Raw genomic sequence first — 72,089 nt, 5'->3', positions numbered from 1 at the left:
TTCGCCATACATAACAAATGATTTCCACCAGCAAAACTCCTTCCAGTGAATTACACCTGAGTGCTCATTAGTGCAATAACATCCCCAAAGGAAAATCAGACAAACTTTTAGCACCGTGAGCTGGAGCACCTGAGGGGAGTAAGATGAATGAGGCCTCTTCACTTTGTTCTTATTAAACAATAGACATAGAGCCCAGTTAGAAGGAAGAATACATAAACTTTTCTCCCCACAGGCTAAGAAATAAAAAGAATAATGATTATAAAACTAGGGGAAAAATAGAAACCAAAATCAAAACCAAAGAAATAATAATAAAATTCACTGGTTAAAAGTGTTTTTTAAATAAATTGATAGAAATTTGAAAGTCACAGATTTAATAAATGGCTTAAAGAACTTCTGTGCTGATTATAATTTTTACATTCTGAATATATAAGACTGTTTGGAAAAAATAGTGGTTCTTTCTATCTTTTTATTTGATCTTAGGAATCTACAGAACTTGAACACATTAGAGAGAAAAATGTATCACTTTGTTTTTCTCAGATATATGAAAATTATCTAGATTCAAAATATGCCCTACAATGACTGCAGAATGCAGTTTTATTCCGTTTAATAATTTAATATCAGATTAACTGAAGAACAGACTTACTATTTACAGAATTTTATAAACGCTGTAGAAATGATGATAGAAGATGAAAAACAAAACGGACAAGAATAGTAATCACTCTCACTCAAACAATACATATTTACATAATTAGCCACACAAAATAAAGAACTATTTACATACATATTAAGAGAATTTATTATGGGCTTCTACTTTCACATAATTATGCATTTCCAAATATATACATGAAAGTGGAAAGAATAGAGGTCAAAAAACATGTTTATTTATTAGAAAATAATTTCAATTCACAATGAAGTAAAAAATAACAAATTTTTAAATTATATTTTGGATTGTAAACATAAATACAAATGTTATTCTAACATTTCACATATGGTCGTGAATCTGATTCTTTTCCTTCATATTTGAACACAGAGCAGATAACTCAGCTCAGTTAGGGTCTTAATTTTAGGGTTTATATTTTCACTAGCTGTAACAGGCTTAGTAATTTCCATCTTTGTCTTAATTATGATATGTTTATGAACACTGAAAAATAAACCTTGATAAAAAGAAGTACAAAGAATGAGGAAAAATTTTTATCTATTTATATAAGAAATATAGAAGTAGAACACTTCTAAGACTTTTTTAAATTCAGTAGCTCAGCAACGTAATGACTTCCTATGGACCCACATGTGATTTTCTTGGCACTTGCCTCAGAGCCAACATATCCTTTCATAAAAGAATGTCCCATGTCATAAGAAAGGAATGACCATACCTTATGTCCTTTTGCCATAAGTCCTTCAGAAGAATTTTCATCACTTCTCATGGATTTATGTGTCACATGACTATGCATAAACTACTAAATGACATGAGTACAAGAACACCATAACTGGCTTCTGTCAAACAAGATTCATACTTTTGAAAGACACAGCTTTAGCTCTGATAAAAGTAAGACAGACTATTATTATAGAAATAATGTTTAGATCTATGATTGTTGGCATTATCAAGTCCATTTTTCAAAGGAATTTTTGTGAGGTAATAAAAGCAAAATATACTAAAAAGTCAATTAATTGCATAAGTAAACATGGACCATGAAGGTAATCTTGTGAAATTGAAACCGGCTGGCAGAAAGCATCATCTCATGTTACCTTCAAATTTTGTATGGTTAATGTATGCAAGTTTGACTTTTCCTTATACCAGTGAATTTAAAAAGAGTGGATTACATAAAATAAAATTGTGAAAGAAAAATCTAGCATTCTAGTAATTAACTTACGCTACAGTTTTCTGTTACAGTATGAAAATAAGTTTTGAAAATTAAAAAACAATTTGAGGTAAATTTGAATCCATGGTGTTATTATATTATCTCAGACAAATTTCTATGGATAAATATAATACTGAAGTTCCAGAAGTTTCCTGGGACTATGCATTATGCAGCTGCTCCTACAGCCTTCCAGTTGGCTCTTTACCCACAGCTGCTCATTCACCGAAAGCATTCTGATCTACAAACATGGCCTCTGATCTTATGATCCTTACATACTTTTAGGAGAGAGACAAGTATGCAATCTCAATAGAACAAATTATGAGTATTACCATAGGAAATGTAGAATGTGCTGTGGGAGCTCATGGTGGAAGCTTCTCACCTGATCTGCAGGGAGTCAGTGAAGGCTTCACAGAGGAAACATGATTTATAATTAAGTCTGAAAACTGATTGCTAGGTGAATGAGGACGATAGGAGCATTCCCAACAGATAGGATAGTAGTGTTCAAGCAATGTATAAGCAATGTTCTGGAGGCAGAAAAGAATATTGCTATTTCTAATAGAAATTTAATGGGGCTAGAGATTAAGGTTCTGAGGGCAAATTGTGAAAATATGCCTGGCAATACAACTGTACGAGATACCCAAGGGGCTTGTAGAGCTCCTAAAATTATTTCGACTTTATTCTAAAGACAGTGGGGCATAATTTATTAAGGGAATGTCATAAGCAAATCTGGGTGGTAGATATATTCTTCTGTCTCAATAAGTGCAGGGTGAGGGTATGCATTGCTGGAGGTAAATTTGGGAGGCTGTTTTAATAATCCAGGTAAGGCATAATAGTATTATAAATAAGGTTAGAGGTACGGGATTATAGAAGTAAATATATTAGATACAATTTTAGGTACAAGCATCCAAAGACTTTAGAGGCTAACTAGATAAAAGGTATGAAGAAAAATGAAGAGTTAAGGCTGACTCTGAGTCTCCTGGTTTGGGTTACTAGTTGGATATTGGTATTAATCAATAAGATACAGAACTCATGGGAAATTTACTGAGCATAACTCACTCTCTTTTTCAGCGTGTTGAGTTTATGGTCCTTAGGTGATTTCAAAATGTAGATTTCCTTAACTTGTTAGATGTAAAGTTTCAGAGCCCAGGAGAGAGGTTAGGGCTAAAGACTCATTTGTGAGCCATAAGGCACACATATATTTGAAATTAAAGAATTAGATATTGGCCAGGGAGGATGTGTGGTATAACTAATAAGAGAAAAGAAGAGAAGAGAAATGGTTACATGGTAGAATTCTAAGAATACCAAGTATTTACCCAGAAAAATGAAATGAAACAAAACAAAAAGATCTTTATCATATTAGCCTCTTATGTTGCTATAAAATAATTTACCACAAGCCTGAAATTACCACAAAACAACAGAAATTTATTCTCTTACAGTTCTGAAGACCAAAAGTTTTGAATCAGTATCACTTGGCCTCAGTCAATTTGTTGGCCCTATGCCTTTTAGAAGCTCTGGAGGAGATTCCACTCTTTGTCTCTTCCAGGTTCTTGTGACTATGGTTGCACCACTCCTATCTCCTTGGTCACACTGGCTTTCTTTTCTGTGTGGTCAAATAACCCTCTGCTTCCTTTTTATAAAGGGTAGATGTAATTGTATTTAAGGCCTACTCAGGTAATCCGCGGTAATGTTCCTATCTTAAAATCCTCAGCTTAATCACATCTTCAAATCTTTGTTGTCCTGTCAGGTAACATTCACAGATCCAGGGTTTAGGATGAGAATTAATTTGGGGTGGCATTATTCAGCCTACCATACCTACTAAGAATAAAAGATACGTCTTCAGTACATGAGAAACTCATAAGAAGGATTGAGACAAGAATGAAATCAATTCATAGTGTCAAATACCATTCAAATTAGACAAAATAAGTTAATTATGTAGAAATTCAAATGTGGAAGGATACTATTTGACATGAGATTTTTGGAAATGATCTTTGAAAGACACATGAGGAGAATATTTTCTTATAAGAAACTATTCAGAAGACTTTGAGAAGATGACATGGTAGGAAATACCAAGACTTGTTTCCTCATCTAGACAACAATCACACAGACAGAATCAGTCTGAAGTAATCATGTTGGATCTCTGGTCTTTTGAAGGCTTACAATTTCCAGGGGAAGACTTGGATGGTAATTTATGATTGATTTACATCAACTTTAGCTCTTAGTAGTATAGCTACTATCCATCCCTCACCTACAGCGACATGGCAGTCAGCTGTGCATGTGTTCCTGGATCAGTTTCACACAGATTATTGGAGCCAGAGTGAGCATAAAGGACCTTGTTCTCCAAATAACAGGAATATGTGCTCTGATCACTGATTGCTGCTTCTGATAACACAGGTGAAGACAAAGATGGGCAAACATTTTTGTTGCACCTTCTTACATTGTGTCAATACTCTCCCTCTCTGGCTAAAGTGACTTCCACGTGACTCAACAGGCTAGCATCCTTACCTCTCCCCCTCATTTTTCTCTTTTTCCCCTCTGGAGCCAGACATTGAGGACTTGAGTATTCAAAACAACTACATATATGGAGAAAACTAGGAAGTGATTACGAATGGCAAGTGAAAGATTCAGAAAAGACCTGAGAAGACCTTAAATTTATATCTGATGTTGATCCTTGGCACAGAGAAAGCCTACAATAATTAAATAAATATAAACAAATAAAAACAACAGTAAACAATGGGAAGTGAGATAATCTGATTTCCAGAGTTATAATATTATTACATTTAAATGTCCAATTTTAAGCAATAACAACAAAATCCTAAGGCATACAAAGATACAGGGAAGCATGTCCCATTCAAAGAAAAAAAAAAGAAACCAACAGAAATAGTCCCTGAAAAAGATTTGAGAGCAAATCTACTAAATAAAGACTGTAAAACAACTGTCTTAAAGATGCTCCAGGAACTAACAGAAGATGACAAGAAAGGTTAAAAAAAAAGTATGAGCAAAATAAAAATACTGAAAAAGAGATAGAAAACCTTAAAAGAAACAAAAAGAAATTCTGGAGCTCTAAAGCATAACTGAAATGAAAAATTTCATAGAGGAATTCAAATAGAGCTTTAAGCAGGCAGAAAAAGAGTCAGCAAACTTGAAGATAGAGCAATAAAAGTTCTCAAATCTCAAAAACATAAAGAAGGGAGATTGAGGAAAAGTGAACAAAGTGTATAGAGCCCTGACAACCAGCAAGAGGACTAACATATGTATTGTGGGAATCCCAGAGGAAAAGAGAGAAAGGGGCGAAGAGAAAAGCTGAAGAAATAATAGCTGAAAACTTCCAAATTTGATGAAATACATAAATATAAATATTCAAGCTGAATGAACTCCAAGTAAATTGAATTAAAAGAGGTCCACACTGGATACATTATAATTAAACTTTCAAAAGACAAAAAGTATCTTAAAAGCAAGAGAGAAGTGAATCATCATATACAATCATTTTTCAGTAAGATTGTAAGTAGATTTCTCATCAGAGACTTTGGAGGCCAGAGGACTATGGGAAAATACATGCAAAGAAAAAACTGTCAACCAAGAATCCTATGTGTAACAAAATGGTCCTTTAAAAGTGAGAGGAAATTAAGATATTCCCATATAAACAAAATGTGAGAGATATTGTTACCACTTGATCTGCCCTTCAAGAAGTGCTAAACAGAGTCCTGCAACATGAAATGAAAGGACACTAGATGGTGTCTAAAACCTCTGTAGGTAAAGATCTCAATAAAGGTAAATACACAGGAAATTATGAAAGTTAGTATTATTGTAACAATGATTTGTAACTGCAAATTTTGTTTTCTACATGGTTTAAAAGATAAATACATTTAAAGATAAAAAGCAATTATTAGTCTAAAAGCTAGTAATACTAACTTTAGTTTGTACTCCAAATCTTACTTTTTATATAATTTAAGAGACAAATTCATGATGATTACTTCATATTTTAGGGCACAAAATGTATAAAGATATAATTTTATAACATCAATAACCAAAAGATTGAGGACAGAGCTGTAATGGAGCAGAGTTTTCCTGTTATTGATGTTAAGCTGGTATAAATTCAAATTAGAATGTTGTAACTTTAAGATGTTAAATGTACTCCCTAAGTTAACTATAAAAATACAGTTGTAGAAAATATACAAAAGGAAATGAAAAGGGAATTGAAATGTTCACTACAAAAAACTAAACTAAATGCAAAATAAAACAGTAATTTTGGAAATGAGGAACAAAAAAAGTAAAGGTAATTAGTTTAAATTTAAACAGGTTTAATTCCCATATCAAAAATCAGAGATTAACAGAATGGCTTAAAACACATGACAATTATATGCTGCTATAGGAATCTCAGTTTTGATCTAAAGACACAACAGTTTGAAAGTAAATGAATATAAAAGATATCCCATGAAAAAGTAACAAAAAGGGATCAGGGTGGATATACTAATATTTGACACAGTAGACCTTAAATAAAAAAAGTTTATGAGGAAATAAAGAATAACACTGCACATTAATAATAATTTCTATACACTAAAAAGATATAACAATTATAAACATACACATACCTACTGAGAGACTATCAAAGCATATGAAGAAAAACTGAGAGAACTGAAGGGAGAAATAGAGAGTTTTACAATAATAATTAGTGAAATTGATATCCCACTCACAATAATGGATAGAAAAACCAGACAGAAGTTAAATAAGGAACTAGAGGACTTAACACAATAAACCAACTAGATCTAACAGACCCATCCACAACACTCTATTCAACAACAGCACACATTCTTCTCAACTGCACATGGGACATTTTCCAGGATAGACCATGTGGTAGGCCACAAATTAAGTCTTAATAGATTTGAAAAGACAGATATCATAAAAAGTATCTTCTGCAAACACAACAGGATGATGTTAGAATTCAATAGTGGAAGAAAAACTCTAAAGTTTAAAAATTATGGAAATTAAAAAACAAATTATTGAACAATGGATCAAAGTAGAAATCACAAAGGAAGTTAAAATGTATTTACAGACAAATGAAAATCAATACACAACATATCAAAACTTTGGGATGCGGTGAAAGCAGGGTTAAGGGAGAACATGATGCTTATTAACACATTAAAAAACAAGAAAGATCTCTAATCAATGACCTAACTTTATGACTTACAGAACTAAAAAAAAAAAAAAAAAAAAAAAACTAAACAGAAAACTACCAGAAGGAAGAAAATAATAAAGAGTAGAGCAGAGATAGAGAATAGAAAAACAGTACAGAAAAATCAATGAAACCAAAAGTTTTTTTCAAAAAGATCAACCACAAATGACAAAACTTTAGCTAAATGGCCTAAGGAAAATCAAAGGTAAGAGGGAAGACTCAAATTATTAAAATGAAAAATTAAAATGGAGACATCATTACTGATTCTACAATAATATGAAGGATTATAAGAGAATGCTAGGAACAATTCTGTACCATCAAATTGGATAACCTACATGAAATGTAAAAATTCCAAGAAATACAAAACCTACTTAACTAAATCATGAAGGAATAGAAAATCTGAAGAGTCTGAAAACTGGTAAAGAGATTGAATCAGAAATCAAAAGTCTTCCACAAACGAGAAGATCTGGACCCAGTGACTTATCTGGTGAACTCTACCAAACATTTAAAGAATAACTAATGCCAATCACTGTCAAACATTTCCAAAAAACTGAAGAGAAGGGAACATTTCCTTATTCATTTTTGTGAAGCCATATTACCCTGATATCCAAGCCATATAAAATTTAAAATAAAACTCCAGACCAATATCCCCTATGAACACTGATGGGAAAATTCTCAACAAGTACTAGCAAACCCAGTTCAGTAGTATATTAAAAAGATTATATACCATGACCTAGTGGAATTCATTCCTGGAATACAAGAATGGTTAAACACAAAAATTTATGTAATACAGCACATTAATAGAATTAAGGTGTAAACAAAACAAAGTAAAACAAAACACATGGTCATCTCCATTGATGCAGAAAACTAATTTGATAAAATTTGACACCTTTCATGATAAAAAAATGTTTAAAAATCAAGAATAGAAGGAAAGTGCCTTAACATAATATGAGCCATATGTGAAAAATTCATAGCAAACATCTCACTCAATTGTGAAAGACTGAAAGCTTTTCCTCTAAGCAAGGCTCTTGCCTGCTTTCACTACTTCTACTCAACACAGTATTGGATGTTCTACCCACAGTAATTGGGTAAGAAAAAGAAAGCAAAGGCATTAAATTGGAAAGGAAGAAACAAATTATCTTTCTGTGTAGATGATATGATTTTACATGTAGAAAACCCTAAAGATTTGGCCAAAAAATGATTATAACTAATAAATAAATCCAGTAAAATAGCAAGATACAAAGTCAACATATAAAAATCAGTTGCATTTGTCTGCACTAACAATGAGTAATCTGAAAAGAAAATTAAGAAAAAAATTCCATTTACAATATGATCAAAATAATAAAATACTTTGGAATTGACCATGGAAATAAAAATCTTGTGCAATGAAAACTATAAAACATTGTTCAAGGGAATTATAGTTGTAAATAAATGGAAATTCATCTCACATTCATGAGTTGGAGGACCTAACAGTTTTATAATGTCAATACTAATCAAAGTGATAAATAGATTTAGTTCAATCCCTATAAAAATCCTAATGATTTTTTTTTTTTACAGAAATAAAAAAATGCATCCTAAAATTTATCTGAAATCTCAAGGGACCCTGAATAGCCAAAAAAATATTGAAAAACACCAATAAAACTATAGTGTTCATCGTTCCTCATTTTAACATTTACTACAAAATTATAGTAATCAAAACATTGTGGTATTGGCATAAAGAGAGACACATAAACCAATGGATTGAAATAGAGAGCCCAAAAATAAATCCTTGCACATATGCTCAAATGATTTTTGACAAAGGTGCCAAGGCCATTCAATAAGAGAAAGCAAAGTTTTGTCAACAACTGATAGTAGGAAAACTGGATATCTACATACAAATGAATGAAATTGGACCCTACCTAACACCATATACAAAAAATGATTTCAAAATTGATCAAAGATCTAAATATAAGACCTAAAACAATAAAACTCTTAAAAGGAAATTAGGACTGAAACTTCATCACACTGGATTTGGCAATGATTTCTTGAATATGACACCAAAGACACAGTAACAAAAGAAAAAAATAGCAAAATTATATTTACTGAGCATTCAAAAATTTGTGAATCAATAGACATTCTCCACAAAATAAAAAGACAACCCACAGAATCAGAAAAATAATTGCAAATTTATATTTGATAAGGGACTAATAACCATAACATAGAGGGAACTGAACTCAACAACAGAAAACTAACAATCACATTAAAAATTGGCAAAGGATGGATATAGACATTTCTTCAATGAAGATATGTAAATGCCCAATAGGGCATGAAAAGAGCATGAAAAGATGCTCAACATCAGTAATCATTAGGGAAATGTAAGTCAAAACTTTAATAGGATGCTACCTAATAGCTGTTAGGATGGCCATTAAAAAAAAAAAAAAAAACAGGAAACAAAAGGCAAGTACATGGAGAAATTGGACCTTTATACACTATTGGTGGGAATGTAAAACTGTAAAGCGGCTGTGGAAAACAGAATGGAGTTTTCTCAAAAAAGTGAAAATAACAACTACCGTATGATCCAACAATTTATCTTCTGAATATATATCAAAAAGAATTGAAAGCAAACTCTTGAAGAGGTATTTGCATACATGGAATCAACTCAAGTGTCTATCAGTGGGTGGATAAGAAAATTTTGGTACATATATGCAATGGAATATTATTCAGCCTTTAAAAGGAAGGGGATTCTACAATATGCTACAACATGAGTAAACTTTGAGGATTTTATGCTAAGAGAATAATCCAGTCACAAAAAGACTAGTATGATTCCAGTTATATGAGAGACTGGAGTAGTCAAAATCATAGAGACGGAACGCAGAGTGGGAATTCCAAGGGAGAAGGGGCACTTAGAGTTCAATGGGGGCAGTTTCAGTTTTACAAGGTGAAAAGACTTATGGAGATGGATGATGGTAATAGTTGAATAAATTATGAATGCATTTAATTACACTGAGTTGTACAGTTAAAAATGTTAATATGGGAAATTTTGTTATTTATTTCACCACCATAAAAATTCCAAAAAAAACCCATTTCATACACAATAATTAAGATCAGTATTTTTAGAGGTGATATTGGCAGTACTATGCAGGAATTTTCTCTCAAAGTATAAAAAACATTTCAAATATTTCCTATAGCCTTGAAAACAGATCATTTTCCATCAAATTATCTTCATCTGCATTTACAAGATAAGAAGCAAACAGAAGATTATTAGTTTACAAAAGCAGAACAAATATCCTTTCATGAATATCTCTCCCTATTTTTACAGAGGTAAACTTTTTCAAAAGGGTGTCTGGAAGGTAAAATAGTGGAATGATAAATGGCTTTATATAACACTTATGATCTGTTTATTACATGTAAAACTGTCAACCACTGAAACCAGTGACCAGGGGTAAGGGGTGGGGAGGTGGGCAAAACAGCAAGGCTAATTAGATTTAGATGTTACTTTAATGAAGTGGGGTTACTTTCGGAAAAGGCTTTCAGACCTTGCGCATGGCCCTGGAATCAGGGAGGCCTGTGTTGTCCTGAGCCTCTTGATAAGCTAGGTGTCCCTGAATGTGTAATGGGGAACTAAGGAGAGCCTGGGGGCTGGTCAGGGAGGAGTCATGCTTGCTGATGATCTGGCAACTTTCTCTGCTTGTGTCTAACTGCCTACCCTAACATGTACCAGAACAAAATGCAGCAGGCAATGGAACTAAGAGGAAAACTCTAGGAACTGAAGAAGACAAGGAAGCCACTTGGTTTTAAACTGGACCTGAAATGAAGGGGAACTAGTGTTTCCCCATCCTCAACCAGTCACACTTTACACATTTTGAACCACGACCACCTTAAATATCCTTTCTTCCCCACCGCTGCGAAGACAGATTTGAGCTAGTTTGCTGTCTCCTTGCACTATTACCTTGTAAAGGATTATCTCAGCTAAAGATGCTGGTATCTTGGAGATGGGCTTTCCATTGCACAGGCAAGCAGACCCAATTCAGTTCAGTTTCACATATATTAGAAAGAAAAATATACTGATTATTAATAGAGATTGAAAATTGTTTTGACAAACTATTTGGGATTCAATCAAACAACATATATCTACTGAATATCAATTTTTGTCAAAAACTAGGCCCAACACCAGGAAGAACTTCAGGAAATTTAGTCCCTGTCCTCACAAAGTCTACAATATTTTTTTAAGATAATTCACACACACTTAACATGTTGCACAATAATATTTTTTTTTCCTCATTAACTCTTAACACACATGAAAATTGACAAAATTTTCAATTAATTTTACAGATGGAAAACCATAGCTTCAGAAATTTTAAATGGTAGGGCAGAAATTTGAACCCATGTACAAAACTTTTCTTCTGGGACTTGAGGCAATAGTGCGCCTTTGCCACACAGTAGAGACCATGAATAGTATGATACTGAAGAGGAAGATGCACTTACTAGAGTGGGTCCTGGTATTCACTGAAAGCTCCCTGGAAGAACTGGAAATCATAAAACAACCTCAGAAAAACAGATAGCAAGTACATACGACAAGAAAAAAAGAAAGGAGAGAGAAATATTTTAGTTTGGAGAAGTAGGGCAAAAAGATTTAAAAACATCAGCATTTAACCTACAGAAAAAAATTAAAACAAAATTGATTAATCACTCATGCACAGAGTGAACAGTGTCTTATTAAATTTTCCACAGAAAATAGGGCCTTAAAACAGTAAAATATAAGTATTTTTTTCTATTAGACTAATAACCAATTAGCATGACTAATGACTGCTCTGTAATTACACTGTATTTGAAATTAGTGTTTGAAGTTACAGAAAATATAATGAAATATTGTATGTAAAATTGCAACATTTCCACAATCTGTCACCTGGCCTTAGTGTATCTCATATCAATAGGTGTTTCCAAGGGTTGGAGAGAAGTAGTCCATCTCTGTATCAGCAAGTAATTGCAAGAGCATATAAGGGTTTATCTGGACCAGAGAGGTTGGGGGGAGTTCTGTCTTCTGCTGCAGCCTGGTAAAGGAGAGATACGGACAACTGTTTGTAAGAAATAAATGGGTTTCTCCCACTTTATTTCCCCCTTTGACTGATTTCAGTTTCAAAGATATTTTGCTTGGGGATTTTTCCCCCAGAGTTACAAATGTCAAATCAGGAGTGGTTTCATTAAACTATGTAATAAGTAGTACTCGCCATTCATGAGGAAAATAGCACATTTGTAGAAAAAAATATTGTTAACTGGATTTTCACTTGGATTCTTGGAAGATAAGCTGTGAGTTTTGTGGGGAAGAAATAATTTTCCTTCTATCCTTCAAAGTTCTTGGAGCTCTCCCTGTAATAAGAGACAGACTAACAGGAGAAAAACAAACAGAAGTTTAATAACATTGATGCCTCCTGTATATGTGAGAAAGAACTAGGAAAACAGCAACTCCCTGAAGTGGCCCAAACCACCACCTGAAACACCATCTCTAGCTAAAGACAAAATAAGATGTTGGGGGGAAGGGGAGGCTAGTTATGGGAGGTTACCAGGAAAAGCACAGTAATAATGGGCATGTTTCTTATGCAGATTTAAGTCCAAATCTTCTCCATTGATAAGAGTTTCTAGAGAATTAGTCATCTCTTCCTGGTACAGAGAGGGAGACCACATTACAAATGGAGATTTCCTTGAAACTTCTAAATGTCTCTTACAAAAGGGTAACTCTTAATTGGTTTTCAGAACTTTTCCTATGTCTGATGTTCTTAAAAATAATCAGCCTAAAATAATCCTTATGCCAAAAGACATTTTGGGGTGGTATATTTTGCTTCCTTTTGGTTCAATGCTCCACTGAATTCATGGTTCTTGAACAGAATCTCTGCTAGAGCTTGTTTTATTTCTCTTCTTAGTTCCACTAGAACATACAGTCCAAAGGTAGAGACATTATTGGCATCTCACCAAAATGATATATTTTCCTGCCAACATTTTATCTTGGTTGACCTTAGGTTTTATAGTGCTTTTTTTTTCTTTGCCTTTTGCTCTAAATTTTGTAATGGGTACTCTGTAAAGCACTGAAGAATTTAACAATGATTGTCAAGTACAGTGCATCAAAATGGGTTTTAATTGCCCCTTTAAAATATTAGATGATTATAATTAATTTACTTCTGAAAACTCTTAGAAATGTAGTATTCTTTCAAAAATGTTTAATAATCCTTTAAATAAAAAGCTAAAGAATTAATCTGAAGAAGAGGGGTTTAGGTGGAGGGAAGGCAGCAAGTGGGTGTAGTAGTACTGGGTGGATAAGGATTCAGGGATATGTCAACAAGACTGAAAATAAAAGGTGGGAGGGAGAACTGAAAATGTAGAAAGAATGAATTTTCCCTGGTGAACACACAGAACTACTGCTGTTACATCTCTCTTACTAAACTTGAGGTTTCTTTCCTGGAGCCTCCTGGGCTTTCTCTACCTGCACTGAATGCTTTCCCCATTAAAACACTCAATCTGTTCAAGCTGTGGGGTGAAGGAGAGTGTGTTATTACTCTATTGCTTAAAGGGAAATTAAATCTGCAGTGGCTTCCAGAAAAAGAAACTCAAACCAAAGACTCTTCTATCACAAATGAGAATAATACGAATGAAATAAGTCCGTATTAGATTGCTCTGAGCACAAACATCCTTCCGAAGAAAGCTTCTTTTAAAAACAACTATAAAAGAGCATTCTCTAGTCAATGTTACATTCTTTGGGAGGGAGGAATTGTAGGACTTTGTACTACTTATTATAATCAAAGAATCTAAACATAAAATGAGTTCTTAATAATCACTTAGTTTAATCCCTTTTTTTAACAGATAAGGGCAGTGCATCTAGGGAGATTAAGAATAAGAGCTCTGACCTCTCAGCTCTGTCCTGTATTCTTCACTGTATTGGTTATCATAATTTTTTGATGTTTCATTTGGATTACCTCTCTTTCTAGATAATTCCATAAGTGTCTCATGTAATTTTACAGATTTTTTAAATCTTTTGCAATGTTTAAATATTTTAGTCTCATGGACAATATATTAACTGTGCTTCTCCTTACATACAACTGTTACAGGATAATTTATTGAGATAATAATTTGTGTTTTATTGTTCTATTCTTTTCCTCTCCGTTTCCAAGGAAGAAAACTTGATTTTGTGTCCATTTGTCTTAAGAATACTTGTGTTTTCAGGGCAAATGCAGACTTTGACAGAGGAAAACTAGGATATAGTTGGGCTAATTGTCTAGTGCACAATCCTGGGCTGTGTCATCCACTTAATAATCTCTGTGTTACATCATTTAGGGTTATTTGGTGTCCAACCTGCAAACTCTGGGAACCCTGCTGCCCCTTAATATTTTTTTTATAAAAAGAAAAATTCCTTATTTTTTAAATTCGGAGGTATATAAGATGACACAAAAATTGCATATGATTGAAGCAGACTGTGAGGATGCATACATTCCTTGTATAAGGAAATGCTTGTGGTTCACACAAAAGTTTGCAGTACTACTAATCTCCATTAGAATTTTAGTAGTCCACGTTGCCAGACGTACACATTTCTCAAGAGAGTACACAAATCTATAGTTTAAAAAACTTGGTTCAATTAATAAAATAGAATCATGGCCAATAAAAATACAAATAAAATGCAGTTTGCAGAAGAAATTCAAAACATGTACTTAGAGTTTGCAACCTTTGAACCTAATTGCTTTCCAGGTATTATTCTGACACAAGTTGACATAAAGAGGTGAATCACTTTGAGGGAGGGAAGCAAAAGAGGTAAAATGTTAAGAGAAAAAGAACCCATTGCTGCAAATAAATTAAGCATTCTGACAGTTCTAGGAGGGGAGCCCTAACCCATTACTTCACTGGACTCTTGGACTCTAGCAGGACATCTGAGAAGGATGCCTGTATGATGAATTTTAGAAGTGTTAGGTAGAAAGATACACATGAGCAGCTGGGGAAGAGGAAGATAAGGTGCAAGGAAAAAACTGCCTGAACTCTGTCCAGGTAGGGGGGGTCCCATGTAAAGACCACACAAGCTTTGCAGGGAGATAACTTCCTTGCCTATTGAAACAAGGCTAAACTGGTCCCAACCTGATCCCAATGTGGGTGCAATCTAACAAAACTAAGAACTTCCCAAACCACACCTCATCATAATCTCATTAAAATAAAATTGCAGTTTTGCTCCCCTCCATGGGATTTTCTGTGTGCAATTTTGAGAAAAGACATGTGCACAATGAAGAATGCATGTACAACTAGTTATAGTATGATATACAACTTTATTTGTTACAGTGTAACAAATGACCTAATTATTTGTTAGACTATAATAAATCGGTTATGGTATTCTGAATGGGATGGAAGAATTCCCCAATTAAATGACAGAGAAGAATGTGTTTGTCACAATTGTGAGTGAAGTATTTAATTTGTTAAGAAATATAAAGTGATATATAATGACCAATTGTATTAATTGGCTAATGTTGCCAGATCAAAATACCCCAGACTGAGTGGCTTACACCATAGAATTTTATTTTCTCTCAGTTCTATAGGCCACAAGTCCAGTGTCAAGGAGCCAGCAGGATTGTTTTCTGGTAAGGTCTCTCTTTGGCTTGCAGGTGGCTGCCTTCGGTCTGTGTCTCACATCACCTCTTCTCTGTCTCTTCCTCTTTTTATAAGAAAACTAGCCCTGTTGTGTTAAGGACCCATGATTATGAACTCATTTATTTTTAATTTCCACCTTAAAGTTCTGACCTCCAAATATAGTCACATTGGGGTTAGGATTTCAACCTATGAATTTTAGGAGGACAGAACTTTTGTTTCTTCATGATTCCTTCCTACTGGAGAATTTCTCTAAAATAACACTTTGCCTTTCTGCACCCTTTTTCTTACTCCTCCCCAGTATGGGGGAGCTGGCTTTTATAGATATGTTGGAGAGATAAATTGACGATGAAAATATTTTTCTCATTTTCTTGGAAAAGAAAACTTAAATATTCCTTTGATAATTCAGCCCAAACATGATTAGATTCCTGCAAGTGTTAACCCTGAAAATAAAACTATCAGCTATTTTACCAGCAAAAATGGGTTTACTTGGGAATAGCAAAGAATTGCAATTTAGGATGAGCAAGGTAGGGCAAAATCAACCATAGGCAACTCTGGAGAACAAAGAGAAGCTCTTTTAAAGAGGGAAGAGTGGAGTTGGGAGGGCTGTCATAAAATCGGAGTCCACTGAGTAAGCTGGGAATTCAAAGTATACTCGCTTTTCTTTGGCTGAGTTGTGAGAGTCTCTCATCGGCTGGGCTGCTGCTTGGGGGAGGAGGAAAACCTTTCTTCCTCCTGCTGGGATGGTAATATAATGTCTACTTACAAGGTCCCTCTCTTCTGGATGTGTATGCAATTGACAGTGAGTAGTAGGGTGCAAGAACCCTCCCTGCTGGACTCCCTACTCCATTTTAGTGAGTTTTCCCTTCATTAATTTTCACGTATGTATTGATCTACAGAATGGTATTTGCTACTTTTGAAATTACAAAACTGATGATTTTTATGTGTGCTCCAAAGCAGTACAGGTAATTAGCATTAAGCCTAGTAATCAGCTATACATCAGCTGAAAATTAGTTACATTTCCCAACAGACAGTTTTCTTCAGGCCATGCCATTCTATGGCAAAGGTGGTAGAAATGGATGCTGTGGCACACTATTGAAAATGTCTTCTTTGAGTATGGATGTTATGTCACTAGATCATTCTAACAACCACAACAAAAGCAGCACTGGAGTGCCCCAAATCCGGACCTCATGGAGAGAATGGATGATGAATTTTGAGTAGACATTATGGGAAAGTAGGGCAGCTGTAATAAGACCTGAGGCCTGGGATTGCAATCAATAAAACATTCTAAAATTTGCAAAAATATGTCAACAATTTATCACCCTCTGACCCTGAACCTTGTTTTTAAAGATAGTTTTCTCACTACTACACACTTCTCCAGAATGATACAGTAAATATCAAATGCCTTAATCTCTTGATGAGAAAGTTCCACAGTTGGGTTAAAGTCTACTCATGGGCTTTTAGGCAACACTGATTGGTATCTGCTGATGCTTAAACCCACATTTTTTCATACGCCTTCCTATATTCAGGCATCACTGAATCATTATTTTGCATTTAACAACTGTTAAGTATTGACTTCTGCGGACATGATTTTGCATTGAATAACTGGTCCACAAACAAGGAATTCATTTGTTTGCTAAATGGGTTGTTAAGGCCAAGTAATAATATCATGTGAACTATTAACTGTTTCTACAATTTAAAAATAAAGTTTGTGAGAGACCATGCCTTGATTTAACACAACACTGACTTCCTGAAATTTACTGTGCCCTTTCCAGCGAAAGATAGTCTAAGCTGCATCACCCAGAGGAAGCCCATTTCTATCTGAGGGTTTGGAATCTTTCTAAATGAAATTTGGTAGAAGCAGAAGTTTGCAAAAGATAGCAGTTTGTCTTTAATTTCATTGAAGTTCAATTCTTAAGCATCTAGCAATATGATTTAGGCTTTAATTCCAGAGGAATTTACTTATTTGGATTTTGATTTGCAAGAGGATTTCATTTATGAATTTTTTTTTTCTGTATATTCCCCAATGGGAGTAGGCTAACATTCAAGCTTAAGCCATCTGTATAATGCTGAAGTTTCATCTCATTGCTTAACTTCTGAAAGGCTGTGTTGGATAATGCAAAGGGATCTAATATGAGCTGCATAGCAGAGTGAATTTTCAGATACAGGGACAACATTGACTTGAAGTTGATTTATTTAATGTACAATCTTAATCTATTTCATAGGTTTTGAGGAAAAAAATCTATATTTCCAATCAGTTTCCTGGATAGGTACCCAAAGCAAATTTGTTACAGAAGTACATTTGTCATGAAGTTTATAAAGCTTACACTTAAGGGCCCCTCACTTGCATGGCCTCATTCCAAGGCCTTGGGAGAGACTCAGCAATGTGTTCACATGGATATATATTTTGGCAAGATTTTCAACATTAAATATATTACCTATAACCAGATAAAACCATTGTCTCTTTTCACTTTGACTTCACTTTCACCTCAGTTTCTCTCCTGTTAGGTGATGTTTAAAGGATCTTCAGATATTCTTGGATCATACGGAAAGATGATTTGGAAATACATTTAGTTTATGTTTAGAGAAATTGCAGAATGTGGCTTATGATAATGTTGGTAGAGAGTTAAATTACTGCTAGTTGCTCTGGTTTAGAAATATTCCAGGAATACTGGTACCGCCCACCAAGCTGACTCACCAGACGTGATAAAAAACTACAGAGCTGGAGGTCATACAGTTCAAACACTTCCAATGGTGTCAATACCAGAGCATCAAGTACTAGAGGAGAAACAGATTCAGATGTACAGGACTGATTACCAGTATGGACAATCCAATTATTAAATATATGGGAAATTTGCTTCTTATCATTATTAAAAATTGAGGTTTTCTCATGTCAGTAAAATACTCAATAATGAACATAGTCAATTATAATAAATATATATCAGGCATTTTCAGTTTCAAAATAAAAATTGTGCAAGTAAAGTTTATAGTAATTCCTTTTTGTTCTACAAACATATGATTGTCTAAGACCACATGTTTTATACATTCCATTTACGAATCATCAGAAAAGTTTCTATTAACCATAAAGTAAAAGAAAAAAAAGACCAAAATATTTTCCATTATTTCTATAGAAAATTATGCTATAATTATTGCCATGAGAAGGGAAAATCAAAGTGAAAAAAGGAAAAAATCAGTATAATAAATTATTATTACATCTTTAGAGATATGGGAGTATATATTTCCATCATGAAGCAAGAACAGTATTTTATAAAAAGGAAATATTCAGAAAATATAAAACTTAGAAATATGCATACTATAGGAAGTTTTGGAGATTAAAACATGATAGCAGAAATATGAGTGGCAAAGGAGGGTTTTTTAAGCTAAGCTTGAGAAACATCACCAAGAAAACAGAACAAAAGATAAATATCCATAATAGGAGAGAAAATATTTTAAGTATTTTAGTATATTAAACCAGACTATGCAATCTCATATTAACTGAACAAGAGAAAACAGAAAATGAGGGAAGAAAGTATAAAAGAAATAATTCAAATATTTTTTGTCAAGAATGGGTAAACATAAATTTCCATATTGAAATTGCTGAACAAATAGTAATCACACTAAATGGAAAAATTGAATGTAGTGAGGTATAGTTTAGGAAATTTTCAAACACTAGGGATGAAAAAAATAACCTACTGAAGAAAGAGAAGCTTCTGGTGTGATAGAAAACAAAAGTTCTCATATAAAGGAGCCAGCATCAGAATGGCATTAAACTTTTGAATGAGGCTAGACACTGCCTTTCACAATCCCAAAGAGAAATTATTTCCAAGCTGTATTTCTACATCCAATTTATCAACTTCTTATGATCAGATAATTACATCCAGGCAATCAAAGTTTCAAAAACAAAGTTCTTTCAAAGTACGCACTCTCTCTGTCTCTCAGGAAGTTATTGAAGGATGCTCTCTACAAAAAATGAAAGAAAAAAAAGAAGTTCTGGGTCTACAGAAACAGTAGATCGGCATGTGAAGAGGATAAAGCAAATGACCAGGGTGATTGTTGTATAGATGTGAAGAGTGACCTAGTTCAGATGGTTTAGTAAATGAAGTAATCATATCATATTATGTAATCTCCATAATGAATGTATCAAGTTTTTACTGCTGCTCTAACAAATCACCACAAACTTATCAACACAAAACAACACCCATTTATTATCTCACAGTTCTGTGGCTAGAAGTGTGTAGTCTCAAATGCGACCCTAACAAACAATCTGCTTAGGATCTCTCTAGGCTAAAGTCAAGGTGATGCCTTGTCTGAACTCAGTCTGGAGGATGTGGGGGAGAATCTGTTTCCACATTTACTCAGGTTGTTAACAGAATTCAGTTCTATGCTGCTTGTAGGTCTCTGTTTCCTTGCTGGATTTTGAATGCGTCCATTCTCAGCTTCCAGAGACTACCTACATTCCTTGGCTCCTGGTCCTCTTTTTGTACAGTCAGCAGTGATGGGTTAAGTACTCACACTTCAAATCTTTCTGTCTTCCATTTCTGCCTCATTTCTCCTGCATTGTTTCCTGCCACATCTCCTCTGCTTTCCGCTTTTAGTTTTAAAAGGTGCTGTGATTACATGTGCCTATCCAGATGATACAGTATAATCTTCTTATTTTAAGATCAGATGATTAGCAACATTAATTCTGTCTTCTAAATAATCTCATTGAAGCAGCTAGATTAGTATTTGATTAAATAACCAAAAGACAGAAATCTTAGGGGAACAACTTTAGGATATATTCTGCCTGCCATAATAAATAACAGTTGAATCACAATAATGTTACCACTTATTTGTAACACTCTGATTTGACTAAAGTTTTGCATGTAAAATTCTTGAGAGGATTAGAGGGTGACGCATTTTCCATAAAATTCTAATGATTTTGGAGAAAATGTAGGAGACCTACAGTACTTTTTTATATAGAAATATCTAAATTTGAATATTTGGAATAGCGGCAAAACATTTAGAAACATGGAGGTAAATACTAAAACAAATAAGCTAAATGAGTTAAAGCGTATGTTTATAAAGAGTAGGACAGTAATATGAGGGTCTGAGGATGGGAGACTATTGTTTATAATTATAAATCATGTAATATAATTTTATTTTTGTAAAGTAAATATTTTGAAAATTGAGTTATTTATTACTTACATAAAAATTTAAAAGATTCAAAGCTACAATAGAAATTGTGTCAATACTTTCTTAAATTACTGGCCCATCATTTTTAGCATGATACCTGGATTTCTCTTGAATGATTATGGGTGACATTTTGTCTCTTCTTTGGTGTCTGTTTTGCTCATGAACATTGGTACATGTTAGTAAAAATGGATGATGGGAGCTGAGTTTTCTGTGTACAAATGCTCAAATAAAGACTCAAATATTGGTCTCACTAGATTTCTTTTAAATGAGTTATAAATCTACATTGGTTGACTGAGTTTAGGAACACTGAACTAATCAGCCAAATTGGTATATTTGACTTGTTACTTAAATAATACAATTTGTTTAAAATATATTTGAAAAGACATTTATTACTAACTGGTCAAAATTTTAACTCCTAGAACTAATTAGTGTTTTGTAAGTGTTAATGACCACTACAGAACCACGTAAGGAGGTCATATCTCTGAATGGAAATAAACCCAGTCAAGAATTTATCATAAAACTTTGTAAGATGAGGTGATTGCTGTGGTACCTTTCACAGAGTGGAAACTTTTTGGTGAATTTACTAATTTGGAAGGCATAATCTCTTACGCATGGAAGTATTTTTATAAAATTATTCCACAAGGAAAATATGTAAGTGATAATTGTCCAAGGTTGTATAGCAGAAGAAAAAATAAAATATTTTTGTAAAGCATTGCTTTTGCATATTTACATGTGTTATCTTTCATTTTTAAATTATTCAAAATTAATTGGAGAATGTACATATGTCTCCTTATTAAACAGATAAAGCAAGCTAAACCATTCTAGGGTTACCTGTAGTATTAGATAGTTATTATTCATGGTGGATAATAAATTACTAGAGAAATTTAAATGACTAGAGATGCCAGAAATTTCTTCAAGTAAATTTCAGCTCTAAATATTTAATGCTTAAAAATGAGCAATTAGTCATATTTTTAGTAAAAGAAAACAGATGCAGTAACTGATTACTTTTTAAATGGGGATTAAAAGAGTAACATATAATGTAGATGAGTTGCATTGTTTGGTATCTCAATAATACAGAAACTATGAAAAATCCAGGCTAAGCATTAATCATTTATGGGGCAGTTAATTTTAATTAAGGTAAGTACAGAAACTTATATGGTTTGAGACATCATCTATTCATTAATGCACACAGTCTGAGAGGAGCCTTTTGGAAAGTTTTGGTTGACAGCAATGGTGGACAGCCCTGGGGACACTTGGTTAAACATCCTCTAATTCTTATCCTGATGAACATCAGTGGGCAATAATCCATGTTTAACAGTCTTTTGCATAATAAGGTGTATGAGAAGAATTTATTGTGTCCATTATTTCTTTAAAAATCTGTATTACACACTGTGCTTTCTCTTTGGGAAATAGGATGTGCTCATTTCACACTTTTTCCTGACAGGTGCTGTCTTGGTGTTGTTTTGAATATGTACATAATTCTTTGTTTCCCATGCATCCACAGATGTACACATAAGCACAAATATATTTATCTTAGTACCTGAATACTAGTGTTCTTTTTTAATATATGCTGTTCTGTGCATATAAGCTATTTATTGCTGCATAACAAATTACCCCCAAAAGTTAGAGGCTTAATACAACTATATGATGTATTATCTCACATATTTTCTGCAGGTCAGGAATTCAGGAATGGTATAACTGATTAGTTCTAACTGAGGGTGAGGGGTTTCTTCTGTGGTTGACAATAAGATGGCAGGTGGGGCTATAGTCATGTAAACTTAACTGGGGCCAGAGGATCATCTTCGAAGGCGGATCATTCACATGGTTGTTAACAGTGGTTCTCAGTCTCTTACTGAATGTTGTCAGAAGGCCTCAGAATTTTGCCATGTACTTTCAAGGGTGCTTTAGTGGCCTCACAAAATAGTGGCTGGTTTCTCCTACAGCAAATGAATCCAATGAGGAAGTTGAAAGTTGTAATGTCCTTTATGACCTAGGTTTGTCATATTGCACAGTAGCCTATTGACAGTTCAGTGTGGAAGGGAATTACACAGAGACATGTCTATTAGCAACTGAGAATCTTAAGAGGCCATCTTAGAGGCTGGTTCACAAAGCTGACCTGTATGGACTTATACTGAGACCTTTAAGCCTAAGAACCATGCTTTATTCCTCTCTCTACCTCAGCATGTATCACCAAATAAAACCATATAAATGAGGTACTTTTTAGTAGTAAGTAAATTACTTTCAGTTGTTACACCAGTATCTATCCTTCTAAATTTGTTCATTCTATAAATTAACAATAAAATCAACTATCTCAATGTCAATCATATGAATCATGTTAAATAGGATGCATTTTAAAATGCATAGTTTTATTAAAACTTGTAGGCTTTTGAGGTATTGTTTAGCTGTCAATGGCCTTTCATCTGAAAGATAAAAATGACCATCAATTTGAGAGTTAAACTTTTCTACAGAATAAAAGCATTGGAGAAATGTTTTCTGATTTGTAGGGTTAAAAAATACTCTAATATTAATCAATAGCCTTCTTCTTAGTAATCCATGTCTCAATAGATTAGATGCCAGCTTATCTTGCAAATCAACAAGTACTGTTAGCATTACCTGAGTGATACTATTTTGAATTTTGTTATTTCTGAGAATTGAAAATTCATCTTTAAAATTTCATAAGTGTTACTTTTGAACAGTAATTGCCTTTATTTTCTCTATCTCTTGTCCAATGTGATTTTTTTTATATTGAAGGAGAGAAAAAAAAGATATAATTCAATGACTTGAGAGCTTTTAAATCATCAAAGATAGTAGCCATTTTAGTGTTTTAAAATCCTCTTTGGTTTGGTTTACTTCTTTTAAATGCTAATACAAAGACAAGGTGGTAATTTGAAAAAAAACAATTTTTAGAGTTATATTACAGAATACTTATGTATTAATTGCATTAACCAAATTACTTTGTCTGGGTTAATTAGGTGGATTTTGGTGGGATTAATTAGAATGATAAAGAGAAAGTGAAATTTCATTAAAAAAACTACTTAATCCATAATTTTGATCATAATTTTTGAGGGCTGTATTTGCTTTTCTGCCTAAAAAGCTATTATTCTGTCAGTAATGAGTCTTCCATTCATTCAGTGTACACTTTTTAACATTTCTCATTAATGAAGAAATATATCTCTATTACTATAAACTTACTTTTTAGTTGTTATAAGTGTATTTCAAGATCCAAGGTTCAACTTTGTTACATAAAATTTTAATGATTATGTACATATAAAATACAAAAGGCTTAAAATTGATACAAGAATGAATACCTTGATGTTGTTTCTTTTGCTCAATATCATTTCATTATAGGGCATTATCAATTCTGGAAAAATATCGATCCACTATTCGAGTACCTTACTTGGATTCACATTAAAATTGGGTTTTATAACTCTTTAATAACTTATGGTCAGAAAATAATATTCAAAACATTTGTAAACATTATATTTAACCGATTGCTGTATAAAAAATTTTTTTTTGCAAAACAATTAGTTGCCTTTATTTGGGGTCTAGATTTAGGTAGCAAATCCAAATTGTGCTCAGAATTACTGACAAAATTTAGGGTTTTTTTTTTTTTAGATAATTATTTTTTATTGAAGGGTAGTTGACACACAGTATTACATTAGATTTAGGTGTACAACACAGTGATTCAACATTTATATTTATGATAATTCTAGGTACCAGCTATCACCATCCCAAGTTGTTACAATATTTTGACTATATTCCTTATGCTATACATTACATCCCAGTTATTTATTATACAGTTGGAAGTGTGTGTATATATATATATATATATATATATATATATTTTGTGAGGGCACCTCTCATATTTATTGATCAAATGGTTGTTAAAAACAATAAAATTCTGTATAGGGGGATCAATGCTCAATGCACAATCATTAATCCACCCCAAGCCTAATTTTCATCAGTCTCCAATCTTCTGAAGCATAACGAACAAGTTCTTACATGGAGAACAAATTCTTACATACTGAATAAGTTACATGGTGAACAGTGCAAGGGCAGTCATCACAGAAGCTTTCGGTTTTGCTCATGCATTATGAACTATAAACAGTCAGTTCAAATATGAATATTCATTTGATTTTTATACTTGATTTATATGTGGATACCACATTTCTCTCTTTATTATTATTATTTTTAATAAAATGCTGAAGTGGTAGGTAGATACAAGATAAAGGTAGAAAACATAGTTCAGTGTTGTAAGAGAGCAAATGTAGATGATCAGGTGTGTGCCTGTAGACTATGTGTTAATCCAAGCTAGACAAGGGCAATAAGACATCCACACATGCAGAAGATTTCTCTCAGAACAGGGGAGGTGAGGTTCTAAGCCTCACCTCTGTTGATCCCCAATTTCTCACCTGATGGCCCCCCTGCCACTGTGCCTGTCTTAGGTTGTTCCTCCCTTGAGGAATCTTACCCGTCTCTGGCTAACCAGTCATCTTCCGGGGCCATACAGGGAAATGTAAAGTTGGTAAGTGAGAGAGGAGCCTTATTGTTTGAAAAGGTTAGCTTTTTACTTCTTTGATATTTATGCTCTGTGGATTCTATGCCCAGCATTTGTCTTGAGGTATCTTAACCACTTGGAAGAATTATGATACTTGGTAAATTTGATATGAGGCACTATTTCTATTTAAGGGTTGTAATTAGGAAGGAAGAAGAAAAGCTATAGAAGTAGCAGGCGGAAGAAAACCTGGGAAGATTGATTATTTCTTTGACATATCTTCTTGTAGAGTAACTTCAGCATGTATAGGTTTTAAACTACTAATTAAATTGCACACACACATTAACATAATAGGAGTATAGTTACATAACCAAAGCATATCTGTAATTACCAGCCATCTCCAGTGAAACCAAGAAAACCAGTTAGGCACCTTAGGCATTTGAGAAAACTTATCTATGATATGGTGGATATTGTCCAAATGAACTTGAACAGTCTGAGAGACATCAGACAAATTAAAACAACCCATTCCTGGGGAATGTTCACATCCCTTATGTTCTTTTAACAGTAAATAGTCTGTAGTTGTAAGATTTTGGAGTGCTACAATTTGCACTTCTCCTAAATCTTGATTGAGTTCCAACAGTATAGATCCAGTCAAATTTGTTGTTTTACTGTATGCACAGGCCAGCTTAGATATCTCCTTCTTCATTCCCACGGCAAGTCCAGGAACTGTTGGGATGAGTGCATCTACACCTGTAGCAGTGCATGGATCTTTGCTGGGGTATTTTGATGATCATCTTCTGGCATGAGTTCTTCCTGAGAGTGCTGATGTTGGAAGTTCTTTTTCATATCGTATCTTAGTTCATCTTCGGGGTAGCCCAATTAGGCTTTGATCCTCTGTATAAACACAAACAGACCCTTTGCCTACACTTTTATATGCCCTTTATACTCTTGTGTAGAACTCATTGGAGGTTACTACACAGGAATTGCCCTTTTTTTTTTTTTTTGGTATCACTAATCTACACTTACATGATGAATATTATGTTTACAAGGCTCTCCCCTATACCCGGTCCCCCCTATAAACCCCTTTACAGTCACTGTCCATCATCATAGCAAAATGTTGTAGAATCCCTTCTTGCCTTCTCTGTGTTGTACAGCCTTCCCTTTTCTCCTACCCCCCCATGCATGCTAATCTTAATACTCCGTTACTTCTCCCCCAACTTATGCCTCCCTACCCACCCATCCTCCCCAGTCCCTTTCCCTTTGGTACCTGTTAGTCCATTCTTGAGTTCTGTGATTCTGCTGCTGTTTTGTTCCTTCAGTTTTTCCTTTGTTCTTATATTCCACAGATGAGTGAGGTCATTTGGTATTTCTCTTTCTCCACTTGGCTTGTTTCACTGAGCATAATACCCTTCAGCTCCATCCATGTTGCTGCAAATGGTAGGATTTGCCCTTTTCTATGGCTGAGTAGTATTCCATTGTGTATATGTACCACTTCTTCTTTATCCATTCATCTATCGATGGACATTTAGGTTGCTTCCAATTCTTGGCTATTGTAAATAGTGCTGCGATAAACATAGGGGTGCATTGGTCTTTCTCATACTTGATTGCTGCATTCTTAGGGTAAATTCCTAGGAGTGCAATTCCTGGGTCAAATGGTATTTCTGTTTGGAGCATTTTGATGTACCTCCATACTACTTTACACAATGGTTGACCTAATTTACATTCCCACCAGCAGTGTAGGAGGGTTCCCCTTTCTCCACAGCCTCGCCAACATTTGTTGTTGTTTGTCTTTTGGATGGCAGCCATCCTTACTGGTCTGAGGTGATACCTCATTGTAGTTTTAATTTGCATTTCTCTGATAATTAGCGATGTGGAGCATCTTTTCATGTGTCTGTTGGCCATCTGTATTTCTTTTTTGGAGAACTGTCTGTTCAGTTCTTCTGCCCATTTTTTAATTGGGTTATTTGTTTTTTGTTTGTTGAGGCATGTGAGCCCTTTATGTATTCTGGACGTAAAGCCTTTATTGGATCTGTCATTTTCAAATATATTCTCCCATACTGTAGGGTTCCTTTTTGTTCTATTGATGGTGTCTTTTGCTGTTCAGAAGCTTTTCAGCTTAATATAGTCCCACTTGTTCATTTTTGCTATTGTTTTCCTTGCCCAGGGAGATATGTTCAAGAAGAGGTCACTCATGTTTATGTCTAAGAGGTTTTTGCCAATGTTTTTTTCCATGAGTTTAATGGTTTCATGGCTTACATTCAGGTCTTTGATCCATTTTGAATTTACTTTTGTATATGGGGTTAGACAATGGTCCAGATTCATTCTCCTACATGTAGCTGTCCAGTTTTGCCAGCACCATCTGTTGAAGAGACTGTCATTTCACCATTGTATGTCCATGGCTCCTTTTTCAAATATTAATTGACCATATATGTTTGGGTTAATGTCTGTAGTCTCTAGTCTGTTCCACTGGTCTGTGGCTCTGTTCTTGTGACAGCACCAAATTGTCTTGATTACTATGGCTTTATAGTAGAGCTTGAAATTGGGGAGTGAGATGCCCCCTACTTTATTCTTCTTTCTCAGGACTGCTTTGACTATTCGGGTCTTTGGTGTTTCCATATGAATTTTTGAGTTATTTGTTCCAGTTCATTGAAGAATGTTGCTGGTAGTTTCATAGGGATTGCATCAAATCTGTGTACTGCTTTGGGCAGGATGGCCATTTTGACAATATTAATTCTTAATAGCCACGAACATGGGATGAATTTCCATCTGTTAGTGTCCCCTTTAATTTCTCTTAAGAGTTACTTGTAGTTTTCAGAGTATAAGTCTTTCACTTCTTTGGTTTGGTTTATTCCTAGGTATTTTATTATTTTTGATGCAATTGTGAATGGAGTTGATTTCCTGATTTCTCTTTCTGTTGGTTCATTGTTAGTGTATAGGAAAGCCACAGATTTCTGTGTGTTGATTTTGTATCCTGCAACTTTGCTCTATTCCGATATCAGTTCTAGTAGTTTTTGGGTGAAGTCTTTAGGGTTTTTTATGTACAGTATCATGTCATCTGCAAATAGGGACAGTTTAACTTCTTCTTTACCAATCTGGATGACTTGTATTTTTTTTTTTTTGTCTGATTGCCTTGGCTAGGACCTCCAGTACTATGTTAAATAACAGTGGGGAGAGTGGACATCCCTGTCTAGTTCCCGATCTCAGAGGAATTGCTTTCAGCTTCTCGCTGTTCAGTATAATGTTGGCTGTGGGTTTATCATAGATGGCCTTTATTATGTTGAGGTATTTGCCCTCTATTCCCATTTTGCTGAGAGTTTTTATCATGAATGGATGTTGAACTTTGTCAAATGCTTTTTCAGCATCTATGAAGATGATCATGTGGTTTTTGTCTTTCTTTTTGTTGATGTGGTGGATGATGTTGATGGACTTTTGAATGTTGTACCATCCTTGCATCCTTGGGATTAATCCCACTTGGTCATGGCGTACGATACTTTTGATGTATTTTTGAATTCAGTGTGCTAATATTTTGTTGAGTATTTTTGCATCTACGTTCATCAGGGATATTGGTCGCTAGTTTCCTTATTTGGTGGGTTCTGCCTGGTTTTGGTATTAGGGTGATGTTAGCTTCATAGAATGAGTTTGGGAGTATCCCTTCCTCCTCTATTTTTTGGAAAACTTTAAGGAGAATGGGTATTATGTCTTCCCTGTATGTATGATAAAATTTCGAAGTAAATCCATCTGGCCCGGGGGTTTTATTCTTTGGTAGTTTTTTGATTACTGCTTCAATTTCGTTGCTGGTAATTGGTCTGTTTAGATTTTCTGTTTCTTTCTGGGTCAGTCTTGGAAGGTTGTATTTTTCTAGGAAGTTGTCTATTTCTCCTAGGTTTCCCAGCTTGTTAGTATATAGGTTTTCATTTATTCTCTAATAATTCTTTGTATTTCTGTGGGGTCTGTCGTGATTTTTCCTTTCTAGTTTCTGATACTGTTGATTTGTGTTGACTCTCTTTTCCTCTTAATAAGTCTGGCTAGAGGCTTATCTATTTTGTTTATTTTCTCAAAGAACCAACTCTTGCTTTCATTGATAATTGCTATTGTTTTATTCTTCTCAATTTTATTTATTTCTTCTCTGATCTTTATTATGTCCCTCCTTCTGCTGACCTTAGGCCTCATTTGTTTTTCTTTTTCCAATTTCAATAATTGTGACATTAGACCATTCATTTGGGATTGTTCTTCCTTTTTTAAATATGCTTGGATTGCTATATACTTTCCTCTTAAGACTGCTTTTGCTGTGTCCCACAGAAGTTGGGGCTTAGTGTTTTGTTGTCATTTGTTTCCATATATTGCTGGATCTCCATTTTGATTTGGTCATTGATCCATTGATAATTTAGGAGCGTGTTGTTAAGCCTCCATGTATTTGTGAGCCTTTTTGCTTTCTTTGTACAGTTTATTACTAGTTTTATGCCTTTGTGGTCTGAAAAAATGGTTGGTAGGATTTCAATCTTTTGGAATTTACTGAGGCTCTTTTTGTGGCCTAGTATGTGGTCTATTCTGGAGAATGTTCCATGTGTACTTGAGAAGAACGTGTATCCTGTTGCTTTTGGGTGTAGAGTTCTATAGATGTTTATTAGGTCCATTTGTTCCTGTGTGTTGTTCAGTGCCTCTGTGTCCTTACTTACTTTCTGTCTGGTGGTTCTCTCCTTTGGAGTGAGTAATGTGATAAAGTCCCCCAAAATGAATGCATTGCATTCTATTTTCTCCTTTAATTCTGTTAGTATTAGTTTCACATATATTGGTGCTCCTTTATTGGGTCCATATAAGTTTATAATGGTTATATCCTCTTGTTGGACTGAGCCCTTTATCATTATGTAATATCCTTCTTTATCTCTTGTTCCTTTCTTTGTTTTGAAGTCTATTTTGTCTGGTATTAGTACTGCAACACCTGCTTTATTCTCGCTGTTGTTGGCCTAAAATATGTTTTTCCTTCCCTTGACTTTTAGTCTGTACATGTCTTTGGGTTTGGGGTGAGTTTCTTGTTAGCAGCATATAGATTTGTCTTGCTTTTTTATCCATACTATTACTCTGTGTCTTTTGATTGGTGCATTCAGTCCATTAACATTTATGGTGACTCTTGAAAGATATGTACTTATTGCCATTGCAGGCTTTAAATTCGTGGTTACCAATGGTTCAAGGTTAGCCTCTTTAGTATCTTACTGCCTAACTTAGCTCGCTTATTGAGCTGTTATATACACTGTCTGGAGATTCTTTTCTTCTCTCCCTTCTTATTCCTCCTCCTCGATTCTTCATATGTTGGGTGTTTTGTTTTGTGCTATTTCTAGGAGTGCTCCCATCTAGTGCAGTCCCTGTAAGATGTCCTGTGTAGGTGGTTTGTGGGAAGCAAATTCCCTCAGCTTTTGTTTGTCTGGGAATTGTTTAATCCCACCATCATATTTAAATGATAGTCGTGCTGGATACAGTATCCTTGGTTCAAGGCCCTTCTGTTTCATTGAATTTAATATATCATGCCATTCTCTTCTGGCCTGTAGGGTTTCTGTCGAGAAGTCCGATGTTAGCCTGATGGGTTTTCCTTTATAGGTGACCTTTTTCTCTCTAGCTGCCTTTAAAACTCTTTCCTTGTCCTTGATCTTTGCCATTTTAATTATTATGTGTCTTGGTGTTGTCCTCCTTGGATCCTTTCTGTTGGGGGTTCTGTGTATTTCCGTAGTCTGTTCGATTATATCCTCCCCCAGTTTGGGGTAGTTTTCAGCAATTACGTCTTCCAAGATACTTTCCATCCCTTTTCCTCTCTCTTCTTCTTCTGATACCCCTATAATACGGATATTGTTCCTTTTGGATTGGTCACACAGTTCTCTTAATATTGTTTCATTCCTGTAGATCCTTTTATCTCTGTCTATGTCAGTTTCTATGCGTTCCTGTTCTCTGGTTTCAATTCCATCAATGGCCTCTTGCTTCCTCTCCATTCTGCTTATAAACCCTTCCAGAGTTTGTTTCATTTCTGTAATCTCCTTTCTGGCATCTGTGATCTCCCTCCGGACTTCATCCCATATCTCTTGCGTATTTCTCTGCATCTATGTCAGCATGTTTATGATTTTTATTTTGAATTCTTTGTCAGGAAGACTGGTTAGGTCTGTCTCCTTCTCTGTTGTTGTCTCTGTGATCTTTGTCTGCCTGTAGTTTTGCCTTTTCATGGTGATAGGAATAGTTTGCAGAGCTGGGACGAATGACTGCTGGAAGAACTTCCCTTCTTGTTGGTTTGTGGCCCTCCTGTCCTGGGAGAACAGCGACCTCTAGTGGCTTGTGCTGGGCAGCTGCGTGCAGACAGGGTTTCTGCTTCCTGCCCGGCTGCTATGGAGTTAATCTCCGCTGTTGCTGTGGCTGTGGCCTGGCTCGGGCAGCTACTCCAAAGTGGTCGAGTTGTGTTGGAAGGTGAGCGGTCGGGAGGCTATTTATCTCCATAAGGGGCCTCCGTACTCCCTGCAGCCCAGGGGATTAGGGTGCCCAGAAATCCCGGATTCCCTACCTCTGGATTAAGTGTCCTGCCCTGCCCCTTTAAAACTTCCAAAAAGCACCCACCAAAACAAAACGACCACAAAAAAAAAAAAATTATTTTAATTAAAAAAATAAATAAATAAAAAATGGCCATTCGTTTTTATTTATTCTCTGGCGCCAGCCTCAGGCATCTGCTCACCGGTCTTGCTGCCCTGTTTTCCTAGTATTGGGGTCCCTATCCCTGTAAGATTTCCAAAAAGTGCTCGCCAAAACATAAGAGCAAAAAAAAATGGCCACTCGCTTTTGTCATGTCCTCTGGCGCCAGGCCTCCGGTACCCTCTCATCATTCTTGCTGCCCTGTTTCCCTAGTATCAAGGGCCCCGTGCACGCACTGTGTCTGCTCTCTGGTCCGGATGGCTGCGACTGGGTGTTCAGCAGTCCTGGGCTCCGCCTCCCTCCCGCTCTGCCTGCTCTTCTCCCGCCAGTAGCTGGGGGGAGGGGCGCTCATGTCCCGCCGGGCCACAGCTTGTATCTTACCACCTTTATGAGGCACTGGGTTCTCGCAGGTGCTGATGTGGTCTGGATGTTGTCCTGTGTCCTCTGGTCTTTATTCTAGGAAGAGTTGTCTTTGTTATATTTTCATAGATATATGTGGTTTTGGGAGGAGATTTCTGCTGCTCTACTCACGCTGCCATCTTGACTCCCTCTCCTGCTGTGTAAAATTTTGACACAAAAATTATAGGCTTAAAAATCAACATTCATTATCTGAACATTTTAGTAGGTCAGGACCTTATTGCTAAAGACCTGGTTCTTCTGGTCAGTATCTCCCATGTGATTGCAATTAAGCTCTTAGCTGGAGCTGCAGTCTTCTCAAGGCTCAGCTGGGGAAGGCTTCACTTCTTAATTTACTCACACAGCTATGGCAGGATTCAGTTCCTCACAAATTGGTAGATTGAGGGCTTAGATTCCACTTAATAATCTAGGGTTGTTGTGCATAAGATGTAGTTGGATTTTTGTCATATGAGATTAGCTATAGGGTAGCTGACAATATGCCAACTGGCTTTATTTTACCAAAGAAATGAGAAGAACCACAGAAGGAGAAACATATTTGGAAGTAAGTAATCCCAATAAGTAGTGGTTGTGGAATGAACTTTCTCACCCAAAATAGCAGTAGGTACAGCCAGACTCAGTTCTCCAAAGCACTGACAGTGAAGAACACGCAGACCCTTTGGAGGTAGGAATGATGGTAGCCCCTCACCGGGACATTCTGCAGGCTGGTGTTGGCTGTCCTTTCTGATAGCATAGATCTTTACCAAATTTTTCAGCTATTCAAACAATTCAACAAAATCCTTTTAATGAATTCCATGTCTGCTTAAATTATACCGATTAAGGTTCTGTTACCTGCAGCTAAGTGCTTGGATGAATATATTTATTTTCTTTACTCATCATACACTTTTCCAAGGAGCAAGAATTTTAAAATAATATGACTATTAAAAATTAAGTCAGAAAATCAGATTTACTTTTTTGGAAAAGAAGTGTTAATTTCCATAAGGTTTTGTATATTAATCTGTAGACATGGAATTGATTTAATTATACATGATGGTTTAAATTTATTGTGAAGTTTTTCTATGTGTCATGCACTGTTTTATAGCTTTCACATAAATTATTTCATTGAATTCTCATAACTGTTCTCTAAAATATGTCTGGTTATTTTTTTAAGATAAGAAAAGTGAAATGTTGAAAGGTTAATAAATAACTTCCCCAAAGTGATACAGCTGACAATTAGTAAAAGTAGGATTCAAACCCAGATGGCCAAAATCCTTGAGCCATTACTTTCAGAACAATACTATTACACTTGTTTTTAAAGACCATATTAAGCAGTGAAAATATGGCATTGTTCAAAGTGAGATGAACATATAATTTAAGGCATAAAAGGAAAAATAAAGGAAAAGTGAATATTAATTGAACTAAAATAAGGACAACTAATCATAAAAAGCCAACATGAAGATAATGAAAAAGGTAAGTTCCAGGGCAGTGGAAGCTATTTGCAGTGAATGTATCTGACAGAGACTCATTCATAATAAAAAGCTTTTATATATCAACAACAATGACAATGATATCAATATCCAATAAATTATGACATTGCATATGAACACATACATCACAAAATGAGATATATAAATATTAAATTAAAAGGTTGTCACCTTCATATTTCATCATCAAAATGCAAATTAAAAACACAATAGTATACTACTATGTACCTATGTACCCCTTCTCCCAATAGCTAAAATGAAAGTGATTGACACTATTTGGGAAATGTAGAAAATGTGGACTATCTGAAGTGCTTATGTACAGCTGCTTGGGGTCTATATTTCCACTTTGGAAAACCCTTTGTGAATATCACCCAAAGCTAAATAAATGTAAACTCTGACATAGCAGTTAAAATTATTAGATATATAAAAGCAAGAAATATTTTCATAGCTTGCCCAGAAACATATACAGAAATATTTATAACAGCACTATTTTTAATAATCAAAGCAACCTAAATCTCCATCAACTGTAAACTAAATAATTATTTTGTGATACAGTCATGCAATTGTATACGGCATGGCTATAGGAAGGCACAAACTATTGCTATTTAAAAAAAAACACAGGAAAGTTCACAGTTGTCAGAGAACAGCTTGTTGAATTTTCACAATGTGTATGCACCTGTGAAACTAGCACTACATCAGGCCTTAGAGTTTATTGGCAAAACACCCATCCCTTGTGACCCATCCCAGTCACTACCCATCCAAAGGCCACCACTATTTTGATTTATAACACAGACTTCTTTTTTTGAACTTTACGTACACTTCACTCAGAATATTATGTTTTATATTTTGTTTTGCTAATAAACATTATGATTGTGAGTTTCCTTCACAGAGACTACACTTTGGCCTTGTTGTAGAGGGTAATTTTCTTAAGCCAAGTCAAGGAGCAAAAATCATATAAAAACCAATTGCTAAATTATATCAACATGACTGAAAATAAGTGTAAATATACCATCATTAAAATAAAACAAGTGGAGAAGTAATTTACATCACATATCAACAAGCAAAAGATTAATATTACAAATATATAAATAACTACTATAAAAGATAAATACTCAAAATAAAAATTATTTTACCTGTTAACACACATAGTAGAATCTATTAAGCTAAAAAACATCATAATAGTTTTCCCTTGCTGCATAACAAATTATCACAAGCTTATCAACTGAAAACATCCTTTATTATCTTATAGGTCTCATGGACCAGGTTAGCTGAATCCTCTGATCAGGCTCTTATGAACTGAAATCAAAATGTAATCTGAGTTACAGTCCTCATCTGGAGCTCAGAGAACTCTTCCAAGATTATTTATTTTGTTTAGAAGAATTCAGTTCTTTGTAGCACAGTCCCCACTTTTTTATTGGCTGTCAGCTGGGGCCAACCAAACCAGAGGATGGTTTTGTCTCATGATTCTCTGCTTTCACAACATAATAGTTTATGTATTCAAAGTAAGCAGGAAAACAACCCTGGCTTTGAATATCTCTCTTTTAAAGTGCTTCTACTTAGTTAATAATCCCACCAAAATAATTTCCTTAATAAAAAATAACCTGATTTTTATTACATCTATAAGAATCTTCTTTGCCAATAACATAACATAATCATAGGAGTGATATCTGATCACTTTGTAAGTCTCACCCATACCTAGAGGGACTATATAGAATAGACGCTTTGAAGCCATTTTAGAATCCTTTTAATCGCATGTATATTTTAAAATGCTCAATCTCTCGGGGGGTGGGGCACGCAAGGTCCGCGCCCTCAGACCCGAGGTGGCCGCAAGGCCCTTTCCTGGTGTATGGTTTTACCTGCCAAGCGGTTCTGCTCGGTGCCATCAATGGAGGGAGTGCGTTGGGCCTTTTCTTGTGGCACCTGGCTGCCGAGCCAAGCAGAGTGGCTGCTGGCGGTGCAGTCGATCCAGCCTGAGGAGAAGGAGCGCATTGGCCAGTTCGTCTTTGCCCGGGACGCTAAGGCAGCCATGACTGGTCGTCTGATGATAAGGAAGTTAGTTGCAGAAAAATTGAATATTCCTTGGAATAATGTTCGTTTGCAAAGAACTGCAAAGGGAAAATCAGTTCTTGCAAAAGACTCACCGAATCCTTACCCCAATTTCAACTTTAACATCTCTCATCAAGGGGACTATGCTGTACTTGCTGCTAAACCCGAGCTAGAAGTTGGAATTGATGTAATGAAGACTAGTTTTCCAGGTCGTGGTTCAATTCCAGAATTCTTTCATATTATGAAAAGAAAGTTTACCAACAAAGAATGGGAAACAATCAGAAGCTTTATAGATGAATGGACTCAACTGGATATGTTTTATAGGAATTAGGCATTGAAAGAAAGCTTCATAAAAGCCATTGGTGTTGGACTAGAATTTGAATTGCAGCGTCCTGAATTTGATATATCCCCATTAAACTTGGATATAGGCCAGGTTTATAAAGAAACACATTTGTTCCTGGATGGGGAAGAAGAAAAAGAATGGGCATTTGAGGAAAGTAAAGTAGATGAGCACCATTTTGTTGCAGTAGCTCTTAGGAAACCCGATGGATCTAGACATCAGGGTGTTTCATCTCAAAATGATTCTAAACCAACCCAGAGGCAGTTTACCATTCTCACCTTCAATGATTTAATATCCCCTGCTGTTCCTATGACCCCTGAAGATCCTTCATTTTGGGACTGTTTTTGCTTCACAGAGGAAATTCCAATTCGAAATGGTACAAAGTCATGATATGGTTCCTTAAGTAATAAAGGGAAATGTATTCATTAAAAAATAAATGCTGATAGTATCAAATTTTATTTCAAAAATCAGTTTTTAAAAACAACTTCCCTATTAAAAAAGCAGACACCTAGTTCCAGATAGCTCACTAGAATACATAGTTACCTCTTTCTCCCCAAAATCACATTGGATTGACAGAAGGAATTCCCTGAAAAATAAGTGACAACATGCTCATTGCAGGAAAAAAAAAAATTGCATAAAGAGATATTTAAATTCCTATCTTTCAGAGATAATTATTCCTAAAACCCAAAATATCTTTCCAGAGCTTTTTCTAGCAAATGAATCCATAGTAATACACTGTTTTGTTCTCTTAATTGCACATCTAGTGTTCTTAAATATACTTCAGTGGCATAACTTTTAGTGATGCTAATGTATTCTATTGTATGGCTGATATCAGTTAGGATGCTTTTAACCAGAGGTAACAGTGTCCAAACATAGATTTAAATAACCAAGGACATTTATTTACTTACCATACAAAGGTGTCATTAAGGACACTTTTTTTTGCCTTGGCCTCAGTTTATTGGTTTTGCTTTAGGCTTGTGTCCCTCATGGTCTTAAGAGATGTTATTCTAACTTCCAGCTTCACAACTTCTTAAAATTGTGTTTAAAAGGCAGGAAAGTCCATGTCTCCTCTCATCGCCATTTTATCATTGAAAAAGACTTCTCCTAAAAGCCCCCAGAAGCTTCCCTTTCTGTGTCCACTGAGACAGACGATGTCCCTGAGCGAGCTCATCTGTGACCTTATCATCCTCTGGGAGGTAGACTCTGGCTAAGGAGGACGGGAAGGTGGGCCTGGGGACACAGTGTTCAGGGGAAGCCCACTCCCTGCTGGAAAGACGGTGTGCCACCGTTTACTCACTTTTTCCTCTGTGCTAGACATTTTTGATTGCCTGCAATTTTTACTATAAGCAGTGGTGCATTGAATGTCCTTGTAACCACATTTTTGAGGTAAGTGCTTAATTATGCTTAGAAGGTTTCTAGAAGTGGAATGACTGGTTCAAAGGGCTTAAACATTTTTAGAGCTTGGTAAGTACTGCCAAATTGCTCTCCAAAAAGTCTGTATAATTTACACTTCCAGTTAGTGTTATATATGTGACCACCTCTTTACCCTTCACCTGCATACAGCCTGGTCAACTGTAGATTATCCCTTCTTTACAAATTTAATCTTTGCCAATACAAATGAAAAACAGTCTTATTTTTTTAATTTATGTTTTTTTCATTGCAATGAGGTTGATATTATCGTTGTTATTGGCTATTTATATTCCTTTTTTATGAACTGCCTGTTAATTGTCTTTGCCTCTTTTTATTTTGGTAAATAGGACTTAATTTACAGTGGGAACATAATATGTAAGATACCATGACCATCATATTGATGACAAAACCTGTTACATGGTTGTGTTGCATGTCTCGGAGATTTAAAGTTCTTGTTATTGTTAATATGAAGAAGTGAAACAACTAAATTGTTTCTATTACTAAAACTACAAATTTGTGTGTAAATTTATAACAGTAGATATTTGGCTTAGTAAAAAATACTGGAATGTTTTAAATTTTTTTACTTTATTAAGCATGCCCAAATATTCTAAGAATAGTAAATAACGTGTTTGTAAAAGATCAGGTAGCATTTATAATACAGGTAACATTGTTTTCCCTAGCATGAATGTAATAGTGATATGAGAAACTCATCTTTCTTGTCATAATAATAATAAATGATTAACATTATTGAAAAAATAATGCTCAATCTATCTATTTCTAGAGAAATGAACAATGTGTCATATGAAACCTATTGGTCTGAATACTAAATATCCTGGTCAAATTTTATTAAGAATATAGAAAGGGGAACTCTCATACACTATTTTTAGAATTTCAACATCATATAACTATTAAAAAAGTCTTTATGGGAATATATAGAAGGTGGAAAATGAATATATCTCATGGCCTTGTAATTAAATTATATACATACAATATATATGTATACATGTATATAAATATAAGCTATATCTTTGTATGAGTTCAATAGAGTATAGGTGAGTTTAAGAAAATGGAGTGAAGGTGATCAATGAATAGCCAAAAGAGTGAGAAAAAACTAAGAAAGTGCTGACCCATAGATCAGAACTAGAGCTACAGAACATATTCTTACCTTCTGTCTTCCTCCAGTGCAGGGAAAGAGCTAGAAGCTTAATTTTAAGTCATATCAGCATTCCAATTTGGAGGGACAATTTAAAAGTAATGTCAGGGTCACAAAGCTCTTTGAATCATTAATAAAGGAAAAGTTCTCATGCTGATCGTGGATCTAACTTCAGAAAGCAGAGCTCTCTGGGAATTCCTGCAATGGTTGTGTTAGATAAGAAGCACCAATAGGTAATAAAAATGATATTTGACAAAGAAAGACACCCAAAGATCTGAGTGAGCCCATCCTATAAGGAATTATAAGAGGTCAAAAGTGCTCTACTGAGATGTTGATGGAAGAGTCCTTCTTTTTGCCTGTTTATTTTAATGTTAGTAGTAAAATACAGTTCAATGGGTATTAATACAAAAATTTAAAGAAATCACAAACACAGTACTTATTTTAGTGTATTACACTAGCTGTCACTACTTTGCATTTAAGAGTGGTTTGCTACCATCCCATTATTCCTTCCACAGGGTTTTCCACTCTTCCTGTAGAAGCATTGCTAATATGAGTGGAACAGATATTTTTGTTCCTCTATCCTAAATATGCTCATTAAGAATAAAAATCCAATACCTGGAGTGATGTGAGCAGGTTGTAGAATAGGGAGTTTCAGATTATGTTGTCCCATGAAAACATCAAATTAATGATATCACTCCACACAACTTTTTTGAGAATTCTAGAAACCAGTCAGGAAGTCACGGTGCCCCAGGCAAACTCAAAACCAAGAACTGAGTAGGAAAATGTGTTTTATTTCATGCATGTCAGTTCCTCTACCAAGCTGGCACAACTCATAATCAGGAGTCCAAAATGTGGTTTATCCCATGGGAGAGAAAGCAAAGAGTGCAGTATTCATCCAATATTCTGACTTTTCAGGCTTCTTCTCAAGGGATTGGTTTCTGTTTAATTTGGTTCTGAATGGTGATGGAGAACCACATACTTTGGATGGATGACTGTCTGTGGCCAAGAGCAAAACATCATTCAGTGGCCTATGGAAACATCAGAAAGCCTGTAATACTGCAGACAGTCATCAAAGGGAGCAAGAGATTACAAGCTCCTCATAAAGCAACAGGAAAATCTCTCTCTAATTGGGAAATTACATGCATAGTACTAGAAAAGATGTAATCCTAGAAAAGGTTTGAGAGGCCTCAAGAATCTCCAGGCAAGCTAGTTGGTGAAGGTCTTTATTTTTGTGAAGCCTCTCAGAAATACAGGGAGAGTGGCCTTTTTTTTTCAAATGCACAAATCATAACAAAGTATTACAAGGCACACAAGAAAAAGAAATGTGGCCCAAATAAAACAAATCTTCAGAAATTGACTCAAGAAAATAGAGATCCACAAATTACTTGAAAAATAATTCAGAATATTTATTTTAAAGAAATACAATGTACTACAAGAGAACACAGAGAATTAACTCAATGAAATCAGGAAAAAAATGCATACACAAAATGAAAACATCAACAATAAGATAGAAATATAAATAGAACCACACAGAAATTCTCAAGCTGAAGAGTATAATAATTGACTTGAAAAATTTACTGGATGGGTTCAGCAGCAGACTTGATCAAGCAGAAGAATCAGTGGACTTGAAGACTAGTCATTTGAAATTATGAAGCTAGAGAAAAAAGAAGAAAGAAAAAACAGCAAATAAAAGTGAAGATAGCTTAAAAAAAGACTTATCAAACAGAATCAAGATGTCTCATTATATGCGCTATGGGAGTCCCAGAAGGAAAGAGGGAGACAAAGAAAAGTGAAATCTAATGTGAAGGGAAAAGTGACATAAAAATTTCCCAAATCTGAGGAAGGAAATGGACATCAAGTTTCAGGAAGCTCAGAAGATTCCAATTAAGATGAATTAAAAGAGGCCCACATTGATACATATAATCAACTCAAATTCAAAGACAAATAATAAGTCTAGAAAGCAACAAGAGAAAAGCGACTCATCATATATAAGGGAGCTCCTATAAGCTTATCAGTTATTTCAGCAGAAACATTATAAAGTAGAAGGAAGTGGAAATATTCAAAGTGCTAAAAGGAAAAACAGACAAATGAGCAAAATGCTAACCAAGAATACTACATCCAGGAAAACTGTCCTTCAAAATTGAAGGAAAAATAAACACTGTCTCAGATAAACAAAAACTGGGTGCAGGTGCTATTTCTCCAAGAAAATAAATAAAACAGATGAATTCCTAGCCAGATTTATCAAGAAAAATAGTGAGTCTACATACATAAACAGAATCAGAAATAAGAAAGGAAAAATCACTATGTACGCCACAGAAATATAAAGAATTATGAGAGAATAATATGAAAAATTATATGGTAACAAACTGGATAACCTAGAAAAAATGGACAAGTTTCTAGAAAAATACAATCTTCCAAGGCTGACCCAGGAAGAAACAAAAAATCTGAATAGACTAATTACCAGCAAGGAAATTGAACTGGTAATCAAAAAACTACCTAAGCACAAAATTCCTGGACCAGATAGTTTCACTGCTGAATTTTATCAAACAGTTAGTGAAGACCTAATACCCGTCCTCCTTAAAGTTTTCCAAAAATTAGAAGAGGAGGGAGTACTACCAAACTCATTCTACAAGGCCAGCATCACTCTAATACCAAAACCAGGCAAAGACACCACAAAAGAAGAAAATTACAGACCAATATCCCTGATGAACATTGATTCAAAAATACTCAACAAAATATTAGCAAACAGAATTCATCAAAATATAATCTATCATGATCAAGTAGGATTTATTCCAGGAATGCAAGGATGGTACAACATACGAAATTCCATCAACATCATCCACCACATCAACAAAAAGAAGGACAAAAACCACACAATCATATCCATAGGTGCCAAAAAAGCATTTGACAAAATTCAACATCCATTCATGATAAAAACTCTCAACAAAATGGCTATAGAGGGCAAGTAACCTCAACATAATAAAGGCCATATATGACAAACCCACAACCAACATAATACTTAACAGCAAGAAGCTTAAACCTTTTCCTTTAAGATCAGGAATAAGACAAGGATGCTCACTTTTATTCAACGTAGTTCTGGAGGTTCTAGCCATGGCAATCGGACAATCAAAGAAACAAAAGGCATCAGATTGGCAAAGAAGAAGTTAAACTGTCCCTGTTTGCAGATGATGTGATATTGTACCTAAAAACCCTAAAGTATCCACTTCAAAACTAGTAGATCTAATATCTGAATTCAGAAAAATTGCGGGATACGAAAATAATACACAGAAATCTGTTGCATTCCTATACACTAATAATGAACTAGCAGAAAGAGAAATCAGGAAAACAATTCCATTCACAATTGCATCAAAAAGAATAAAATGCCTAGGAATAAACCTAACCAAGGAAGTGAAAGACCTATACTTTGAAAACTACAAGACACTCATGAGAGAAATTAAAGAAGATACCAATAAATAGATACACATCCTGTGCTCATGGATAGGAAGAATTAATATATTAAAATGGCCATCTTGCCCAAAGCAATCTACAAATTCAATGCAATAATGCAATGCCTATCAAAATAACAACAGCATTCTTCAACGAACTAGAGCAAAAAGTTCTAAAATTCATATGGAACCATAAAACACACTGAATAGGCAATGCAATCCTGAGAGGGAGGAATAAAGTAGGGGGACTATTCTCCCCGACTTCAAGCTCTACTACAAAGCCACAGTAAACAAGACAATTTGGTAATGGCACAAGAAAAGACACGTAGACCAATGAAACAGACTGGAGAGCCCAGATGTAAACCCAAGTACATATGGTCAATTAATATACAATAAAGGAGTCATGGATATACAACAGGGAAATGACAGCCTCTTCAACAACTGGTATTGGCAAAACTGGACAGCTACATGTAAGAGAAGAAACTGGATTATTGTCTAACCCCATACACAAAAGTTAACTCAAAATGGATCAAAGACGTGAATGTAAGCCATGATACCATAAAACTCTTAGAAGAAAACATAGGCAAAAATCTCTTAAATATGAACATGAGCAACTTTTTACTGAACTCATATCCTTGGGCAAGAGAAATTAAAAAAAAAAAATGGGACTGCATAATTGTAAAAAGCTTCTCTACCACAAAGGACACCATCACCAGAACAAAAAGGCATCTTACAGTGTGGGAGAATATATTTGTAAATTTCATCTCTGACAAGGGGTTAACATCCAAAATATATAAAGAACTCACAGGCCTCAACACCCAGAAACAAATAACTCTATTAAAAAATGGGCAGAAAATATGAACAGACACTTCTCCAAAGAAGAAATTCAGATGGCCAACAGGCACACGAAAAGATGCTCCACATTGCTAATTATCAGGGAAATGTGAATTAAAACCACAATGAGATATCACCTCACACCAGTTAGGATGGCCAACCTAGAAAAGACTAGTAACAGCAAATGCTGGTGAGGATGCAGAGAAAGGGGAACCCTCCTACACAGCTGGTGGGAATGTAAGCTAGTTCAACCATTGTGGAAAGCAGTATGGAGGTTCCTCAAAAAACTACATATAGAAATACCATTTAACCCAAGAATTCTACTCCTAGGAAACTACTCTAACAATGAAGCCCACTTTGAAAAAGACAGATGCACCCCTATGTTTATTGCAGCACTATTTACAATAGCCAAGGTATGGAAGCAACCTAAGTGTTCATCAGTAGATGAATGGACAAAGAAGAGGTGGTACATATACACAATGGAATATTACTCAGCCATAAGAAGAAAACAAATCCTACCATTTGCAACAATATGGATGGAGCTAGAGGGTATTATGCTCAGTGAAATGAGCCAGGCAGGGAAAGACAAGTAACAAATGACTTCACTCATCTGTGGAGCATAAAAACAAAGCAAAAACTGAAAGAACAAAACAGCAGCAGACTCACAAGGCCCAAGAATGGACTAACAGTTGCCAAAGGGGAAGGAACTGGGGAGGGTGAGTAGGAATGGAGGGAGAAGGGGAATAAGGGGCATTATGATTAGCACACATAACGTAGGGGGAAGGCACGGGGAGGGTAGTATAGCACAGAGAAGACAAATAGTGACTCTATAGCATCTTACTATGATGATGGACAGTGACCGTAATGGGGTATGTGGTGGGGACTTGATAATGGGGGAAATCTAGTAACCACAATGTTGCTTATATGATTGTATATTAATGTTACCAAAAAAAAAAAAAAAAGCTGGTGGCCTCACACTTCTTGATGTAGAAACACCGTACAAAGATAGATGCAAAAAGACAGATATATGGAGCAATGGAACAAACTAGAGTCCAGAAATAAAGTTTTGTTCCTCTGGTTAAATAAAGTTTGACAAGGGTATAATGCTACCCAACAGTAAAAGGATAAAATTTTCAACAAAACATGTTGGTAAAACTAGATATTGAGGTGCAAAAGAATAAAGTTAGACCTAAACTTAGATCATACACAAAAGTTAACTCAAAATAGATTAAAGCCCTAAGTGTAAGTCTGAAACTCTAAAACTTTCCAAAAAAGGCATAGTACAGAATCTTTATGGCAGTTATTTATTAGATATGATACCAAAAGCCTAGGAAACAAAAGAAAAAATAGAGAAATGTGATTACATTAAATAAAACAAACAAAGGAGATAATCAACTGAATGAAAAGACAACCTGTGGAATGGGAGAAAATATTTGCAACTCTACATCTGATAAAGGTTTAAGGTTCAGAATGTTTAAAAAATGTATTACAAATTAACAACAAAAATAGCTCTATTTTAAAAATGGACAAAGGCTTGGATAGACAATTCACCAAAGAAGATATACAAATGGTCAATAAACAAATGAAAAATTGTCAAGATCACTAATCATCAAAGCCACAATGATATATCACCTCATAATCTATGATGGATACCAAAAAATATCAAGTTTTGGTGATGATGTGGAGAAATTAAAACTCTTGTCCTCTGTTGGTGGGAACGTAAAATTGGGGGCAGCTCCTGTGGAAAGCAGTAGGGAAATTCCTCAAATAACTAAAAAATAGAATTACAATATGGTCCATCAATCCCACTTCTGGGTATATAACCAACATTATTGAAAACAGGATCTGGAGGATATATTTATACATGTTTATTGCAACATTACTCACAGTAACCAATATGCAGAAGTAACCTAAATGTTCATGGAAGGATGAATAAATAAAGAAAATGTAGATATACATACAATGGAATACTTAAAAAGAAGGAAATCCTGTTATATGCTAAACATGTATAAACCTTGAGGACACTATACTAAATGACATACTCCAATCACAAAAAGATAATTACTGAAAGATTCCACATATAGGGAGTCAAAGATAATCAAACTTATAGAAAGAGAAAGTAGAATGGTGGTTTCCAGGGTCAGGGGGTGAGGAGCAGGCAGGGGGAAGGGAGAATGGGAGTTTTTGTTCAACAGGTGAAGTGTTTCAGGTTTGCAAGATGAAAAAAGTTCTATCTTTTGCACAGCAACATGTATACAGTTAACATTACTGTCCTCAGGCTGTGTCTAATCCAGATTGTAATACTGTCAAGAACAGTTATGTTACAATTTATTTATTTTATTCCCCATAATATATAGCATGTGATCTCTAATGACTACAAGCTTATGATTTTTTAAATTTAAATTTATAACATTCTTGTAACACAGCAATAATTATTGCTTGACCGAGAGTATTGTGTTCGACTTAGTGTATAGGAAAAATGGAATCAGAATTTGTCAAGCATCCCGTTGTATTTATGCAGGTAAGTGGAGGTTTATGTTTTTGCAAAGATCAACAATTTGCACAAGGGAATAGCAAAAATAGACATATAAACATTTTACTGCCATGTGATGAACAATGACATAGCAGAAGTTTATACAGTAAGGAAAAGGAGACACCAATGTTTTGGAAAGATAAAAAATTTGATCTGGGGCTGAAAATAAATAGTCTGCTAGGAAGGGAAAGAACAATGGCAGGGGTATTTCAGGGTGAGGAAATGAAAGGAAGTCTTTCCTCTTTTCAAAAAATAAAATAAAATAAAAAGGAGGTCATTGCTGGGCATTATCAAAGACAAATACATTGTGAAAATACCTGGGACATAATATATCATTGGGTTTCTGGCTGAACACATTTAGGTAGTAACAAACTGGAATAATTAAAACGAGATGAAGGATAGGATTGAATGTCATGAAAAGAGATGGGACTTTAGATTATAGGCACCAAAAATGTGCTGCAGATTGTTCAACAAGAAAATATAGAATCAAAAAACAGCTATAGATTTGAAGTTCCAGGAAGTGGAGAAATATTAATGCCAACACGTGGAAAAAACAAATTGCAACTCAAGAAGCTTCCACACTTCCCTTATCAGTTCCTTTTTTCCAACGTTTGGGTTTGCTACCAGGAGGCTTAGTTGAAATCAAATTTTTGCTACTATAATTTAAAATACTGAGTTGATACAATTTAAATTTTTGAGCATATAAAGAAGCAAATTGGGAAACTAACAATTTATTGTGCATCTGCCATATGCTAATTATACTAATCATTTTCTTGGAAACAATGAACTCCATCAGCATAGGAACTTCACTGACTTCAACTATACCTGTTCAAGTCTCCAATGACTTTGTGCAGGTAGCTTCAAAAATAAATCATCAATATGGAATTCAACCACAAAACATAAAAAATGTTGCTAAGCAACTAATGGAAATCTATTATCCACTTTGTAGATTGGAACAACTCAGATGTGTTTGAATTTCAGAAAATTTAAAAGAAAAATATATGTGTATGTATGTTCATTTTAATGTCCAGATTTTAGAAATGACAAATGCTAAATTTGTTTTTTGATGTGTTCTGAAAAATATAAAAATATACCTTTTACTATATGAGTTTGTAAAGTATCAGTACTTCACACCTGAAAATAAGAAGATATCTCAGTATATTATGAATTCTGTTAACCTTATTTCATTTAGAAAGTTGGGGGGTGTAAACTATCTTACACTGCCATAGAAGAGATTTTGTCTTTAAATTCAAAACTCAGTTTATCAAAAGAACAATTTTTAAATAGCTGCATATGAAATATTGCTTGTGATGTATTTCAATGTTTGACCATACCACAACTTCATCTGCTTTTAATTTTTTGGCAATGTTATCACCTTAAATGAACAGCTAAACTGGTATGCTATAAATTTTCTGTTTATAATTTTTACATAGAATGTTTGAATCAAAACATATATTTCATTGTAAACTTCTATTGTGTTGCCAACTGAGATCAAGTATATGATATTTTGTATTCAAAAAGTTACTCTTTAAAATCAAATTTATGTAGGTAATCAGTTCTTGTGATTTGGGAAAATTGTGTAATTATGTCTCACAATGTTCACTTTCAAATATTCAACATTTAATAAAACACTTTTAAAACATGTAGCTTTCTATTGTTATTCCTTCCCAATAAATTTATAAATGGATTTCTGTTGGATATTTTTAAATTAATGATAAAAAAGTCTATTTTTTCATTTTTATATTTATCATTTTCCATGTTAATAAAGGATAACAAGGGTTTAAAAAGATAAAATTATAGTTTTGGTCTTTCAATAGAATATCAGCATAATTTTTGGGAAGTACATGCTATTGTACATGGATTCATAATGACAATACTTAGTATTAAGGAAAAATCATTTACCCTATTAATTCTATAATGTTAATATAAGCAAATGATGTATCAAAATGTCCTAAAGTAGAAGACCACTGATACATGTGCTTGTAGAACAGAATTCTGTAGTTGGATGATACAGAAGATGACTAGAAGAGAGTTGCAGTCCTGAAGAAAAATAACTCCTGTGGCTTTCACTTAAAGCTGTGACTTCTCAGATGAGTTCATTAACTGAATCCTCCCATTTGTGAAAACTGGATCAAATGGCCATCCATGAATCATTACCCATCAATGGAGTTGTAATTAATATCATTGGCTTAGATGAACAATTTTACATATAAAGGCTCTCAGGGATTAGAGCATTATATCTACTACAGTGCCCAGTTAAAAAAATACACATAGACACACACCACCCAGATACAAGTCCTAGTCTTTATTTACACATATTTTACCTCTATGTGGGGAATTTTTTTCTAACTCATTCATTTTGGAGTTCTCAGGTTTTATTACTTCATAGCACATAGTGGATTCTAAATGCTGAATTAATAATTAAGTGATAGAGTAAACTGTGTTATTTAAAAGATGAAGCAAGGAGTATATTTGAAGCTGCTAGATAGGGAGGTTAAAGTGATCCTGTCAATTGAGATAGACAGTAGAGGAGAAACAGGGCTTTTCTTAGAGACTGGCGACCAATGTGTTTATCTTTTGCCTCCAAAAGTTGAAGTGATACAAGACATTTGCATGTGTTTGCCCTGAAGAGTGATAAAAGTGTATCTTTAAAATTTAGGAATGAGGCTAGGTTTGAGTAAAGATCTGATATCATTGGTGAATAATATCATTTTTTGTGTGTGAAAGTTAATGAATTTTCCTAAGCCATCTGAAAAGATATTAATATGCAACACCCTAGCATTTAGGGTGTCACTGAGGAGCAAAAGCTTGATAAAACAAAACAACCAACAGTCTTAGCAGGAGTATGTGAAACTCCAATAAATAAAATAAGGAAAAACAAAAACTTTCAAAAAATTTTATTCAGGGTTGATCATAGGAACAGAAAGATAAAGATGAAAATATGTAAATATTTATATTTATAAAAATATATTCAGGATATAATACATATATGTGTAAAATAATATATAATAATTTATAATAATAGTTTATATTTATGAAGCCATCAGTGACATTATTAAGAATATTTTAAGTTTTAGTGAATGATACTGTGAGCAGCAATAACAGACCATACTTTCAAGAAGTTTGATGCTGAAGGGGAAATGAGTGATAGAATGTGTACGAAAAGGATAGACTCTTTACTATTAAAAGGCGATAATTAATGTGTTTAAACAAGCATAAAACCATTCTTGATGGTGAACTAAAGTGAGAGACAATTATTGATGGATCCTTGCCCATAGAAGTCAAGACAAGTTAGAGGACAGAGGGGAAGTGTATAGGGGTTAGCTTTAGAGAGTAATGGAAAACCTTTCTCCTTGAGAAAGGAGTGAAGAATAGGTAAATAAATTTAGACTAAAAGAAGAAAACAGCTGAAGAGATTTGTGGCTAAATATATGTATTTTCTCTGTGAATTAAGAGATCATATCATGCAAGTAAATGACTATAAAAGAGTTAATCTTTTCAACTGAGTTATTACTATGTATCATGTTAAAAAATTACTGCATTTGATTTTTAGTAACAATTCTACTAGGTCACTCTATCTGAATATACTCACTTTACATATGAGAAAGCTGAGTCACAGATGCCTTAAATAATATACCCAAGGTTACTCAAATTTCAGGTGACAGAAGCAAAGTTAAACTCAAGCAGTTTTACTTGAGTTCACACTTTTAACTTCATGATAATAAATTATATCAATTGAATAGAATGGGTTGGTCTAAATGCTTCAAAATATATAAAATGAACCAAATGCAGGTATAACTAAAGAGATTTTAATCACTACTGCAATGTCACTTAAGAGTGGAAATTTAATAATTACCTTACAGTGATAGAATTCTTGGTCAAGATACAAGAATGTGCATATATTGAAAATTTCCCATTCTTCCCAACCACGAAAAAGACAGATTAAATATTTTCAAATCTTTAAAATTCACACCCATAATCCATAGAAGAGTAAATATAATTGTTATCCAATGATATGGAAAATCAACAGTGAAGTAAATGGCCAATCCCTGTTCTGCTGCCATAATATTGTGTTTAATCTTATATTTGGCACACTTACTTGTCAAAAATAGATTGAATCAACTCCAGAGTAGGAGTCAAAAATGAATCATTCAAAATAGTTATTAGTTAAAGAGCAAGACACAAACATCAAAGATACTGATAAGATCAGTGTAATGTATAAGTCTTCTTTTGCTGCTGTAACAAATTACTACAAACTTTGTGGCTTAAACAACACAAATACAGTCTTCAGTTGAAGTCAATAGTCCAAAATAGGATTAACTAGGCTAAAATCAGCGTGTAGGAAGGGCTTCGGTCATTCTTGGAGGTTCTAGGGGAGAATCCCTTTTGCTGCTTTTTCTAGCTTCTAGAGCTGTATGCCTTCTTTCGCACATAGACCTCTTTCATCTTTAAAGCAAGCAGTGGCTGCTTGATTAATTCTCCTATTGTTTCATTTGGCCACTGACTTTTCTTCTGCCTCCATCCTCTATGTTCATGGACCCTTATGATTATATTGGGCTCATTGTAATAGTCCAGAATAATTTCCCCATCTAAAAGTTATTTGATTAGCAACCTTAATTTGACTAGGACTCTTAATTCCCCCTTGCCATGTGACTTAACATATTCATAAGTTCCAGATTTAGGATGTGCACATTTTTGGGGAACCATTATTTTGCCTACCACAAGTGATAGATATAAAAACTAGTATTGTTAGGCACAGAATAAAAATAATAAAGAACTAAAGAAGTGGAAGTATATGTTAAATTCTAAGTGTTTTCAAATATTTTGCTATGAGAAAGTATGTAAATTCTGAGTTCAGGATAACCTTTTTCTCCTCATTTTTCTTAGATGTTTTCTTACTTGTTTTCACCAGGTTCAGTCAGAATCTATTTGGTCTAATGCATGAAATCCAAAATTAATTATTAGTGATGGGTGGTACTATTAGTCTTCCATTATCTTCCTTTGGGGGACATGGTTGTTAATGTTTAAAGCAGCTGAAAGGAAAGTAAAAGTAGCATATGTGACATTCATGAATGGTTTGGACTATTCATTCATGAGTCAACTACATTGTTAACACTTTGACCTACTTAATTGGCTACTTTAACAGATCCCAAACACCAATGAAATCACAGCCACATCTTGGTTATGACAGTATTAAATTGTCTCTAGGAGTTTCTTGAAGCACAGGCTATTTGTATATTTGATGTAAACTTTATCCATTTTAACTTAATAATTTTTAATGACTCCAGTTAAAAGGAATAAAAATAACTCAAGGTGTATGTCTTCTTTCAGGTTACCCTAACACCTTCTCTAAAGGTCTCATCCATTTATTATATTAGAAGCCATTCTGTATCTGGAAAACATGTATAGTTTTTCTTTCACAATTATAAACCATCAACTATACACTAAATATTGTGGGTATTATAATATGTGCACCTAATCAGAGAATTCCAGAATTTAGGTACTGAAAGAGAAATAATGTCCTACAAAAAACCCAATTTAGTGAAGATGTCTAGATCACGCTAAATTTAAGAACCTATACCTCATTTTCTAAGCCTATATATTGTACGTTATTCTTAGTTGCAATAACGAATCATAGAGCTTTGTTGTCTTCTCTCATTTGTCAAGAATGAGAAATGCTGAAATACAAGTTTATTGTTGCTTGAATGGATATTCTGAGTAATGTAAAATGGAAAACAGTAATGCTTTTGCTTCTCAAAATTAATGACACCAGTATCTTCCATAATCAAATAATTCACTCAGTTTTAAAACAATCCTAACAATATCACTCTTCTAGATTTACTAACTAATGCATCATTTTTGTTTGTAGCTAAGAATCCAATTGGGAAAGCAATAGAGAATACCCTCCCTGCAGAACAACTCAGCTCTTTAGACAAGAACCATACAATAAGAAATACTTTCTGCTAAATATAAGTGAAAGATGAGTTTGAGGAGTTATATCCCCACTACTGGAGGAACATCATTAGAAATTTCACTTGGGGTTAATATCTCTAAGAATCTAACTGAATTTGGGCTTGATGGTAGCAGAACACACTGAAGGAGTAGTAGAGACTGGCAGATTCATTGTCACAGAACTACCTGGCTGAACCACTTGGCAAGAACTTAATATAATACGAGTGAACAGGACTTACACTACCTCCTGACCTAAAACTGCTTGGCATTGTGAAATGTATGTAACAACAAGTGAGTGAATTATTAAATTCCTCAGATTTCACATGTTTAATAAAAACTTACAGGGAATTACTTTTATTCTCACTGATCAGTGAGGCATTAGAAAAGGGTAAAAGCTTTGCAAATCTCCACCTCAACCCCTTACTCAGACATTGTGTTAAGTCCTTGAGCAGTTGCAAGTGGTCTTACAGAGGTCTTACAATCATAAATATATGAAGAGACCTGAACAGAAGGCAGAAAAGAAAAATGTACTCTTTTTTTCTCATCATCCAAATGTTGCACTTACACCAAGACAGAAAAGTCCAGTGTATACCTTTGTTTGTAAACACAGTTACCTGGCATTAAAGAGTAGTGATTTGAAGGCATTTTAAATTTTTGCTGGTTTTGATTGACAGTATGAGAATTAGGTTATAGATAACAAAAAGATGAAAACATTCATGTTTTCCTTTGCTTCCTGAGACGATCTTGATAAATTATGGTTTCTGATGTTTAGATGCCAGACAGGAAGATTTGGGAGGAATTATATTTCATATTCACTTCCTGGAAGGAATAAGTCCAACAGGCCTCCAGAATTTTATAGCATGAGCCTGTGATTTGGTAGATAATAGAATGGCAATATGACTCTAGGGACCCCAGAAAAGGCAAACTTCCTTGTGTGCAATATCGGTTGCTCTTTTATGGATTGTGCAAAGACATAGTGTCTAAGATGGGACCTTTGGAATTGAGAAGTGGAGAAAATATTTTAATACAGGAGAAAGATCATTTACAAAATATTCATAAATTATATTTCCTACTTTGAGTCAGATATGAGACAGAGAAAAACCTCACCTATGAGTAGGCTGGCAGACTTATGAGGTCAGTTAACTATGCCATGCTTTCCTTAAACAGATTCTTCTTAAATTCTTCTCCATTGTACCCCAAGGTCCCAAAGGGTAATGGCTATAAGTGTGACTTCTTGTATTGTTAATAGGGTAGTAAAATGAAGATGTTATTTTTAGAAAAATTTATTTAAATAGGAATTCAAATATTTAATAGCTATGTACCCTTAGGCAATTTGCTGATGTTTTCTAACCCTTAGTGCCCTAATCCATGGAGTAAGAAAAATGCTATTTTTCTTATGCAATTTTTATGAGAATTAAAGTTTATAATTACATAAAACAACTGATTCAGAACATTACCTAACAAATATTTATTTCAGTTTATTTCCTCATTCTTAGAGAAAGAAATTAGAAAAAGATCCTAAGTTAGTTCCCAAGGATCTCACAGGGCAGAGGAAAGAGTCATTTATGAATAATAGGAGGGATTCATGATAAATCATGATAAATTATATGCAGCTATGTGCAAAAGTGATACAATCAGAAAGTAGGAAAAGCGATTTTTATGAATTCTGAATATTTTACAATGGGGATTTGACAATGATTAATTGTTGTGTAGGTCCTTTTTTGCTTCCATGTTGGTTACTCCACTTACTCCATAGTATTAGGAGTCTATACAGATTTCCGCCTTGCTGCTTGATCTTTCATTTGTCAGCTATTACCTTATTTCTCTAGAATTCTACGGGAAATAGAGTTTTTCTCCAAATACAAGATTATGCCTAGGATGGAATATATTCGACCCTTTTCTCAGTGGTCTTTTAATTTTTAATTTATACAATGATATACTAGTCTTTTCATGAATAAACTCATTGTCATAGATTTGATTATTTCCTCATGACCACCTGGTGTTTTCCACGATCATGTGCAGTTTGAATAATCACTCTTGTACGTAAGTTTGCCTGAGTAATGCCAAAGTCCTTTATTCCCATAGAAATTTAGGCTTTAGAATTCCATTTGGCATTATCTTTGCAGAAATTTTTTTAATCTTACTTGTGTCATTTCAAAATGAGGTTTTCACTGCCCCTTTCTGATGTGATGGGGCAAAGTGCTCTATCATTGTATCAGTTAAGTGGGCAATTTCACAATGATTCTGCTTCTTCTATTTTGGTCAAGGCATGACTTTCCTTTATAATTCCAATAACACTGAAAGTGTTCAAACCCTCATATCCTATATTCTTGGAGAGGAAGAAGATTTTGAGATGTCTTACATCACCAGAAAGTGAGCTGCCTATTGGAATGGGACAGACAAGCAGTATTTGGAAATACCATTGATAACAGGAGCTTTTATTATTTAGAATAAATTAGGTTACAGGACAATAAAATAGAACTACATATAAAATGGCTCAGTAGGATAACATTTTATCTTTTCTTCTCCTCCTTATTGTCTTGGGTATTCAAGAGTATGGGTGGGGGTAGAGTTTATCATCTGACTCACTCATACATTCACTTAGACACAGACTTTGCCATCTTCAATTACCTTCTAAGGCCATCATGGTTGCTTCTGTTACCTATTGCTATAAACCACTACCCCAAAACTTAGTGGCTGAAAAAAAAAAAACCATGTTTGAAATTTACCAATAATGTGGATTCCACTTGGAAGATTCTTCAGGTGGTCTCATCTGAGCTCACTCACATTACTGCCATCATTTTGAGTCTCAACTTACTCTTCACTCACATGTCCATCAGCTCAGATAGAGAGGCCAGTTCAAGACTGGCCAGAAATCCATGATGCCTACATTTACATGTCTGACAGTTCTGATGAAATTGCTGGAATAGATTGAGGGTAGCAAGGAATTTCTTTCTCTCCACATGGTCTCTTGAAAATGGAAGATGAAACTTTACTTGGTGGTCCGGGTCTAAGGAGGGTAAAAGTTGAATTTATCAAGACTCTTAAAGGCTAGGCCTTGAAGTGGAATATACCACTGCAATTGCATTTTATTTGCTCAAACAAATCACATGGCTAGCAGAGATTCTCACCCTGATGGAGAAGGGCAAGAAACTTGTGACCACATTTACTACCCCAAAGCAATTGCCTCTATCCAGTTAATTGAAGGGATAAGGACAATGGGAAGAGCATGGGAGTTTTTAATCGGTAAGTCTGGAAGTGGCACACATTAGTTCTAATCTATTTCCATGGTGGCATATTGCAAAACTGGGTCCAAATTCTTCACATTGCTATCTGTGTGCTCCTTTGCAATGAGACTTAGCTTCTTCCATTATGAGGTCAATTATATTTCTATGAATCTTAAATTTGGACTCGGTTATTGGCTTTTTTTTTTTTAAATCAAAAGATACAAGCAGGAACCTAAGAAATGATTAAGCTTTGGGGTTTACCTTCTCCTGCTGCTTTTAGAAATTCCTGCTTCCACTGCTATGGGAAGGCCCAGATAATTTATTGAATAATCAAAGACAGATGTCACAGAATTCCCATTACCCCTGCCAATAGCTACACAACCTTCAGAAGTAGATCTGAGGATGAATAAGTGAGTCCAGCAAAACAAAGAAAACTTCCTTTTTGAGCTGTCCAAATTGCTGATTTATAAAATCTTGAGCTAAACAAATGGTTGCTGTTTTAAGCCACTAAATATGGGAGTGGTTTGATATATAGCAAAAGCTAATTGTTATATGTTTTATTATTTAGAGCACAATACACCTAACTACAACTGAAAATGAAATGAGTATTTGAGCTGTGCATCGATTTTGATAAACTTAGCAGTATGCACAAGGCAAACTTCTATTTGCCAAATACCCATTTTTTACCCTTCTTTCCATGCACTTACATAAAATACACTCAACCTCCTCTGCCAGTTCCATACAGTTACTGCATTCATTTCAAAAGTCCTGAGTTTCTTGGCGTTAAAATGTTCTTTCCATATTGGCTGGATGTGTTTTGTTGTTGTTGTTGTTGTTTTGTAGCAAGTCAACTTGTAAAATAAAAATGAAAATGATCTCTCCCTGCAACTTCTGTACTTTTAATATATAATGATGGAACAAGGAAAGATGATACATAATAAAAATTCCTATTCATAAAAGGAATAAAAGTAAACTCAAAGCAGTCATTTATCAATAAAGATGATGAATTCTTCTGAGAAAACATTGTGTGACCCATATACAGAGGACATTCTTTTGGATCTTCTGTCTGTATGGAACTTGCTTGTCTATGTTATATGTGGCCACTAGTTCCATCCTTTAAGCTGTTCTACCTTTTCCATTATTCATGTGGTCCTACTTGAATGGTCATTAGGGAATATAATGTGTGCCAGGTTGTACTTTTTTTACAGTCCAGGTTTTATAATCACAGGTCTTTTAAATCAGGCTCATGGTTTCTCTCAATAACAGCTCAGTAGGCTTCTGATATTTCTTGCCTCTATTCAATTCCATATTTCCCCTTAATTTATTCCCATTAAAGAGTTCTTAGGATTGCTTTTTATTTTTGCCTCTTTGTCTTCACGTCTATCTCATTTTAATAGGAGTCATTCAAGTTTGAGACTATATAACACAATATGATTGGGAAGAAAATCTTATATTTTATATTTTGGGGTCCAGGAGTAGTTGACTTTTCTACTTCTACAAAGCTTCAAGTTCCTTGACTCTTATCCCTTACTACTTGTGCTTTTAAATAACAAGTTCTTACCTGAACTAATTTCTTTTTATTAAAACCTTGCTAAATGCAGCAATTATGTCAACACCTGATAGAATTCTATTTAGATGGGCTCTATCTGATCTCCTCCCCTAGAACTGAAATAATAGTAGACTCTTTGTCTTCTGAGTCACTGAAATCACAGGGTTACAAAGTGTTTTTAATCAATCTATCACATAGGAATCCTTTCCAGGCTTTGATATCAGTTTTATAATTCCGTACCAAAACATAGCCAAATGTTAATGCTGATTTCTGTATTAATTAGTGTAGGCTAGGCAACAATGCCAATTAGATTCAAACTTACAATGGGTTTATGCAATTTCAATTTATTTGTTGCTTACATAAGAATCTTGGGCATAACCAGGTAAATGAGGTGGGCTGTTCCACATATTCAGAGATCTAGGATGAAGACTGCTCTCTCATCTTTAACATGTGACCTTCTAGGTTACCATGTGTGGGTAAAATTGCAATATTTCCAGAATCTCTTGCCTGGCCTCAGTGCATCTCCTTACCAATAGGTGATGACAAGGGTTGGGGGAGCAAGGGTATATCTGGACAGGAGACGTTTGGTGGGTTCCTTTTTGCAGCCGGGTCACGAGGGACACAGGCAAACAGAAGTGAAAGACTGCTTGTAAGCAATAAGCGTGTTTCCCCCACTTCATTTTTCCCTTTGACAGATTTTGGTTTCAAAGGTTATTTGACCTGTGCTGGGAAAATATTTCCCCCCTTGGAGTCACACATGAAGTTCTCTGTTCATTCCACATGGAAGAGAAGGGGAATGGAGAACTAAATATGAGAGGTTGTTTATTTGAGGGAAGAGTAGAGAGAATCAGGCAGCTTTCTCTTACAAAGGCTTGATGGAAGCACATGATCATAGAACTTCAAAGGAACCTGGGAAATGTAGTCATGTTGTATGTCCAAGAAGGAGAGCCATATTTGATAATCGTCAGTACTCTCAGTTACTGAAAGCGTTGCTAGTAGGTAACAAATGGGTCAACTTAACCCTGATTCAGTTTCCACCACATCTATCAAATATTGCTTTTCAGACTTTTCTTGCTTTGGGCTAAGATCATGGTTGTTTTGTCTTCTGCTTCACTGGCCACATGTTCTGTCTCCCTCTTCTTTTCTTCCTATTCTAATTTTAATTTTGTACTTTGGGGCAGAAAAATTTTAAATATTTTTTATCTTAGCTAAAGCCACCTTTTTGCTAATAGAGTCCATCATGTAAGCTTGTTTACAGTTTTACAGTATTATATATATCTACCTGCTTGCACTGAGGGAATGCTTGAAGTAAGCTTGCTGAAGTTGATATGACATTCTGACACATCGCTTCTCTTCCTTTGTGAAGGCAGTGATGATCTTCCTAAGCACCTAAGCAGAGGAATAAAGTCTCTTTCCACCTTTATAAGCTATAGATTAATGTACCTTGTAGAACAGATCATGTTGTATTCCCTAGCCTATAGCATTGGAAGTTTTGGCAGGACAACTTACAACTGTTGGGATTTGCTGGCTCCTTATGGAATCTTTGGGCATCCTATTAGTACTAAAAAAAAAAGTCACACTACAGAATTGACCACTGGGGTCATAAAGTAAAGAAAATATGGCTTTGTCATAAGATTTTCCTAACTGTGACTGTAAACCAATACATCTGAGTGAAATAATGTGGAATGTTGAAAAGTTGGAAAATCCTGGGAGATAAGAATTTAGAAAGAGATAAATTGGAGTTCTAGGAGAAGTCTGACCCTATAGATATTTTATATACATCTGATAACTCTACTTTGCTTGACAAATAGCACTATTTATGATACATAGTGTCATAAATGATTTGACAATGCTTCCTGAATGCCATGTAGGGGCAGGTGCAAATAATTGGTACATACTTCATATTTCCTCCAGACAAAGATTAAAATGGCAAGTTCCAGCAAAATGAAGTATGAATGAATGGACAAAGGACAAAGTTTTCATGCTTAAAAGGAGAAATAAAACATGCCTTGTGTTTGAATAAAAATTACAACTAAATACCTTAGGAATTGATCAGAAATGAACAGAACAAAAATCTATTTTTTTTACATAGGTTCTGTTATCAGGGACAGCTTAGTCCAGTCTGTTAGAGTATGTGATTGTTTAATTTCTATAACACTCCCTAAACCTTAAAACTTGAACAAACAAGAAGAGGCCTATGGGACAGTAAGAAAGACGGCATGGAGATAGAAGCAGTTATTCAAAACATGTTTCTCCAGAAAACGAGAATCAGCAAGAATAAAGAACAATGGTCAAGGCAGATTCCTCAAAAAATATGACCAAAAGCCCCCAACAAACAAACAAGCAAACAAACAAAGTACTTAAATGACAACACAGGAATTAGCTTTTTATGCTATTGCAACAGACTGTGCCACATGTTATGTGCTACTGGCCATATGTGCTTCCAAATGAGAAATTTTATTATCCTTGCCTTGTATTTTTTCCATATGAATGTATCAGACATCCTGGGCTTAATTAAACTTAAATTAAACAATTTAATAATTGTCATCCCTTGTGAAGCTATAGCCAGATATCATAGAGGCCTGCATGTTATCCAGAGATACTGCATATGATATTGAATATTATGACAGATCAAATTTTGTTCTTTAATATGCTTTGACATACACACACACACATATATATCCTTTGACTTATTATTTAAAAGAAAAAAGGACTTTTTAAATTATGTGGTCAAAGTATTAGACTGAGATTGATATTGATTGACTTCCCATTTCTGAATAGTAGTTCAACTTTTCAGCCATGTAGTTTTATTGAGGTCAATCCTCCCCTCAATATTCACAAATGTGACTGGCATAATCCAATTAAGGTAACCCATCCAATGGTTATAAATTCAAATAGATTTATGGAACTTTAGTTTCTCTTTTCTGCTAGATTTGAATATAGGCACACATAGTCTTGGGAAATACTAGAAAAACATCTCTCAAAAAAATAATGGAAGCTATCAAAGAAAGGATCCAACACAAAGCTGGTGAGGTATACTATATGTGCACATAACTGAGCCCTGGCTATATTATTGGAGCTACCCAAGTGATATTTAAATTTTCATTTGTCTTATATATTAAGTTCCCATTATTTTAAAAGCTGATTTAAAAGCAATTTTTGATACCTGTAATCAGAAGCATTGTAAATAGAACAACTGATGAGAAAAGGAAAATGGTTAAGATTAGACATGGAAAAGATAAATTGCTAAAACTTTACATAACCAAAGATATCCAACTTTTAATTTAGTGATAATGTCAAGATATGCAAAAAAACAAAAAACAAACAAAAACAAACAAAAAAACCTACCCAAATCTAAATGTCATGTACCTGATTAAGATACTGTACCTCATTCCAAACAACATAATTTTAGACAACTTTATTCATCACTCCTGTGGAGACTCAATCGTTTGAATTAAAATAAATGACCAAAGGGCCACAAATATACATAACTTGTATAAAAGAGTTAACTTTAGAGATATGAATAAGGGCATGCAATCTAGGGGTCTCAAGAATATTCCAGACAGAAGGAAGAAATACAGCAGAGAAACTGAGACTTAGTGATTGCTGTCAATTGTCAATTGCCATGCATTATGTTACATTTCTCAGACTTGATTTCTGATAATTCTCACTATAACTCTCCACGGTGGGTGAGGATTTTCTTTGTTTGCAGATATATTCAATAAATGCTTGAACCCTTGCTTGTGTCGATATTTTTGAGAACAGAGTGTTGGGTATACAACAGGCATCAGATCCTCACCTTTGCATGCTGTATCAGACTTCATATGGTTAATTACCCTGCCTTAGAGTGCAGAGTTACTAATTTTTTTTAAAGGTGCTGAGATTTGAAGCGATAGCTCTGTGACTACAAAGTTACACAACTTTTTCTCTCTATACAATACTCCATAAACAGCATGAAGAATATCGAGAGGTTCACTCTAATGTGTGTCCCCCAGACTACCAGAAGACTGATCTTAATTCTACAAGGCCTAAAGCATATGCTTTAAGTACAGACTTCAAAGGCACAGATGTACCATGAGAACTGAATGCACATATCTCTTCAAAATTGACTCATGATTTTGGCTTTTTTTACCTAATAATTGATAGAGAGTTCAGGAAAGCTTTCTAAATATTATAATGTTTATCCACTACATAACTTCACTTTTGCAAAGTTGTTGCATATATATATTTTTTTATTTATGGTAATTATAGTTATTCTTTTTTAAGGATAACACCAGTACTGCACATTGTAGTTAAACTTTATTAGCAGTTTCACATGATGAGTTCACTAATATCTCCCAAAGGCAGGTGTGCTGTTATAAATATCCTATTAGAGGCATATGATTCCAAAGCTCATATAGCTGTTGAGATGTTAAAGATAAATGAAGATTTCACAAAGCTTTAAATGTTTGGAGCTTCTATTTTTGTTATTGGGTATTTGGAGAGGTGGGGGCTATTATTATGCTGCATATGAACATCACTGAGTCAGCAATGCCCAGACAATGGAGCTAACTTCTTATATTTGCATTTGCAATTCAACTATATAATCAGTCTAGTAGGAGCTTCAGAGCAAAAGCTAATGGTTATTTCTGATTCCAATGTTCCTTAGGATTTTGTTCTAAAAAAAATTTTCAAAAGTAAGCAAAACAATGTGTTCTGGTCATTCAAGTATCATAGAAATAACCCAGTATTTTAGTCTCAAGGATTTATTTTACTTGGATCAGACACAATTTTCTTAAATTTCATGTATTTAATAGATTCTCTAGAAATGGAGAAAACTCAAGGAAATAGAATTTTAGAATTAAGACAACATCTTGAACACTTTTTATTAATTTTAATACACAAGAAATCTTGATATTTTAAATATGTTGGAAAGAAATTCAGTTTGGAGACATAGCAAAGTCAGAGTGAATATGTTAGGAAGGGATTCATTAAAGAAAGAGTAATAGTGAATGGCAGTTGCCCTGCAGACTGCAGAAAGCAAGGAAAAACAAGGGAGGACAGGGAAGCTCACTGAACTCCTGTTTGGCATAGGGCACATCCCTTGCCAATTCCTAAAGCCAGGGTCACCTGGCATCCAGTGTCTGATTGAATCCACAGAGTTTGGGAACTAAATCCCTACCATCCTAGGATTTGGGGGAGCCACAGAGCACTGGATGGAGTGAGATTATGTTCTGCGAACTTCCCAGAAACAAAGAAAGGAGATTTTCAGGGAGGCTACTAAAGAGCACAGTCATACAGCTGCAAACCTGTCCAGTCACCCAGGCAACAGGAACTTGCTGCCCAAATCAGAACTCTCAGTAGCCCCTCCCTGCTTATCTGGAGTAGAACAGGGATGGAGTGAAGACTCGTGACACACCTGAAGAAAGGGAGTGTGGGCAACCTCAGAGAGAAGGCGCACGTAAGGATCTGCGATTTTACAGGGCCTCTCGGGTAGGGGTCAGAATAAGACATAATAGATACAGGTGATTCATAGTTCCTTTGGAGTTTTGTCTTAAGACTAGGCGTACATAGGTGACTGTGATGGCCCGGATCTCAGCATTCTTTATCCACATAGGTTTATTTACACTTCAGAGGACTATCTCCTGTCCTGGTTATAAAGTTACTTAATTGATTAAGGGACTAGAAGAAGAGGAAGAAAAGCACATAGATTACATTAAAGAATAAGCTGGGCCTTTTTCACAAGCTATGTAGATTTTACAATGGCATGACCTAATTGGTACAATGATGACATGGGCTGCACTCTCATATTTTTCTTCATCTGGGGAATAACCAGACATTCCAAGTCACTCTGGCCTTCAAAACTTCAACTAATAACTAATAAACTCTGTGAGCCCTTTCTGACTCTTGGGTTTTATCTGGTTAACTCTTTGAGTCCCTTTTAGTGGGCTTTACTGGCTTTATTCTCTCTATATCCTGCTTCTGTCTTTTTTTCTGCCTAACATATTTATATAATTATAGCTTATGTTAAATCTATTTGCATATGTAAAAAGCTGCTTAGTGGAGTCATATTTATGTTTGCTCAACTTCTGGATGACATAATTTTTTGTTGCTAGTAGAACTCATTTTGAAAAAAGACTTCTCAGTGAGTTTACACTTTTTATGTGAACTGCCAGTTCAGGTGTTTATTACAAGTGTCAAGGTGGTCATTTAAGAAAAATGAACATGTAAGTCCTAGCTTTTACACTCATAGCTGCACATTCCTGGACAAGTAACTTAACTTTCTAAACCTCAGTCCCCTCATATGGTAATAATATTGACCTTAAGCTGTTGGTGGAAGGATTAAGTAAAGAAGCACGTATCTGACCCTATGCCTGGAACTAGGAAACACTCAATATATTTATTTTCATGTTTATGTTTAGATGACTGAAATATATTTTTAAACAATGAAATTTTCATGAGCTAAAATAAAGGAAATAACAAATGGTACCTTCAAACATTTGCTATTGAATTAACACAGACAACAGAATTATTCAGTGTTCTAATTCAATGAAACACATTATATCTTAGTACATTAGTAAAAGAAATTTTTATTCATTTCCAGCTTGATAGCTTCACATAAATTATACAAAAGTGTTCTAGGACTTACAAATGACTATAAAATGTGAGAACATTTCATAATTATGAATAAAATCTTAAGTATATGTGAACCAGAACCTGCAGCTTTTTGACAGGCCAGAGGTCAATGTGTAACAAATGCACTAAGAAAAAAAAGAGCTATGCTTTGATTTATTTTTTTCTGTTCTAAAGACCATTATTTCTTGCTGCTTAATGCAGAAGAGAGAATAGTGGCTCTTCTTGCAGATGAGTGGAGCAGTTATACATCTGAAAGGTTAATATTGCCATTCTCTTGGAATCCTCCTTTATGTAGCCCTGAGCATTCTCATCTACATTTTCTACACTACTCCTGGATTGCTATTGTTATCTGTGTCAAGGATTTGAAAATCATAGAATGAAGCCTTTTCCTTTTAAAACAAGAAGTCATTGCTTTCTTTGCTATTTTAGCCTTCATTCATCATGAACATAAAGGAAAAAGGCAAAAATTAAGGTCAGTGATTTTTTCATTGAAGAACTCTCAGTCTCAATGATTTATATAACAGTGTTATTATTAGAAAGATATCAATTTATGTCTGTGAAATAATGCAGCATGGTTTAGTCATTTTCAATTTCCTGGTATATGAGGGTGATGTTCTTCAGTAGAATAGAGGCTAAATAGTGCAGACCACACGTGCTGATTTCCTGTTTCCCAAAAGCCCTTTTTCTGATTCTCCTGTCATCATGGCAAGAGAAAAAAAAATGTGATTTTCACAGGAAATAATGGCAAACCCTCATTAAGACACTAGATGCTGATTATTTCCTAGTGTCAGCTGATGCTATTTGCACCGTGCCTGAGTCACAGATTCTACTAGTTGATACTACTGCCTACATTCGTTAGCTTGTATAGTTCATTTCCATTTGGCAGATTGTACTATGGGTTATTCTATCATTATAGCTTGGCACCTTGAATAAATATATTCACATTAATCCCTGATGTCATAAGATTGTCTATTTTGTATAACAGATTGCAGGGAGACTAAATGCCATCCTCAGAGACATGTGATTTGAACCGGCCTGACATGAGAAATTGGCATTGGGAATAAGTAGCTTTTATGTCAAGGTTGTCAAACCAAATTTTTTTGCCAGTTTTTGGCTGTAATTCTTTATACCAGATGGCTCTGTTTTTTTAGATATTTGTGAATATAGTAGGTAAGTATTTCCCCCCAGAAATTTTCTTGTACCTTACCCTACAATGTACCTTGTCCTAGTTTCTAATTTATTCTTACAGAGTTCATAGTTTCTTTTGTATGAAATTAAATTACATCATCATGCTACTCAATTCAACCATAAGTTTAATTTACTCATTTTTATAGTGGTATATTTTTGGTTTTAGCCTATGGAAATGCAAAGCTGAAAAACATAGTTCCAAGTTATAAATTTTGCACACAGAACTCAGTAATTGTAATACATATGATAATTCTACAATGGCACTCTGAACTGGATTTAATATATGTATGAAAAAACATGAAGATATAATTAGATAAAGGATGAAGAAATGCTTCATTGGAGGGAGCTTAAGATTTGAAGGATGAAGGTGTTTGTTAGTCAAGACTGTGGGAAGGGTTGGAAGGGAGCAAGAATGAGAAAGATATACATGAATAAGAGAATACATAAATGAGTTAATGAAGAGGTCCTTGTTTTCTTTTAATGCTCCTAAAATTTGCATTTTAATATAATAAGTATAGATGTAGTCTATTAAAGTTCCTATCTGCATAGGGAAAAGCTATTATGTTTACAAGAAACATCTTCTATAGGACTGAAATCTTGGTATTTAATAGTGTTTTTGGACCACCTATAACCATGATGTAATTATTAGAAATTTACATAATGTGACAAGTATATTATTAATAATTATGGCTAGTAAGAGTATCCACAATGATTCAACCATCCTTGAGGTTAAATCATTTGTCCAAAAAACCGTTGCATGTATATTTTTCTGTGTGCATATATATTTCTCTCAAAGGATTAAAAAAATCAAATATACCGAAAAGGCCATAAACATTTATAATATGAACCAGATAGCTTATGGTCATGCATAAATATTTCATAAATTTGGCTTGCACTGTTCCTGATAGACTTTCTCTGAATCTCTTGTTTCAGGCTATGCTTGAGTCAAGTGTTCTGGTGTTCAAATCCAATTCCATAATCCTAGGCTTATGTGCGATGTAGAATGTAGATTTTAACAGCTTAAAAGAAAAAGTATGCATGTTATCCAAGCATGAGATTTCTTATTTGTTCCACCAGGGGAGTCATTTTCTAACAAATTTCCCCATAATCACTATAAAGAAATGTTGTGGATAACAATAAAAAACAAGGGAAAACACAGATAACTGAAATTAGATATCAGGTCAGGAAATAGAACAATGAAAAATTATAGCAAAATCTCTAAAATACTGGAAATAAATTTAGCCTATGAGATTAAAATAAAACTATGCATGATAAACATCATTTTAAGGGCAGTGATTTTATGTCGATTAGTGACTATGGTTGATTATGATAAAATGTTACTAGTCTATATGAGACAAAGTAATTAAAAAAATTAGATGACAATTCTAACATATTTAACATATTTAAAATAATATACTGTGTTTTGATTTGATGTCCATCTTATTCATTTGGTATTACAATGATAATTTTAGGTGGCAGTTATTTTCTGCCTCACATTTCCACTCTCATTATAAGACCATGTTTCACCCCACATGTTTTTTGTTATTGTTAATTTTCCTGATCCCTAAAAAATTTAAACATAGAGAAATCACTTTCATAGGAGACAGAACAACAAAGGATAACATAACCCATTTTAGAAGTCTGACCAAGTGAACAGGTTTTAGTGTCAGGAATCTGTAACATAACTTTGTTAAAAAAGATATAGAGCACAATTTCCCTGTGTGGCACTACACCCAACTTCATCATAGTTGTCTGAAGTGCTTGTTTAAAAAAATATGCTTGGAAATCCCTCAGAATTACTAAATCAGCATCTCAGTGTGTCTAGTCTACTACTTTAAAATACTGCTATATAATTCTTATCACACTATAGTATGAGAACAAGTGATACCGAAAAAAATTTAAATTAATATATATGAAGAAGGCATTATAACAAAGACTCAGTGTGTGACCTGAAGAGCATTATTTGTCAATATTTTTGACAAATTGTTATCTCTTGTTTTGGCACAAATAAACAAGGCATAACTCATTAAGCTTCTATAAATATATAATATATACCTCAAACTCTCAAAAGTTTGCTGAAAGCAATTAATTGTTAATTTTTCTGAAAGCAAAGTTATTATTAATCTATTTCCTATTTGCTTGATATAGGGAAGGAGATATCCTTTATATCAAATTGTAAAAGTGTGTTCCAGTAAAAGCATGTTCCTTATTCTAGACTAGAGGTTGGGTAACTTTTTCTGCAAAGGGCCAGATAATAAATATTTTAGGAATTGTGGATCACAAGAGCTCTGTCACAATTACTGAATTCCACTTAGGGCTGTGAAAGTAATTATATACAATATGTAAATTAGATTGTATGCCTCTGTGTCAACCTGTTATTGGAAAGCAAAGAAATTTTAACTTCATAAAATTGGCATGAAATAGTATGCTTATATAGATATTTTGAATCATTTTAAAACATAAACAGCATTTCTATTTTTGTGAGACCCAAAAACATGCAGTGGGAAGGATTGGATCATGGGGATTTGCCACCCCATGTTTTAGATTAATGAGTCAGTATCTATTTGTAATATGGCTATGACTACTTCCAACATATATCTCAATTATACACTAAATTTATTAAATGATGAAAGTTATGCCACCAAGAAGATAATGGTATAAGGAAGGAAATCAATAACCAAGTAATTCAAGTGTAGTTTAATAAGGCTTATATAATAGTTTGTATAGGATTATGTAGGGATGCATAGGGAGAACGCTTAAACCATTTTGGTTCAGAGGAGAAGCTCTTAGGTATCCCTTAAACTACATCATAAAAAATTATCACAACCCTAGTGTAACTACTACACTGTTTTCACATTTAAGGCATCAATAGCTATGTGTTTCAGAGGAAGGAAAAAGCTGTGAATTTTTCTCTCTACATTCTAATTTATCAGAATAAATGAAACAGGAAACAATATAAAAAGCACATGTATTTTTATAAGATTTTGAGGATGGGAAAGAAATCAAAATGAGTGTCAAGATGATCATAGTGGAGAATATAATGCATTGGACAAAGAGAAACTACTATGTAAAAATTTGAAGTTTACAGAGAAATTGGTTTTTGAAGTGTCTGTAGGAAACTTGCATACTTACCATGATCATTAGGAAAGAGAGTAATAGGAAGAGACAAATATGAAAGTGAGAGCAAAGAAATACGACTCAGAGGGATTGTTGGACCATTCCATATTTTGAGATTGGGACAGGGAAAGTGTCTCAAGAGAGTTGAGAAGCTCTCAAAAACACATTTCTGATCATGCAATTATAATTTGTTTTTATGATGGAAAAAAGAGAAGACGCCTAAAGCAGTATTATGAGAGGCCAGGGAGCTCTCCAAAAAATGCAGCTCTGAAAACGTAAATGAAATGTATAAAAGATGGAAATAGGAACACAAAACCAAAGACAAATAAAAATGAGAAACAGAACCCTCAGAAAAATGAAGGGTTGAAGAAGTTTAAGAACATCAATTAAAAAGTTACTTATATCTCTGTTCAAACAATAAGGTGGCAAAAAAATAAAAATGTAATAGACCTACCTCTCAGAACAGCATTCCACAGTTAATGGATGACAAAGAGAGGTTAGCACAACTGTTCCATAATAATGAGCCCATCTGTTGTTGTCACCTACAGAGAGATGATGGGCTAGCAATAAGAGTCCCAAAGGTGAAAATAATTGTTCAAGGAACACCAATACATCATAACTTCATGCCCTGAATGGATTATATTCTACAAAACTGAGAAGAGATGTGAAATGATACATAGTTTTAACTATGATACCCTTAGTCAGCTGGTCACCTTACATCATAGAGTTCTATAGTAAATAAGCAAAGGAGAAACTCCAAAACAAACCTTAGTGTAGAAATTGACTAGATAAATTTAATAAGACCACCAGTGTAAATTACAAAGCCATGATCTGAACCAGGGCTTGTTGATTCACCCAGAACCAAATTTCTGGGCTCGAGCCCAGAACTTGCCTTTCCTAGAAATTTGAATGTGTCTTTCTGGATTATTTACAAAAGTGCCAAATTTTCATGTGAGAAAAATAGTGATTTGTAGTAACTGTTTATAATAATTTATTTTTAATAACTTTTATCAGTTATTAATTATTTTATTATTAGTTATTAATTATTTTGTTAATTATTCTAAAATAATTTTTATCAGCAATTCTGTTTTCACATACATTCTGTTTCAAAGTACAACAATTAAAACAGATTTTATATTTATGGGGTTTTAGCTTCCTTCCTGCTACATTTTGTCTCTTGTACATTCAGCTTTCTTTTCTTCATTTTATGTCACACACTTCATATCATTATTAGATTATAGTACATGGACAGTTATCTTTGAAAATATTTCTTTCCAGAATTGAGCAAGTGATGTGATGTTTGAGATCTTTTCTTTTCTCTTATATACACCTATACATAAAAAGTTTCAGTTAGAAGAATTAGCTGTAAGTTGGAATATATGCCAGAAATATGCATATACTAATATTTGCCAAATGAAACACTTATTCAACCTAGAGAGTCAGTTCATTTTATAAGTATCAACCTGTTAAGCAATTTTATCTTAATTCAAAGATTTTGGGTCATTTTATTTTATGATTTATGTTTCTGTAAGTTTTTTTTTAATTTTATTTTAAAATGAATTAGTGTTTTCAGGAGATGGGAGATGCATTAGATTCTTATTTTAGCTGTGATTTATTAGCACAAACTAAGCAGCTTAAAGTAACACAGTTCTAGATTTCAGCAGTTCAAAATAGGTTTCATCATGCTAAAATTAAGATGTCTCTAGAGCTTCATTGCTGTCTGGAGATGTGAGGGGAGTATCTGCTCCCTTGCCTTTTACAGTTGTAGAAATTTCCCACAGTCCTTAACTTGTGATCTCATTTAATCTTCGAAGTCCATAGTGGCCAGTCAAGACTTTCTCATGTTATATTATTCTGACACAGACTCTTCTTGTTCTTCTCTCTTCCACATTTAAAGAGTCTGTGATTACAGTTAAACAACCAAGATGATGTAGGATAATCTCCCTTTTAAATTTAGTTGATTAGCAACCTTAATTCCATCTGTAACCTTAATTCTCCATCTCCAGGAAAGGTACGGAACTCAAAGGCTCTGGGTGTTAAAACATGAACATGTTTGGGATGCCATTTTTCTGCTTTTAACAGACAAGGACAAATGTTTTGATGTCTTCTAAAATGCACACTCAAAATTCGTATTAAAATTATTTTAATTATAATATAATTTGAACTGTAGTAGTTAATAAAAGTGTGTCCGGACCACTGGAAAGAATAAGACTTAACAGAATGACAGACTAAGTGGATCAGTGAACTTTCTGCACAGCAGAATAATAATTTAACCAGTGAAATTTTTTGTCATAAAAATCATTCAGAGTCCCTAGATATTTGACAGAATAGGCAAATTTATGGAGACAGAACCTATACTAGTGTTTGATTTGGGTGGGGGTCAGGGTCAAGGTCAGAGGGGAAATGGAGATTAACTACTAAAGGGCCCAAGATTTCTTTAGGGGGCAAGAAAATGTAAAATCATTGATTGTGGTGATGGTTGAATAGTCCTGTGAATTTACTAAAAGTATTTATTAAAAGTATTACTAAAGAACTGAACTATGATATGAACTGTAAATTGTACGCTGTGTGAATTATATTCTATTTGCTTCCTTACTAGGTTGCCATTTATCTCTACACTATCTTTTAATTTTTGAATCAATTCATTATTTCTGGTTCTGATATAGGTGATTTCCTATTGTATACTGTATTATTTATTTCTAAGGAATCGACTTCCAACTGGAATTTGATTTAAAAACCTAGAGAAGAGGAAACAAAAGTGTTATTTTGTTATAAAAATTACAAAGTCTGACCTAACACAAAGCGAATTATGCTCATTCATTTATGTGTGAGCAATCTGAGTACACGGAGCCAGGTTTACAGTTTGCTGGGATAGGGAGTTTTGAGGACCTAGCTCAGTCACTGGACCCACAGCATTTTCACTTGGTCCATGAAAGAACTTGGTCCATGAAGAATGGATCCTACACTAGTTTTGTTACCAATGTTTTGTTTTTAGTACAACTACATTTTGAACATATAAATGAACTTAATTATTATGTAAAACTATTTAGCAATGTTAATTTTAATATAGCAAGTATCTCATCTAAATTATGTTTTTTCCATAAACTGATACTAAGCAATTTTTTCTTAAAATATGGAAACCCTTTTTAAGTTGTTCATATAATCACTTCTGAAGCAAAATTTCCCATCATGAACAAAAATAATTTGAAAACATATGACACAGAAAATAATGCCAATCTAATCTGAGACCTAAAATAAATATGAGAACAGAGGTTAAGAATTATCAGATAATATTCCAGCACCAATTACTTATTAGTATTTTTAGAGTATCAGTTTTTAGAGCATTATAAAGTGGTTTCTAGGCCAGCATCTTCTTTTTCTTTTCATTAAAAGGTAGAATGATAAAAACATGAGAAAATTCTTACATTGCTTTTGGTAGCTTTTCCTGTTAAAAAAAAATATATATATAAAAAAATACCAAGTAGTGATCAATATTGGCTTAATTTTTCTGACAACTTATTTGTTCTTTATAAAAGATATTATAGATGAAAAATGAAAAATAAAAAAGAACTGGAAACACTTTCAAAAGAAAGCTACCCAAGAAATTTGAATGAATGAATGTTCAACCAATCAAGAGACTGTGATTTTTATTTTAGTAGAGTTAACTGCTCTAATTTATGAAACAATCAAGAGTATATAGCAAAATAAAAATAGTAACAGGGAAAAAATTTGTCTTGAATTTGATCACTGATCATTTATCCTTTCCGAACACCCACTGAATGGGTGCCTAAAAATGAAAGTTATTAGGCATCAATGGCCATCATCACATCAGACTAAAAGATTTTTATGTTATTTTGAAGAAGTAATCCAAAAAGAAGAGTGAGAAATGACTTAAGAATGTGAAGAAAGGCATAGTTTAACTGCCTGTAGAGGGGGAAAATAGTATGAAGTAAGTCACTTTACCCCATAAAACCTCTTTAGAAGGTTTTATATGTACCGAGCTCAATGGAAGGTGGAGTTAAAACAAGGATTTGAAGGTGGGATGATTTTTTGAAGCTTTTTAGGTTGAGCAGTGAAAAGTCAAGTCATCTGTGGGAAACTCCGATCAGCTGCTCTTCTGCCTTACCCAGACAAGCAACTGTAGGCACCCCTCCCCAGCTTCCCAACCCCAGCCAAAGGAGGCAAATTCTCTAGAGAAAGGGAGCCAGAGAGTCAAACAGACCTGATTCAGCAGAGGTTAGAGGAAGGCCTGGGACTGAAAACTAGGGCATTCAGAGAGGGTGCCTGTGGAAATGCAGGACCCACAGCTTCCTTCTTCCCCCGTGTTCTTTCAGAGAGCAGCTAAACGTGTGCTGGCTTCTCAAAATACACCACACACACACACACACACACACCCAACTCAAATTAGAGGGTAAAACATGTCTTTGAAGAAACTGAAGTTTCAACACCAATGTCAATATTGACTGATTTGCCCCTCTATCACTCTCCTTCCTGCTCTTCCTGTATAGCATAAACATATAAGAATATTGCTGTCAAAAAACAAAAAATCAGTAATCCCAGACAGACAGACAGACAGGAAGTGGAGTATCAATTTTCTGTATTCTTAGGTGGTTTCCCTTAACCTTTATTAAGTCCACTTATTCCTTCTCTACTACTTACTCCTTCTCTACCACATTTTTCATGAATGTCTCATTCATGTTTCATGTTCCTTTTCAATATCTCATCTACCCTTTGAAAATGCTGTCTCCTCTGTCATGGAAGAAAAACCTTATCCTGTTTTTTGCATATACATAAAAATCATTCCTACCTAGGTGTTACCTTTTGCAATTAGGCTAAGAATGCATGTGACTTCTC

The 72,089-nt window shown here is 34.4% G+C and overlaps 1 protein-coding gene across 1 annotated transcript; it reads left to right on the top strand.

The window, feature by feature from the left end:
- The first annotated feature begins 35,662 nt into the window (after positions 1–35,662).
- LOC118920126 (L-aminoadipate-semialdehyde dehydrogenase-phosphopantetheinyl transferase-like) lies at positions 35,663–36,654 on the top strand. Its single transcript, XM_036900556.2, is given in 1 exon segment — positions 35,663–36,654. A coding segment is annotated over 1 exon segment (930 nt). The 5' UTR covers positions 35,663–35,671; the 3' UTR covers positions 36,602–36,654.
- Positions 36,655–72,089: the final 35,435 nt, after the last annotated feature.

The sequence above is a fragment of the Manis pentadactyla genome, chromosome 5 (genome assembly GCF_030020395.1).
Source record: "Manis pentadactyla isolate mManPen7 chromosome 5, mManPen7.hap1, whole genome shotgun sequence".
Taxonomy (NCBI): Eukaryota; Metazoa; Chordata; class Mammalia; order Pholidota; family Manidae; genus Manis; species Manis pentadactyla.
Note: the sequence above shows the minus strand (reverse complement) of the source record. Positions and strands in the feature narration are given on the sequence as shown.